This window comes from Hyperolius riggenbachi, chromosome 9 (assembly GCF_040937935.1).
Source record: "Hyperolius riggenbachi isolate aHypRig1 chromosome 9, aHypRig1.pri, whole genome shotgun sequence".
NCBI classification, from domain to species: domain Eukaryota; kingdom Metazoa; phylum Chordata; class Amphibia; order Anura; family Hyperoliidae; genus Hyperolius; species Hyperolius riggenbachi.
The window spans coordinates 29,990,995-30,062,534 of NC_090654.1; the positions used below are offsets into that span (position 1 = coordinate 29,990,995).

General features: G+C 46.6%; 3 protein-coding genes across 7 annotated transcripts in view; 2 read left to right on the forward strand and 1 right to left on the reverse strand.

Moving 5' to 3' along the window:
- Positions 1 to 10,306: 10,306 nt before the first annotated feature.
- Positions 10,307 to 37,933, forward strand: KLHDC9 (kelch domain containing 9). 2 transcript variants are annotated; one of them, XM_068251446.1, is made up of 5 exons: positions 10,307 to 10,510; positions 25,479 to 25,992; positions 30,905 to 31,073; positions 33,568 to 33,766; positions 37,740 to 37,933. In XM_068251446.1, exons 2-5 carry the CDS (start codon positions 25,490 to 25,492, stop codon positions 37,904 to 37,906), a joined length of 1,038 nt encoding a protein of 345 aa, XP_068107547.1. In that variant the 5' UTR covers positions 10,307 to 10,510; positions 25,479 to 25,489; the 3' UTR covers positions 37,907 to 37,933. The 2 variants fall into 2 exon arrangements, with proteins under 2 accessions (XP_068107547.1, XP_068107546.1); XM_068251445.1 differs by lacking the exon at positions 10,307 to 10,510 and adding an exon at positions 17,993 to 18,080.
- Positions 37,934 to 44,290: 6,357 nt separating this feature from the next.
- Positions 44,291 to 55,719, reverse strand: PFDN2 (prefoldin subunit 2). Of its 2 annotated transcripts, none has more exons than XM_068252302.1 (4): positions 55,614 to 55,719; positions 49,002 to 49,090; positions 48,440 to 48,563; positions 44,291 to 44,730 (listed from the first exon to the last, which is right to left on the reverse strand). In XM_068252302.1, exons 1-4 carry the CDS (start codon positions 55,650 to 55,652, stop codon positions 44,551 to 44,553), a joined length of 432 nt encoding a protein of 143 aa, XP_068108403.1. In that variant the 5' UTR covers positions 55,653 to 55,719; the 3' UTR covers positions 44,291 to 44,550. The 2 variants fall into 2 exon arrangements, with proteins under 2 accessions (XP_068108403.1, XP_068108404.1); XM_068252303.1 differs by lacking the exon at positions 55,614 to 55,719 and adding an exon at positions 55,389 to 55,461.
- Positions 55,555 to 71,540, forward strand: part of NIT1 (nitrilase 1) — a 19,028-nt gene continuing 3,042 nt past the window's right edge. Inside the window, exons 1-5 of one of the 3 annotated variants that reach the window (XM_068252298.1) lie at positions 55,555 to 55,786; positions 61,608 to 61,877; positions 63,635 to 63,738; positions 64,721 to 64,854; positions 68,856 to 68,981. In XM_068252298.1, coding sequence (XP_068108399.1) covers positions 55,740 to 55,786; positions 61,608 to 61,877; positions 63,635 to 63,738; positions 64,721 to 64,854; positions 68,856 to 68,981 — 681 coding nt within the window. In that variant the 5' untranslated portion in view covers positions 55,555 to 55,739. Of the gene's footprint in view, positions 55,787 to 55,834; positions 55,954 to 61,607; positions 61,878 to 63,634; positions 63,739 to 64,720; positions 64,855 to 68,855; positions 68,982 to 71,540 lie in introns of those variants that run through there. The other 2 variants (XM_068252299.1, XM_068252300.1) reach the window with 2 other exon arrangements.

The following is a 71,540-nucleotide window of genomic DNA, read 5'->3' on the forward strand; positions in this document are numbered from 1 at the left end:
GTGAGAGAGATCAGGGTGCATGCGGCTCGTGCCGCGCATGTGCAGTAGCATCTGACTGGCCGTAACCAGGCAGCTTTGAGGGTGTCACCACTGCTCGATGGAGGGAATCAGAAGGACAGCGCGGGTACAGAATGACTTCAGGGGGCTGTAAGAAGCCCCAGGTAAAATAAACTGATTTTTTATTTTGGCTTTAGTAACCCTTTAACCGTTTCCGGACTGACGCAGTTGAAATCTACGTCCTGCACGTGGCAGCGCAGATCTGACAGGGCGTAGATTTCAACAATCGTCGCCGCGCAGTTACGCTGCTCCCGCCAATCTCGTCATTCTCTCCACACCGCAATACACTCGCCCTGCCGTCTCTATGATGGCAGAGCTCTGTGAGCCAGTCAGGAGCCGTTTTCATTGGCTCCTGACCCTGTGATCACTGTAAGCCAATCCCATTGGCTTAGATTGATTGACAGCGCCAGGAGCCAATGAAAGCGGCTCTTGACCGGCGCACAGTGCTCTGCCGTCATGTGACCGACAAGAGCGGCAGGACTGCGCGGAGATTCGTCAGTAAGCGATATTTTGCGCCGCTTTGCTGTACTCAGCTTTCTATGGTGCTTAAGGGGCCAGAGACAGCTGATACAGAACAGGTATAGACCCATACACAAGCTAGATTAATGTGGTGATACACACCATAATCCGCCGTGTGTACAGCAGCCCCCAAGCCCCACCCTGCAAGCCACTAAGTGGATCAACACGGCCACAGGATGACCGATGCCTTTGTTCTCACCGCTTGCTCCCCCCACAGCAAGATGTCACACCTGCGCCGCTTTGTTTGGCCTCCACCACCCCCCACACATTACAGAATGTGTCGTTGGACTGCAGGCAAACTACAAGTCTTTACAACTTTGGTTCCTGTGATGTTGCCTGCGGGATCGGGTCCCAAACCCTCCCAGGTGACCACCATCTACCATGTGCACGTGGCCACTAGAGGCCGTTAGTAGTTGGCCTCTATAATATGTTATGTTAAACAGGAGCCCCAGGACTCAGGAGTGAAGAGTGGGAGGAGCAGCCAGCGGGGAAAGAACAGACCGGAACTGCAGTGCGGACAGGGAATGTTGCTGCATTATGTGTATTTTGTGGGGAAACACTGCTGCTGTATATGTGTCTTTTATGGGAATGTTGCTGCATTATGTGTACTTTGTGGGAAACGCTGCCGTATCATGTGTGTTTCATGCAAAATTTGGCATCATTTTGTGCCGACTTTAGCGGTTAATAGCAAAGCCCCTAAAAATGCTACTGTCAACAAAATTGCTATGTTTGTTAAAGTGAACCAGAGACGAAGCACCCTCATGTATTTTACCATATAGATCAGTGGGAACATTAGAGTAAACACCTACCCTGCTCTCTGTTTCATTCTGCGCTGCACAACTTGTTTCTTATCAGACCTAATAAAATCCCTGACTGAGCATTCAGTCTGGCTTTGCTATAATGACTCAGCTATAATGATTCCTGAGCAGAGCCAGCAGGGGGCAGGCTTGGACTTGAAAAGACATGAGAGAACACAGACTGAGCTATAAATATTCCTGAACAAAGCCAGACTGAATGCTCAGTCGGGGATTTTATCAGGGTTGTTAGAAGCAAGCTGTGCAGTGCAGAATGAAACAGAGAGCAGGGTAGGTGTTTTCTCTAATGTTCCCACTGATATATATGGTAAAATACATGAGGGTGCTTCGTCTCTGGTTCCCTTTAAGGTGAAGGGTGGGAATAAAAAAAAATAATAATTTTTGAAAAACCTTGTAGTTTTTGAGATTATTAATTTGGAAAATGCAACATACAAATGTTTTTTTTTTTTAAACTCATTTTTCTGAGTTTAAAAAAAAACTTTTTCCTTTGCATTTTTAAATCGATTATGACTCAAAAACTACAATGTCTTTTAGAAAAATTCTTCTTTTTAAAATGTATTCCCACTCTTCCCCTTAACAAACGTAGCAATTTTGGTGACAATAGCATTTAGAGGCGCTTTGCTATTAACTGCTGAAGTCGGCACAATATTACACAAAATGTTGTGTAATTGTGTGAAATTAGGAATGGATTCCACAAAATCAATTGAATTTCCAAACCGTAATTACGTATGGATGTAATTGCAAAAAATTACATGAAATTTTGCGTAGTTGTAATTAGCAGATGATGCTCATCACTATAAGCCACTGACGTTTGGCAATACCAGAACAATGGTAGCTGCGCTGTTTGTATCTAAGAGCATTATACCATAAGAGAGCTATACGTTAATCCTTAGTGGTGCCGACTCTGCTTGCTATATATACCGTGATTGTCCTTTGAGGCACGTGATTGTCCTCTGAGGCACGGGGGCACGTGATTGTCCTCTGAGGCACGGGGGCACGTGATTGTCCTCTGAGGCACGGGGGCACGTGATTGTCCTCTGAGGCACGGGGGCACGTGATTGTCCTCTGAGGCACAAGGGCACGTGACTGTCCTCTGAGGCACGGGGGCACGTGATTGTCCTCTGAGGCACGGGGGCACGTGATTGTCCTCTGAGGCACGGGGGCACGTGATTGTCCTCTGAGGCACGGGGGCACGTGATTGTCCTCTGAGGCACGGGGGCACGTGATTGTCCTCTGAGGCACGGGGGCACGTGATTGTCCTCTGAGGCACGGGGGCACGTGATTGTCCTCTGAGGCACGGGGGCACGTGATTGTCCTCTGAGGCACGGGGGCACGTGATTGTCCTCTGAGGCACAAGGGCACGTGACTGTCCTCTGAGGCACGGGGGCACGTGATTGTCCTCTGAGGCACGGGGGCACATCATTGTCCTCTGAGGCACGGGGGCACGTGATTGTCCTCTGAGGCACGGGGGCACGTGATTGTCCTCTGAGGCACGGGGGCATGTGATTGTCCTCTGAGGCACGGGGGCACGCGATTTTCCTCTGAGGCACGGGGTACGTGATTGTCCTCTGAGGCACGGGGGCACGTGATTGTCCTCTGAGGCACGGGGGCACGTGATTGTCCTCTGAGGCACGGGGGCACGTGATTGTCCTCTGAGGCACAGACTGTCTTGGCACACCTTTCTTACTTTGTTTGGTCCATGGGTGCTCCTGGACTTATCTATACCAGAACAATGCACATCACACTTAGGAGCAACCAGACTGGTGACATTGGAGGTTCCAGAACAGTATCATGCTCACATTATGGAGTCCCTGATAAATGACATGCGGACAGGTGAGCCACAGGACCAGGGCTGTGGAGTCGGTACAAAAATCATCCAATTCCGACTCCTCAGTTTTATGAAACCACTGACTCCGACTCCAGGTACCCAAAATTGCTCAGGCTCCTCGACTCCGACTCCACAGCCCTGCACAGAACACATTACATTTGGTGTCACACAACAATGACACATTGATTGATGCCTGGAGATGCCAAAACAAATCCAGAACACTGAAACTCTTGATAGATTCCATAACAAAGACTAAATGGTATTTGGGGATCTCATAAAAATAAGACACTGCCACTTCAGAGTTCCAGAAAAATGCCACACTGACATTTGAGGTTCCACACCCATTTCTGCGGGCCACAGTTTACACCAAGTGGTTTACAGACATGTTTTAATGTTATGGAGGGAGTGGAGGGACAACAGCACGAAGCACGATAGAGCAGTCTTGAGCTGGAAGGGTTCAGGGGAGAACAATGCCCTCTACCATTATAATTTAACATTCTGGATCTCTTGGCGATGCGCTAGATTCTCAGCAGAGGAGGACCCGACACCATCTAGATTGTCTATCAGGCTTTACTGACACTTTTGATTCCCAGACAAAGTCACAATGATTCTCAGAGTTTTCAGAACAATGGCCCACAGACACTTGGAGTTCCAGCAACACACACTTGGGGATTCTAGAACAATTATCCAAAGACACTTGGGGATCCTGAACAATGATCTACAGACACTTTGATCCCAGAACAATTACCCACAGACACTTGGGGTTCCAGAACAATGGCCCACAGGCACTTGGGAGTCCCAGAACAATGATCCACAGACACTTGGCTTCCCAGAACAATGACATTTTGGTTTCCTAGAGGATCTCAAATCTTTTTTCTATTGACACCTCAGGTACAGAGTATTGACACACTGACGGTTGGGGTAACAGAACAAGACACACACACACAAGTTCAATAAACATGTCTCCAATAGGTTGGCTGTAATTTTTTATCTGCAGAGGTCCATTCATATATTTCCTGAATAATAATCATTCTCATCTACTGCACAGTCAACCTAATATACAGCCAGAGTAGGGAGACACTACCAGTAGAGCAAGGTTTAGCAGATCATTCATACATTTGCCTCCTGTCTGCTGTGTCGATAGTAAAATGCATTACAGTGGTCACACATTGTCACCTAGTGGCTGACTGCTATCACTGCATCCACAACAATAACTACACAGGCTGGGCCACAGAAACCAGGGTGATTTCCAGTCACTCCCGGCATTGGGGATAGATGGAAGGTATGCAGAAGCTTGAAGCCAGAAAGCATGAAGGCCTTGCTAATACAGAGGTAGCACTCTGCACTCTCACCTTGCAGCACTGGTTAAAATCCCAGCCAAAGCACTTTCTGCACATGGTTTGTACACATACCTCCCAACTTTTTGAGATAAAAAAAGAGGGACACTTAAGCCACGCCCCTACCACACCTGTAATCACAGGAATAAAGTTAAAACATTTTTCAGTAAAAAAAAAAAATACATTTATTTACATAGTTCTGCACATCAGTCCTGAAAGAGGGACAAATGAGGGAGAAAGAGGGACAGAGGAATTTGGTTCCCAAATGAGGGACTGTCACTCTAAAAGGGGGACAATTGGGAGCTGTGTGTATGTTCTCCCCGTATCTGTATGGGTTTCCCCCAAAATTGGACATATGACTAGGGTAGAATTAGATTGGGAGCTCCTCTGAGGACAGTCAGTCGAACACAGTGAATACAGCGCAGGAGACTTGGGCGCAGCTGGCGCCACCATAGACCGTAATAGGAATTACAGTTATAGCGCCGCTCAGGGAGTAGCTTCGGCAACGTCAGAAGATGGAGCTGAAATTACTTTTAAAACACAATAATATTTCATTCACCATCATCCATGGCGGCCTGGAGGGGGAATAGTATTTAACACGGCTGGGAACTCGTGCAGGAGCAGAATCAGCCATATACCAGCTGTATCCTGCGCCCAAGTCTACCGCGCCGATTCCTCTCGTACGCCAGTCAGTAACATGACTATGTACTCTGTAAAGTGCTGCAGAAAATGTCAGTGCTATATAAATACAGAATAATAATCATAATAATAATAATAATAATATGGTAGGGAATTAGACTATGATTATGGTACAATTAGATTGTGAGCTCCTCTGTGGACAGTCAGTAACATGTACTCTGTAAAGTGCTGCAAAAGGTGTAAGTGTACCATATACTGTAACACAGGCCCAGGGGCAGCAGGCACACCCCCTCTGACAGCAATGTAGTCATGTAGTTAGGAGCGACACACCTTTCCGTATGTTGAGGGTGCTGAACCTTAGATGCAAAGCTACATCTATCATAATTCTAGACAGTCCAAGGATAGGTTCGCACACCAGCTTCTCCAAAGAGCAAAAAAAGATAGTTTTATTTCACTATAAACCCTCTGACAGCAAGACACATAATGTGACAGCGTTTCCCTCAAAATACACATAATGCGGCAGCTGTCAGCGTTTCCCTCAAAATACACATAATGTGGCAGCGTTTCCTTCAAAATTATACTGTGGCACTGTTTCCTCCAAAATACACATAATGTGGCAGCGTTTCCTCAAAAATACACATAAAATACTCATAATGCAGCGGCATTCCCATAAAAGACACATAAGGCAACAGCATTTCCCCACAAAATACACATAAAGCCACAGCGTTTTCCCCAAAATACACACAATGTGGCAGTGTTTCTCCCAAAAAATACTCATAATGTGGCATAGTCCCCCCAAAAAAACACACAGAGATGTATGAGGTAGCATTTCCTCCCAAAAAATACAGTAGGCAGCGTTTCCCTCATAAAACATATTAAGCAGAGTTCCTAAAATAAAAACAAAATACTCACTGAGCAGGAGACACCTCTTCTGTCGCTAACTGTACCAGTGTAACGCAAAGACAGCGGGCCTGAGTTTTCTCCCAAAACACAGTTTGGCAAAGTGACCCTAATGATAATTAGACAATGACCCCCCCCCCCCCCCATAAACAGCATTTGGCAGCAGCCAGACCTCTTTGGCACTAAACAACACAGGCCCAGGGACAGCAGACACACCTCCTCAGACAGCAAGACACATAATGCAGCAGCAGTTTCCCCAAAATACTCATAAGGCGGCAGTGTTTCCTCCAAAATACACATAATGTTGCAGCCTTTCCTCCAAAACACACATAATGAGGCGGCGTTTCACATAAAATATGCATAATATGGCAACGTTTCCAACAAAATACACATAATGCTGCAACATTCCCATGAAAGACACATAAGGCAGCAGCGTTTCCCCAAAAAATACACACAACTGGCAGCGTTTCCTTCAAATTCACACAAGGTGGCAGTGTTACCCACACAAAATACACATAATGTGATAGCGTTACCGCACAAAATACACAAAATGTGGCACAGTCCCCCAAAATACACACAAAGACAATTTCCCGCGCTAAAAGTCAGAACAGGGCTACAAAAAATGGCTGCTGAAGTTTAGCACTGAAGACACAAATAGAATCCAGATACACATAATGAGGCAGCGTTTTCCCACAAAATACACATAATGTAGCAATGTGTTCTCCAAAATACACATGAGGCAGTGTTTCCTCTGGATGTATTTCTCAGTATCTGTTCTCATTCTGTATGTATGGCCATTGCACAGTAACACTTCTCTTGCCCTGTATGCTGGGTGTAAGTCTCAGTATCTGCTCTTATTCTGTATGTATGGAGGCTGCACAGTAACACTTCTCTTGTCCTGTATGCTGGGTGTGATTCTCAGTATCTGCTCTTATTCTGTATGTATGGACACAGCACAGTAACACTTCTCTTGTCCTGTATGCTGGGTGTGATTCTCAGTATCTGCTCTTAGGCTGCTTACACACTAAGACGTTACAGGCGCACGTTAGTGCAGCCTGTAACGGTCCCCCAACGCACAGCAATGTAACACAAGTGGGCTGTTCACACAGCCCACGTTGCGTTACATGTAACGCTGCACGTTCTGTGCAAAGTGCAGCATGCTACGGCGTTGGAGCGGCTATAGCCGCGTTACACTGTTTGCACATGCGCAGTGGGGGGCGGAGGAGGCGGGGAGAGCCAGCTACAGTAGCCACGCACATGGCTACTTAATATTCACTGCACTGGCGGGCGCTGATTGGCCGGCGGGACCACGTGATGCGGAGTGTCTCGCTCCGCATCACGTGGTCCCGCTGGCCAATCAGCGCCACTCTGGGAGACATTCTAGGACTCGAGCCGCCTAACGCGGCTCACTCTACCGTCGGCTCTTGCAGCACCATACGTTGTGTTAGGTGCACGTTATGCGACCTTAACGTGCCACCTAATGCAACGTCTTGGTGTGCAAGAAGCCTTATTCTGTATGTATGGACACAGCACAGTAACACTCCTCTTGTTCTGTATGCTGGGTGTAATTCTCAGTATCTGCTCTTATTCTGTATGTATGGAGGCTGCATAGTAACACCTCTCTTGTCCTGTATGCTGGGTGTAATTCTCAGTGTCTGCTCTTATTCTGTATGTATGGACACTGCACAGTAACACTTCTCTTGTCCTGTATGCTGGGTGTAATTCTCTGTATCTGCACTTATTCTGTGTGTATGACCGCTGCACAGTAACACTTCTCTTGTCCTGTATGCTGGGTGTAATTCTCAGTGTCTGCCCTTATTCTGTATGTATGGAGGCTGCACAGTAACACTTCTCTTGTCCTGTATGCTGGGTGTAATTCTCAGTATCTGCTATTATTCTGTTTGAGTGGACACTACAAAGTAACATTTCTCTTGCCCTGTATGCTGGGTGTACTTCTCAGTATCTGCTTATTCTGTATGTACAGACACTGCACAGTAACACTTCTCTTGTCCTGTATGCCGGGTGTAATTCTCAGTATCTGCTCTTATTCTGTATGTATGGGTACTGCACAGTAACACTTCTCTTGTCCTGTGTGCCGGGTGTAATTCTCAGTATCTGCTCTTATTCTGTATGTATGGGTACTGCACAGTAACACTTCTCTTGTCCTGTATGCTGAGTGTAATTCTCATTATCTGCTCTTATTCTGTATGTATGGAGGCTGTACAGTAGCACTTCTCATGTCCTGTATGCTGGGTTTAATTCTCAGTATCTGCTCTTATTCTGTATGTATGGACGCTGCACAGTAACACTTCTCTTGTCCTGTATGCTGGGTGTAATTCTCAGTATCTGCTCTTATTCTGTATGTATGGACGCTGCACAGTAACACTTCTCTAGTCCTGTATGCCGGGTTTAATTCTCAGTATCTGCTCTTATTCTGTATGTATGGACACAGCACAGTAACACTTCTCTTGTCCTGTATGCCGGGTGAGTATCTGCTCTTATTCTGTATGTATGGACGCTGCACAGTAACACTTCTCTTGTCCTGTATGCTGGGTGTAGTTCTCAGTATCTGCTCTTATTCTGTAGGTATAGAGGCTGCACAGTAACACTTCTCTTGTCCTGTGTGCTGGGTGTAATTCTCAGTATCTGCTCTTATTCTGTATGTATGGAGGCTGCACAGTAGCACTTCTCTAGTCCTGTATGCCGGGTTTAATTCTCAGTATCTGCTCTTATTCTGTATGTATGGACACAGCACAGTAACACTTCTCTTGCCCTGTATGCTGGGTGTAACTCTCGGTATCTGCTTATTCTGTATGTACAGACACTGCACAGTAACACTTCTCTTGTCGTGTATGCTGGGTGTAATTCTCAGTATCTGCTCTTATTCTGTACGTATGGAGGCTGCACAGTAACACTTCTCTTGTCCTGTATGCTGGGTGTAATTCTCAGTGTCTGCTCTTATTCTTTATGTACAGACACTGCACAGTAACACTTCTCTTGTCCTGTATGCCGGGTGTAATTCTCAGTATCTGCTCTTATTCTGTATGTATGGACGCTGCACAGTAGCACTTCTCTTGTCCTGTATGCTGGGTGTAATTCTCAGTATCTGCTCTTATTCTGTATGTATGGAGGCTGCACAGTAACACTTCTCTTGTCCTGTGTGCTGGGTGTGATTCTCAGTATCTGCTCTTATTCTGTATGTATGGACACTGCACAGTAACACTTCTCTTGTCCTGTATACTGGGTGTAATTCTCAGTATCTGCTCTTATTCTGTATGTATGGACACTGCACAGTAACACTTCTCTTGCCCTGTATACTGGGTGTAATTCTCAGTATCTGCTCTTATTCTGTATGTATGGAGGCTGCACAGTAACACTTCTCTTGTCCTGTATGCTGGGTGTAATTCTCAGTATCTGCTCTTATTCTGTATGTATGGACGCTGCACAGTAGCACTTCTCTTGTCCTGTATGCTGGGTGTAATTCTCAGTATCTGCTCTTATTCTGTATGTATGGGCACTGCACAGTAACACTTCTCTTGTCCTGTATGTTGGGTGTAATTCTCAGTATCTGCTCTCATTCTGTATGTATGGACACTGCACAGTAACACATCTCTTGTCCTGTATGCTGGGTGTAATTCTCCGTATCTGCTCTTATTCTGTATGTATGGAGGCTGCACAGTAGCACTTCTCTAGTCCTGTATGCCGGGTGTAATTCTCAGTATCTGCTCTTATTCTGTATGTATGGACACTGCACAGTAACACTTCTCTGGTCCTGTATGCTGGGTGTAATTCTCAGTATCTGCTCTTATTCTGTATGTATGGACACTACAAAGTAACATTTCTCTTGCCCTATATGCTGGGTGTAATTCTCAGTATCTGCTCTTATTCTTTATGTACGGACACTGCCCAGTAACACTTCTCTTGTCCTGTATGCTGGGTGTAATTCTCAGTATCTACTCTTATTCTGTATGTATGGACACTGCACAGTAACACTTCTCTGGTCCTGTATGCTGGGTGTAATTCTCAGTATCTGCTCTTATTCTGTATGTATGGACACTGCACAGTAACACTTCTCTTGCCCTATATGCTGGGTGTAATTCTCAGTATCTGCTCTTATTCTGTATGTATGGACATTACACAAGCCACGCCCCATGTTATGCACTCTGGGTGTAGCCTCAGTGTACAGAAGGGAGGTCTCCGTGACGTAGAGCGCATCTGACATACAATAGCCTGGCATGACATAGCTCTCGCTCTGGCGAGACATCGTCTGGCTGGCTGGGTGGGCGTGAGCAGCTCGGGCTTTATACACACTCAGCATATTTGCAGCAACATCCCCCTTCTGGCAACCGTTGCTAGGGGGATGTGTCAGTTGCTGTTGCCATGGTAGCAGAGTCACAACGACATTCCTGTATACGGTGAGTGAAAATTAGCAGAGCGGCAAGCAGCATGCCCCAGACAAAAACCATTGCTACGCTTGTGTGTATGTGTGGGTGTGTGCGTGGATTACTATCGATTTGTATGGCGCCCTCGTCTTCAGTAGCGCCGTACAAAGAGAATACAAGACGCAGAGGAATCATACGAAGGAGGTGTGCGTTATAAACGTGGCAATAGCTGATACAGGCGGCTGTCTGACAAAACATACAGCGTCTGCAAGAAAGGAGCTTCCTGCCCTTCCAATCTCACAAGAAAAGGGGAGGAGACACAAGGGGGGTATTCACTAAACTGTGGTAATCAGAATAATGTGCGTAATACGCTCTTACCCATCATGCAGTAAGACTTTACGCACGTTATTCTGCTTACCGCAGTTCAGTGAAAACCAGTAAACACTGATTCTCAAAAGGATCACAAATCCAAGAATAAACAAAAGTGTGGACACCGAGAGCCCAATATAGTGTAGTAAGCAAAACAATAGGTTGGAATTGAAAAGTATATAGTGTATATACTCATAAAAGTGGGTTACCTCCTAGGGCAGGTGAGGAGATTAGACCTGTCCTCACTCAGGATTAAAAGTCGCTCTCTGTAGATCAGGAGAAAAGAGATGGGGATCGACCCCTCCACCAGTGGTGGATATTGGTAATATAAGAGTGAACAGAGGCGCCAGCAGGATAAAAGGTACTAAAAAGTACACGCAGTACAGTCTCAAGGTCACGATAAGCGCCTCTGACCTTTAGACTGTACTGCGTGTACTCCTATTTGTTATTGCCTGAGGAAGCAGCTATATACCCGCGAAACGCGTTGCATGGCTGTCTGGAGTATATAAATAAACCTGTTGTTGTTAAAAAGCTGACAGTATCTTGTCTACTTCAAGGCGGTGAGTCCTCCACCACCTCCTGAGGAATTTTAAACTTTTTAGTACCTTTTATCCTGCTGGCGCCTCTGTTGACTCTTATATTACAAATCCAAGAATGGCTTAATCAGAGCTAGTTCACATTTGGAGCGCTAATCGCGATCGCGTAAATACATTCATGTTTTTACTGCGATTTGCACTTGTGATTCCGGTGCAATGGAATGAGAATCACAACGTGAATGTCCCCAAAGCGATGCATGCAGCGCTGTTTGCGATTGATCGAAAACGCAAACGCCCCAGTGAGAATGTATCCATAGGGATACGTTAGCAGCAGCGCTTTGCTGATCGCCGGTGATCAGCAAAGCGCTGCAAAATCGCCCGGTGTGAAACAGCCCTCAGTGTAGCCTGCGGTAGTTGTGGTGTGCACACAGAGGCTTTGGTGCGTGCATGCGCAGGCTTTGGGTGGCAGTGGTGTTGTGCTCACGCAGACGCCTCTGTGCATAATTACACACTTTGTGGCCTTTAACCCTTTAGCAGCCAATTTACTTAGAAGCTTGTAAGTGTTCCAGGCCAAATTATTTTAACCCATTTTTTTATTATTTGTTACATTTCCTTGCTTCTAATTAGTACTGCTGTAATGTTTATTTATGGACACCTGTCACTAGGGGGCAGTGTGAGACAATAACAGAGAACTTCTGCTTTCAATGTATATATTTTCTGCTAGCAGAGAGACATCAATGCATTCCAATGAATTTACAGCATAATGAGTTGCGCAGACTGAAGTAAAAAGCAGTGCACTTATCTCAAACGACATAACTCTATTGAAGCTGTTAATGGGTTAAGGCAGTGGTGGAGGTGTGTGCACACCCTGGTCAATCAGCCTTACAATCTATTAAGTTTAGGAATAGTACAATAAGTGAATGAAAGCGATGTATGAGATGGTAGAGTGGTGGCCAGTGGTCAAAGTGTCCTAAGTGAGATAGTATGCTTGCCTGAAGAGGTGAGTTTTTATGCTGCACCTAAAAAATGGTAAGGATGGGCAAGTGTCAGATGTGTGGAGGGAGGGTGTTCCAGAGAATGGGAGAGTATCCAGAGAAGTCTTGTACGTGGGAGTGAGAAGAGGTGACCAGAGAGGAAGACAGGAGAACATTGTTAGTAGAGCTGAGATTGCGTATTGGATGGTCTGTGGAAATAAGTCTTTTTTAATAGATGAAAAGAGCTTTTTAGGTGAGTGTCAGGACTTTGAATTGTGTCCTTTGAGTAACTGTGGCAGCCAGTGAGGGGAGTGACAAAGTGGGATAAGGCTGGAGAAGCGGGGAGGAGAGGTGGATGAGGTGTGATTGGCAGCCAGTGAGGGGAGTGACAGAGGGGGATAGGGCTGGAGAAGTGGGAGGAGAGGTGGATGAGGTGTGATTGGCAGCCAGTGAGGGGAGTGACAAAGTGGGATAAGGCTGGAGAAGCGGGGAGGAGAGGTGGATGAGGTGTGATTGGCAGCCAGTGAAGGGAGTGACAGAGGGGGGGGGGGGGTAGGACTGGAGAAGTGGGAGGAGAGGTGGATGAGGTGTGATTGGCAGCCAGTGAGGGGAGTGACAAAGTGGGATAAGGCTGGAGAAGCGGGGAGGAGAGGTGGATGAGGTGTGATTGGCAGCCAGTGAAGGGAGTGACAGAGAGGGGGGGGGGGTAGGACTGGAGAAGTGGGAGGAGAGGTGGATGAGGTGTGATTGGCAGCCAGTGAAGGGAGTGACAGAGGGGGATAGGGCTGGAGAAGCGGGAAGAGAGGTGGATGAGGTGTGATTGGCAGCCAGTGAAGGGAGTGACAGAGGGGGATAGGGCTGGAGAAGCGGGAGGAGAGGTGGATGAGGTGTGATTGGCAGCCAGTGAAGGGAGTGACAGAGGGGGATAGGGCTGGAGAAGCGGGAGGAGAGGTGGATGAGGTGTGATTTGCAGCCAGTGAAGGGAGTGACAGAGGGCGATAAGGCTGGAGAAGCGGGAGGAGAGGTGGATGAGGTGTGATTGGCAGCTAGTGGAGGGACTGACAGAGGGGGATAGGGCTGGAGAAGCGGGAGGAGAGGTGGATGAGGTGCTATTGGCAGCTTGTGAAGGGAGTGACAGAGAGGGGGGGGGGGGTAGGACTGGAGAAGTGGGAGGAGAGGTGGATGAGGTTTGATTGGCAGCCAGTGAAAGGAGTGACAGAGCGGGATAGGGCTGGAGAAGCGGGAGGAGAGGTGGATGAGGTGTGATTGGCAGCCAGTGAAGGGAGTGACAGAGGGGGATAGGGCTGGCGAAGCGGGAGGAGAGGTGGATGAGGTGTGATTGGCAGCCAGTGAAGGGAGTGACAGAGGGGGATTGGGCTGGCGAAGCGGGAGGAGAGGTGGATGAGGTGTGATTGGCAGCTAGTGAAGGGAGTGACAGAGGGGGATAGGGCTGGAGAAGCGGGAGGAGAGGTGGATGAGGTGTGATTGGCAGCCAGTGAAGGGAGTGACAGAGGGGCATAGGGCTGGAGAAGCGGGAGGAGAGGTGGATGAGGTGTGATTGGCAGCTAGTGAAGGGAGTGACAGAGGGGGATAGGGCTGGAGAAGCGGGAGGAGAGGTGGATGAGGTGTGATTGGCAGCCAGTGAAGGGAGTGACAGAGGGAGATAGGGCTGGAGAAGCGGGAGGAGAGGTGGATGAGGTGTGATTGGCAGCTAGTGAAGGGAGTGACAGAGGGGGATAGGGCTGGAGAAGCGGGAGGAGAGGTGGATGAGGTGTGATTGGCAGCCAGTGAAGGGAGTGACAGAGGGGGATAGGGCTGGAGAAGCGGGAAGAGAGGTGGATGAGGTGTGATTGGCAGCCAGTGAAGGGAGTGACAGAGGGGGATTGGGCTGGAGAAGCAGGAGGAGAGGTGGATGAGGTGTGATTGGCAGCTAGTGAAGGGAGTGACAGAGGGGGAAAGGGCTGGAGAAGCGGGAGGAGAGGTGGATGAGGTGTGATTGGCAGCCAGAGAGGGGAGTGACAGAGGGGGATTGGGCTGGAGAAGCGGGAGGAGAGGTAGATGAGGTGTGACTGGCAGTCAGTGAAGGGAGTGACAGAGGGGGATAGGGCTGGAGAAGCGGGAGGAGAGGTGGAAGAGGTGTGATTGGCAGCCAGTGAAGGGAGTGACAGAGGGGGATAGGGCTGGAGAAGCGGGAGGAGAGGTGGATGAGGTGTGATTGGCAGCCAGTGAAGGGAGTGAGAGAGGGGGATAGGGCTGGAGAAGCGGGAGGGGAGGTGGATGAGGTGTGATTGGCAGCCAGTAATGGGAGTGACAGAGGGAGATAGGGCTGGAGAAGCGGGAGGAGAGGTGGATGAGGTGTGATTGGCAGCTAGTGAAGGGAGTGACAGAGGGGGATAGGGCTGGAGAAGCGGGAGGAGAGGTGGATGAGGTGTGATTGGCAGCCAGTGAAGGGAGTGACAGAGGGGGATAGGGCTGGAGAAGCGGGAAGAGAGGTGGATGAGGTGTGATTGGCAGCCAGTGAAGGGAGTGACAGAGGGGGATTGGGCTGGAGAAGCAGGAGGAGAGGTGGATGAGGTGTGATTGGCAGCTAGTGAAGGGAGTGACAGAGGGGGATAGGGCTGGAGAAGCGGGAGGAGAGGTGGATGAGGTGTGATTGGCAGCCAGAGAGGGGAGTGACAGAGGGGGATTGGGCTGGAGAAGCGGGAGGAGAGGTAGATGAGGTGTGACTGGCAGTCAGTGAAGGGAGTGACAGAGGGGGATAGGGCTGGAGAAGCGGGAGGAGAGGTGGAAGAGGTGTGATTGGCAGCCAGTGAAGGGAGTGACAGAGGGGGATAGGGCTGGAGAAGCGGGAGGAGAGGTGGATGAGGTGTGATTGGCAGCCAGTGAAGGGAGTGAGAGAGGGGGATAGGGCTGGAGAAGCGGGAGGAGAGGTGGATGAGGTGTGATTGGCAGCCAGTAATGGGAGTGACAGAGGGAGATAGGGCTGGAGAAGCGGGAGGAGAGGTGGATGAGGTGTGATTGGCAGCTAGTGAAGGGAGTGACAGAGGGGGATAGGGCTGGAGAAGTGGGAGGAGAGGTGGATGAGGTGTGATTGGCAGCCAGTGAAGGGAGTGACAGAGGGGGATAGGGCTGGAGAAGCGGGAAGAGAGGTGGATGAGGTGTGATTGGCAGCCAGTGAAGGGAGTGACAGAGGGGGATTGGGCTGGAGAAGCAGGAGGAGAGGTGGATAAGGTGTGATTGGCAGCTAGTGGAGGGACTGACAGAGGGGGGTAGGGCTGGAGAAGCGGGAGGAAAGGTGGATGAGGTGTGATTGGCAGCCAGTGAAGGGAGTGACAGAGGGGGATAGGGCTGGAGAAGCGTGAGGAGAGGTGGATGAGGTGTGATTGGCAGCCAGTGAAGGGAGTGACAGAGGGGGGGGAGGGCTGGAGAAGTGGGAGGAGAGGTGGATGAGGTGCTATTGGCAGCTTGTGAATGGAGTGACAGAGAGGGGGGGGGGGGTAGGACTGGAGAAGCGGGAGGAGAGGTGGATGAGGTTTGATTGGCAGCCAGTGAAAGGAGTGACAGAGCGGGATAGGGCTGGAGAAGCGGGAGGAGAGGTGGATGAGGTGTGATTGGCAGCCAGTGACGGGAGTGACAGAGGGGGATAGGGCTGGAGAAGCGGGAGGAGAGGTGGATGAGGTGTGATTGGCAGCCAGTGAAGGGAGTGACAGAGGGGGATTGGGCTGGAGAAGCAGGAGGAGAGGTGGATGAGGTGTGATTGGCAGCTAGTGGAGGGAGTGACAGAGGGGGGTAGGGCTGGAGAAGCGGGAGGAAAGGTGGATGAGGTGTGATTGGCAGCCAATGACGGGAGTGACAGAGGGGGATAGGGCTGGAGAAGCGGGAGGAGGGGTGGATGAGGTGTGATTGGCAGCCAGTGAAGGGAGTGACAGAGGGGGGTAGGGCTGGAGAAGCGGGAGGAGAGGTGGATGAGGTGTGATTGGCAGCCAGTGAAGGGAGTGACAGAGGGGGATAGGGCTGGAGAAGCGGGAGGAGAGGTGGATGAGGTGTGATTGGCAGCCAGTGAAGGGAGTGACAGAGGGGGATAGGGCTGGAGAAGCGGGAGGAGAGGTGGATGAGGTGTGATTGGCAGCCAGTGACGGGACTGACAGAGGGGGATAGGGCTGGAGAAGCGGGAGGAGAGGTGGATGAGGTGTGATTGGCAGCCAATGACGGGAGTGACAGAGGGGGATAGGGCTGGAGAATCGGGAGGAGAGGTGGATGAGGTGTGATTGGCAGCCAGTGACGGGAGTGACAGAGGGCGATAGGGCTGGGAAAGTGGGAGGAGAGGTGGATGAGGTGTGATTGGCAGCCAGTGACGGGAGTGACAGAGGGGGATAGGGCTGGAGAAGCGGGAAGAGAGGTGGATGAGGTGTGATTGGCAGCCAGTGACGGGAGTGACAGAGGGGGATAGGGCTGGAGAAGCGGGAGGAGAGGTGGATGAGGTGTGATTGGCAGCCAGTGAAGGGAGTGACATATGGCGATAGGGCTGGGAAAGTGGGAGGAGAGGCCGAGTGCCCAATCTGCAACCTAAAATCCATTTTTTTTTATCACAGATTACGAACAAGGCAATTTATACTGGATAATGGGTTTTCATTAAGAAAAAAAACAACTCATACATTAAAGGCCATTCTACGTTTAAAATGCAGCAATAACCCCCACATATGAAATGCAGAATTTACCACCATATATAAAATACCAGCAATTACTTACACAAATTAAATGGAGCAATTACCCCCACATATGATATGTAGCAATCACCCCACATATGCATAGTAGTAAGTAACTCCAACAAATGAAATGCAGAAATTACCCGCATGTAAAATGCATCAATCACCACCACAAATGAAATGTAGCTATCACCCCACATTTAAAATGCATCAATCACCTTACATATGAAATGCAGCAATTACCCCACCCTGGCAGCCAGTTTCTACTGCATATGAATGGCACCCTGGTTGAACCTCTGCAGCATCTCAGGAGGTAGGTGGCTACAGCTGGGTGGGAGGATAGGTAAGAAGGGTATAATAATAATTAAAAAAAACTCTTCAATCTAGCAGCGGTGGTGGCCAGCAATGGGCGTGCCCACATAGAAGGCTCACAGTGCCACCTCTTGACACACCTGCCATAGGTTTTCCACCACTGGAATAGACTATGTACAGCAGAGGATCTGGATGTATGACCGCCCACTCAAGGAAATTATTTGCATATAAACTCACTGAGCGGAAGTGTTGCATATCATGTGGGAAACCTGGTCAGCTGCAGATCAGAATTTAGATATACCTCCAGCTTCAAGATTAAGAAGGAAAACTTTAATTTAGTGCAAATTATGAAACAGGAAGGGAGTGACACTAAGGCCCCTAATCCGATGGTAAAAAAAACAGGTGGCAATTTTTCAGGCAATTTAACTCAATTCCAATTACGCTAACCGAAAAACAACTGAATTGCTATCATACAAGGTGACACGCAAACGTGGCTATTTGATCAAATCCGCCTGAAACGCTTCCTAATCATTTCTCTTTTGAAAAAAAAAAAAAATGAAATGTGCACTGAAATAAATAGAAATGATTGTAAATAAAATGTATGATTTTCAAGGGATTGGATGAAACGATGCAGTCAGCTAGAAAGCGAATGTCGAGATTGCTACATGTATGAGCACTGATAAACGATCAGCACAACAGGCACCAGGCAAGACGTTTTTAAAGAATTTATTTGTATTAAAGTGGTCTGAAAGTCAGCATTTTTACTTTACTCCTCACAAAGATTCCTCACAGCTTGAAAGCTACTATCCCAGAATTTTGTTTTAGCAGAACATCACTGAAATGGTTAAACAAAGCACTCTGTCCTATTCAGCTTCAAATCCGCATCCAAACTGGAGATAACAGTATCTGTGTTTGCATTCCAATGTTGATACATGTGTGTAAACACAGTGTAACAAGTGAAAAGGAGCTCTCTGTGAAGCTCTCTGTGCATAAAGCACACAAACAGCTCAGAACAGCTTTTTTTTTCCATATAATTTATTGAAGTAGTAAGAATATTTCCAACTCTTATATCAATTCCAATACAACATATCATCATATTCTCTTCCTCAATTTTCAATTTTAAAAATACACAATAAACAAAAACTCATAAAGAAAAACCACCCTCTACACTCCCCCATCCTCAAATCCATATCTCACAAAAAAATCCACATTATAAGAATTCTTCCTTAACTACTTTCTCCGCTCCTGGCCGCGGATCGTTAGCCCAGGAATCAATGAATTGGGCCATGGTGCCTGATCACTGATTCCTCTCCCCCACAGAAAAAGCGACAGCTTCTCTCGGAAGCCTTGCTTTTTCTGCCTCCTATGTCCCTCTAAGCGTACATGTTACGCTTAGAGTGACGTCATGTAAAAAAAACCTAAGGTTGCCATCTTGTGGCAAAAAAGTAAAAGTACATCTACATAGAAAAAAAAAAAAAAAATATATATATATATATATATATATATATATATTTACATTAAAAAATTACTATTTACATCCAACCCTTCCAAAAATACCCAAATAAAATGTTTAATAATAATAATAAAAAAAAAAAACATTACAATAAAAAAAAAAACATAAATATTTACCTAAGGGTCTAAACTTTTTAAATATCTATGTAAAGATGAAATATTTCTATTTTTTTTTTTTTATTATAAGCTTGTAAATAGTGATGGATGCAAAAACGGAAAAAATGCACTTTTATTTCCAAATAAAATATTGTCGCCATACATTGTGATAGGGACATAATTTAAACGGTGTAATAACCGGGACAAATGGGCAAATACAATACGTGGGTTTTAATTATGGAGGCATGTAAAATTTTAAAACTATAATGGCCGAAAACCGATAATGATTTTTTTTCGTTTTTTTTCTTATTCTTACTGTTAAAATGCATTTACAGTAAGGTAGCTCTTAGCAAAATGTACCACCCAAAGAAAGCCAAATTGGTGGCGGAAAAAACAAGATATAGATCAGTTTATTGTGATAAGTAGTGATAAAGTTATAGGCGAATGAATGGGAGGTGAACATTGCTCGAAGGCATAAAGTGAAAACGACGGAGGGCTGAAGTGGTTAAAGATTCCCTCCCTCCATTACCCACCAAAGTACTACAGAAAATTATAAACATTTATTTTCAAATTACAGAAAGCTCCTTCCCTACATCTCCACCATATCTCCCATATTCCTTAGTATCTTGATATTCATTCCATGTTCCCCATTTAACATTAATGCTTCCAATCTATCCTGCTGTGAAGCAATCGGATTCTCAATATTCTTCACCATATTAACCCTCTCAACGCATTCTTTAAGGGTTGGAGAACCCTGGCATCTCCACCTAACTGGGATTAAACTTTTAGCCGCAATCAGGAGCTGAGGAACAAAATATCTCTTATATTTACCAATAGACATATATGTTCCATGCAGTAATACCTCAGAACAGCTCATTAGAACATGTTTATAATAAAAAGCAGCTGGAATAAAATGCAATGGTAGGTTTCAGGGCAAGATAAACTACACTTTGGAAACTTTGTAAACAGACAATATTACTTATGCACTAAAGCACATTTGATAACTGAGTAATAAAAAGTAGAAAAACACATTTTTATTAAATATCTATTATGTCGAAGTTTCAGACCACTTTAAAGGGAAGGTTCAGGGAAACCTTTAAAAAAATAAAAATCCATATCCACTTACCTGGGGCTTCCTCCAGCCCGTGGCAGGCAGGAGGTGCCCTCGCCGCCGCTCCAGAGGCTTCCGGTCGTCTTCGGTGGCCGCCTCGACCTGGCCAGGCCGGCTGCCGGGTCGGGCTCTTCTGCGCTCCAAGGACGGGCTCTTCTGCATCGCACGCGGGCGCGCTGACGTCATCGGACGTCCTCCGGGCTTTACTGCGCCGGCGCAGAACTACTGCGCCTGCGCAGTAAAGCCCGGAGGACGTCCGATGACGTCAGCGCGCCCGCGTGCGACGCAAAAGAAAAACAAAACAAAACGGCGAGTAGTACAGTATCTCCCAACTTTTTTGAGGTAAAAAAGGGGGTCATGTATGCCACACCCATGCCACACCTCTAACCACACCCCTGCCACACCCCTATTTTATATTTTATAAGAAAAGTATGTTGTTTTATACAGTAATTCAAACCACACTGGTCCTTTCTATCCTGGTTCATTTTCCTTCATAACATCATAGTCAATTTATCACATTTTTAGTAGAAAAAAAAATATTTACATAGATTTGTACATCAGTCCTGAAAGAGGGACAAATGAAGAGGAAACTGTCTTACTGTAATAAAGATTATTACACCAAGCTTAAAGAGAAACTCCGACCAAGAATTGAACTTTATCCCAATCAGTAGCTGATACCCACTTTTACATGAAAAATATAATGATTTTCACAAACAGACCATCAGGGGGCGCTGTATGACTGATTTTGTGCTGAAACCCCTCCCACAAGAGGCTCTGGTACCGTACGGTACTCTGGGCAAACTGCCACAATGTAACAATGACACACACAGGAAATGGCTGTTTATAGCTCTCTGTTAAAGCCAGAACAGCTACATAATCTGCCCACAGTAACAATGTCACCATGTAATACATGTCAGAATGTGAATCTGGGAGAGGAAAGATTTTACAATGAGCAAACTCTGACTAAATCATGTATACATAATTATTGTAAAAATTAAGCACCTTTTTATATTAAATTATTTTCACTGGAGTTCCTCTTTAAGTTAATTCATACCTCCCAACTTTTTAAGATAAGAAAGAAGGATTCTTTAAGACAAAAGTTGTATTTTTATCATTCAAACCAGGGGCTTAACAATAGACCCTGGAAGAGATGCAGCCGCAGGGGAACTCAGAAGCAGCAGTGGCCCTGTGGGGGTAAAGGTTTATTTTCCCTGTCCTGAGAGACTGACAACTAAGGGCATGGAGAGAAAAAAAACTTTCTGCTCTCTGCACAGTTGGTCTAATGACTGCATCTGCTCAGCTACTGATAAGGAATCATTTAAAGATTTGTAGACAGTCCCTATTCAGTGTGCAGCAGGCTCTTGTGTACAATGTTTGTACAACGCCCCTCCTCCCCAAGTGCTGTGTAGTGTTTTGTGCTGGAGGAGTCTGCAGAGCCAGTTCTGCTTCATCAGAGGTGGACAGAGTGAGTGTAATAAGAAGCTGAGGGCTGTCGGTTTTCTGTATGCATTTTCTGTAACCCTGTGTGTCTGTATGTGAAAACATGCACGTTTTATCACAGAAGCTAATGTAATTGATAGAGAAAATGTGCGCAGTGCTTCACTGCTGTCAGTTTTTATCTGCATGGGGAAAACATTCAAGTGTGCACTAGCCAACTGAATACAATTAGTTCTCAGTTTACCTGTACAGAAAGGGGGGGGCACTGATTCCTAGTTATGCCCTTGATTTAAACCACGCTAATCCTTTCTATCATCCTTATTCTGAAGGCGTACATGTAGCCACTGCCAGTGCTGCTCTCGCATACCTTATAAAACAAGGAATATGGCTCTCCGTAGACAAATAGCAAGTCTCCAGCCACTTTCACACCAATAATTTTTCAGAAAACGGCTCCAAATGATAATGAGTGTTTGTGTGAAGGGGGAGCGAGAGGGGGAAGGTTTTGAATGTTGCACAGTGGCTGTTAGAATCCATCTAAAACACTTTCCCATCTCAGGTGGCCACCAGTGGATACGCTGGCATTTCATTACTGTCTTTTCAAAGCGCAAGAAACAAAACTTTGCATGCCACACAGTCGTAGCAAAACAACAAGTTTTCAAGAATGTCACTTTCACCCATTCCCTTTTTAATTCATAACTAAAATTGCTGTCGTCTGATTTGATGGAGCTGTTGTATAAAATGGCGTTCCGATCCTAGAAGCAATATGACAACCCTTTTTATGTATCAGTCATATCTCGCAAGAATTTGAATTTCTATAATTATTTGAAAAAAAGTGTTTTCTTTTATTTCGAAATGATTGCTTGAAAACAAAACGACTTACGCCGCCTATTACACATGACAATTGTCGAAACGCGGATTTGTAAGCTGCAAGGAAACGTCAGGATGGAGAGTGTCACATTCCAACACAACGGGAAGGGGGGATACACTGTATGCCTGAAAATTCTTTATTTTGTGAAATTTCAAAGAGAATCTGTAACAGAAAAACAGTCCCTGGGGGATATTTACTTCAGGAGGAGGAAGCTTCTGAATCCGAGGAGGACATTTATCAAGAGTGTCTGAGACAAAATATTAGTAGGTTTTTAGAAATCCGTGCAGAACTGTCTCAGACATCCTAAGAAAACACTAAATAGCGCAGATTCCTTCTTATGCTGTTAGGAATAGGAGGAGTTAGCAAGGTCTCTCAGACTGCAGTGTGTGAAGGAAATTGCTGTTGCTGAGGTAACCAATACATCTGCTGTATTGCATCTATGCCCAGCACTGGAAGGGTTAAGGTGCCCATACACCTAACGATTTTCCCGCCGATATACGGCCGATTCGATCACAGTGATCGAATCGGCTGTGAAATTGCCGCGCACACCGCTGACAGAACGATCAATTTCCGTCCGAAATCGATTCTTCCCGTCCATTCTCGTCGATCCGTCCGTGCGGAAGATTTCTCTTGATCGCCGGCGAGTCGGGAGTGCGTCGATAGCGGCGTTCGAATGCTCGACGACCGACGCAATACAGCGGGTATACATAACCTGTTCCGGCCGGCGCGAGTGCCCTGGTCCCCGCTGTCTTCTTTCCGCGCTGGGTTCCGGAACGGCTGCAGCTACACAGAACTTCCTGTTCCGGCAGGAAGTTTAAACAGTAGAGCGCCCTCTACTGTTTAAACTTCCCCTGGACAGGAAGTTCAGTAACTGCAGGAGCGGTCTGGAGCCCAGAGCGGAGAAGAAGACAGGGGACCAGGGGACTATCTGGAGAACTGCTATTAAGCACTTCTTAATTGCAGCAGTTTAGGGGTAGATTTGCATTTTTCTTAACTGAAGTGCGGCTCTAGAAATCGACGGTAAACTGCTGCTATTAAAGAGAATCTGTATTGTTAAAATCGCACAAAAGTAAACATACCAGTGCGTTAAGGGACATCTCCTATTACCCTCTGTCACAATTTCGCCGCTCCTCGCCGCATTAAAAGTGGTTAAAAACAGTTTTAAAAAGTTTGTTTATAAACAAACAAAATGGCCACCAAAACAGGAAGTAGGTTGATGTACAGTATGTCCACACATAGAAAATACATCCATACACAAGCAGGCTGTATACAGCCTTCCTTTTGAATCTCAAGAGATCATTTGTGTGTTTCTTTCCCCCTGCAGCTATCTTCCACTGAAGTGTCAGGCTGTTTCTTCCTGCAGAGTGCAGACAGCTGTGCCTGTATGTAATTCCTCAGTATGTGAAAGCCCAGCCAGCTCAGAGGAGGATTTATCCAGCTTGTAAAAGATAATAGAGCAGAGAGAAGCTGCACTAATCTAAATAACACACAGGCAGTGTGCAGAGAGGGGCCTGGAGGGGGAGATGCATCACAGAACCACAACACTGAAGAACTTGGCAGCCTTCCAGACACAGGCTGACAAGTCTGACAAGAGAGAGATAAGTTGATTTATTACAGAGATGGTGATAGTAGAACATGCTGCAGTAAGCCAGAACACATTAGAATAGCTTTTGGAACTTGTAGGATGATAAAAAACAGGATGCAATTTTTGTTACGGAGTCTCTTTAAGTAGGGTTTGAGAAGTTTCTTATTATCATGCAGAACAGTTCCTCTGCTGGTTAGAACAGTTTAAGAAGACAAAACGAATGCTTTGATAAATCTGGCCGTGAGTGAGGCTTCCTCTATCCTCTTCACCCTCCGGGATACAGCGCTGGCAGCCTTCAGCGCAGGTGCAGTAGTGGCAAAAATAGCCAAGTCTGATGGGGTTCAGTATACTGCCCAGGCGCACCTGCACAGTAGAGCGGAACTGATCGGGCTCTGCGCCTGCGCTGCAGCCAGGAAGGTAAATATCGCAGCCGCTACTGCGCCACAGCCAAAAGGCTTGTCAGCTGTATTTCGGGGGCTGTCAGCGCTGGATGCCAGAGGGTGAGGAGGACAGCAAAGTTTGCCTAATAAGGGAAGGCTCAATAACACTTAAAGGGAACCTGAACTGAGTAAAATTATTTAAAATAAACACGAGGTAACTTCAAATGAACATTACATAGTTACCTTGCCGTCAGTTCCTCTCAGCAGCTCACCATTTTCTTCTGACAATGATCCCTTCCAGTTCTGACAACATTTTGTTGGAACTGAAATATATCAGTTGCTGCCAGTTATATATCAGGTGTTGTCAGTTATAGCTGAGAGGACAACTGATGTGCCAGGTAATCTCCATGTTTCCCTATGGCTCAAGTGGGCTATGTTACAGTTTAACAGTGTGCCGACCAGAAAGCTGTTATGGGGTAATGGCCATTTTCAAAATGGAGGACAGGGAAATACCTTGATCATAGTGGACAAACAGGATACAGGAGAGGAGAAAGAGATTGAGGCGTAGACTACACGGGAGGTGAGTATGACGTGTGTATGTTTATTTTGACTTTTCATTTTCAGTTCAGGTTTTCTTTAATCTTCATTATTTGACATTAAACAGAGACAGAGAGATAAATAATTTAAGGATTGCTATTAACTACATTCAAGACTGAACTGGAGAGGAGATGGAGTCTCAAAGTTAATGTCGGACAGGTGCTAAGCTATCCCTGACTCTCCTTTCTCTCAGTTCGTTACAATGACAACTATTTACACGCTACATAAACACATATCCCTACATGTTTCGCTTCCTAAGGAAACTTCATCAGGGGCGAAAGCGATCTAGTGCTCAAGACAAAGTGCTAGTGCATTGAGGAGCGTTCAAAACAACATATTATAGTAGAATAGTGCAGTAGTTAGTAGAATGGGTGTGTTCCTGTACAAAGCAAAGGTTGGTTGAGACAGAATTTGTGATAGCTGCCAGTAGAGGAAGCATTTCTCAGAATGTAGGATGACTGAGCTGGTAATCATCTCGCCTTTCCTCCCCCTTCACTCTTTTCTCTCTTGCCACACAGGACGTGTCCCCATGACAAGTCCCCGGTGGACGTGGACTCCAGTCATCCAAGATGCCAGTTTTGCCCGTGCCTTCCATACCTGCACCCCCATACGGGGCAAACTCTACCTATTTGGTGGGGTTAAATCAGGGGACCCCAAGGAACATCCCCTTGGTGATATGGTGACCTTTGACCTCGAGGAAAAGACAGTAAACGTCAGCGCACCTCAGGGCACCATCCGAAGGAGTCACCATGACGCCGTTTCGCTGGAGGACAGATGGTTGTGCGTTGTGGGGGGATGGGACGGCTCGCAAAGGCTGGCCTCAGTCATCAGTTACGACACAGAAAATGCCAAGTGGGTCACGTGGGCCGAGGGGACATCCAGCAGTCCCCCAGTGGGGCTAAGCAGCCACACCTCTACTAAGGTTTCCGACAACGAAATCTGCGTAGTCGGCAGGGAAGGAGGAGTGCGAATGCAGAGGCGGTACGCCAGTGTGTACACCCTACGGGTCGACGCCAGATCCAAGACTTACACGTAAGTTGCATAATTGGCGATTATGAACAATATATACAGTATATAGCCTGTTTGGTCAGCCAATCCAGGGAACCGTAAAGGATACAAAGAAAAAAAACAGGAGCCAATAGCGTGTATTGTTATTAACACCACTTAAAGAGGAACTCCAGTGAAAATAATGTAAAAAAAAAGTGCTTCAGTTTTACAATAATTATGTATAAATGATTTAGTCAGTGTTTGCCCATTGTAAAATCTTTTAAATCCCTGATTTATATTCTGACATTTATCACAGGGTGACATTTTTACTGTTGGCAAGTTATGTAGCTGCTGCTTGCTGTTTTGGCAGTTGGAAACAGCTGTAAACAGCTATTTCCCACAATGCAGCAAGGTTCCCAGACAGGAAACTGCACAATTTCTTTGTGGGAGGGGTTTCACCACAATATTAGCCATACAGCACCCCCTGATGGTCTGTTTGTGAAAAGGAATACATTTCTCGTGTAAAAGGGAGTATCAGCTACTGATTGGGATAAAGTTCAATTCTTGGTCGGAGTTTCTCTTTAAGGACCAGGAGATTTCTGTGTCATCTGTGCTGCGTGGGCTCTCCAGCCCGCAGCACAGATCAGGATTGCTGCAGGGCGATCAGACTTCCCCCCTTTTTTCCCCACTAGGGGGATGTCCTGCTGGGGGGGTCTGATCGCCGCCGGCTATGTGTGACAAGCGGGGGGGGCGCTCCTCAAAGCCCCCCTCCGCAGCGATATTTCCCCCTCCCTCTTCTTCCCTCCCTCTCGCTCTGGATCTGGGCGGCACAGGACGGCGATCCGTCCTGTACCGCCTCCATTACGCTTTAGCCTATCAGAAGGCGGCGATCCCCGGCCAATCAGAGGCCGGGGATCGCCGATCTCCTTTACGGCGCTGCTGCGCCGTATTGATGTAAACAGCAGGGATTTCTTCCCCGCGTGTTTACAATTAGCCTGCGAGCCGCGATCGGAGGCTCGCAGGCTGTTCATGGAGGCACCCTCCATGAACTGACATGGAACGTTTCCATGGAAACACCACTTCGACCTGCCGACGCCCATCGGGTTTAGGCGGTTGTTAAGTGGTAACCTGAAGCAAAAATAAAAACAACTTGTGATATAATGAATTGTATGTGTAGTACGGATAATGAATAGAACATTAGTAACAAAGAAAAGAGTCTCATATTTTTATTTTCAGTTATATAGCTTTATTTATAATATTGCATCATACTGTCATATTTGCAGTTTACAAACCACACGCTGTATTTTAAGCTTTAAAACAAAGCAGAAATGATGACCCTTTGAGCTTTCCTGCAGTAAAACCCCAGGAGCACCCTGCGCAGGACACTATTGCGGACCGGAACGTGTAGAAGGCTACGCGTGGCCAGGCCTGATGGCTAAGTGAAAGTAGCTGGCGGCGGGGGACAGGAGGATCTGTGAGTGACTGCGAGGGCACGGGACGGCTGCAGGGGGCTGGTAGAAGCCCCAGGTGAGTAAAACTGATTTTTTTTTTCGTAGGCTTAAAGAGAAACTCCGATCAAGAATTAAACTTTATCCCAATCAGTAGCTGATACCCCCTTTTACATGAGATATCTATTCCTTTTCACAAACAGACCATCAGGGGGCTCTGTATGACTGATATTGTGGTGAAACCCCTCCCACAAGAAGCTCTGAGGACCATGGTCCTGGCAGTTTCCTGTCTGTGAATCTTGTTGCATTGTGGGAAATAGCTGTTTACAGCAGTTTCCAACTGCCAAAACAGCATGCAGCAGCTACATCACCTGCCAACAGTAAAACTGTCACCATGTAATAAATGTCAGAATGTAAATCAGGGATTTATAAGATTTTACAATGGGCAAACACTGACTAAATCATTTATACATAATTATTGTAAAGATGAAGCACTTTTTTATTACATTATTTTCACTGGAGTTCCTCTTTAAGTGCCTCTAAACAAGACTGTCTTCAACCCAAGTTGGGGTCTAAGAGCTCAGAGAAGCTCTTTGCATAGATAACTGAAGTTTCAATATGAGACTATTTTCTTTGTTACTAATGTTCTATTTATTAGCTGTACTACACAAACAATTCATTCTCATAAGTTTATTTTCACTTAAGGTTTGCTTTAATTTAGACCTCAATTTACATTTGCTAAAGTCCCCCAATTACCCCCTCCCAAGTATATGGCCAGCGCTGTAATGTGTGTAATAAGCTGCTCCATGAACCCCCTTCCTAACCTGAGGCTTTGCGGTTGTGTGCAGAACTACTTACCTTCAGGGTGACCTACACTGTGTGAACAAGCATGTGCTGGGCTACAGCATGGTCTTGTGGCAAGATTAGTGATCCTTACTCTGGCCTCTGCATTGGCACAATGTTCATGGTATAATATCAATAGGTGCTGCAAGGAGGAGGAGAGGAACACAGAGGTGCCAAGCATATTTTGGACTCCGTGCTGTGTATCACTCATGTTGTTTATTGCCTGAGGAAGCAGGATCTTGCCTGCGAAACGCGTTGCAACTAGTCTTTGGAGTATATGAATAAATAGTTTACCACTTTAATTGACAGTACTTGTGTCTGTTTTGGGTTGGCTGGTCCACCACCGCATCCCAAACTTTTTAAACATTTTTAGTGACTTTTATCCTACTGGCGCCTCTGTACATCTCTACGTATCAAGATTTCCACCTTTGGTGGAAGGGTGTTATACCCTCTTTCCTCCTATCCACAGAGAGCGACGTCTTAATCCTGAGTGGGGACAGGCTTGTTCTCCGCACCTGCCGTTTCAGTGGTTGCCTTGGAGGTAACCCTGGTTTGTAAGTATAATACTTACGTCTCACATTACTTCTTCCATCCTCCTAAACATACTACACTATATTGGGCTCTCGGTCTCTTCCTTCTGGGGGGACGTACATACTGGTGCTATTAAAAAGGGGAGCAGGGGGCTCATACTGGTCACACTAAATGGGGGAGCAGGGGGCACATACTGGCCACACTAAATGGGGGAGCAGGGGGCATACACTGGCCACACTAAATGGGGGAGCAGGGGGCATACACTGGCCACACTAAATGGGGGAGCAGGGGGCATACACTGGCCACACTAAATGGGGGAGCAGGGGGCATACACTGGTCACACTAAATGGGGGAGCAGGGGGCACATACTGGCACCACTAAATGGGGGAGCAGGGGGCACATACTGGCAGGGCTGTGGAGTGGGTCCAAAAATCCACCGACTCCGACTCCTGAGTTTAGGATTCCTCCGACTCCGACTCCTCTAATTTGCATATTACAATTTTGTTGATTAAAAGTATGTAACATGAAATTTGTCTCTTAACTGCCAACGCTTAGAAATTTTACAAGACAACTGAAGTGAGAAGGATATGTAGACTACTATATTTATTCCCTTTAGACTAAAACTAGTCCTTGGTAAGAGTACTTGTAAAAGGTACAAACCGGAACAAAGAACATCTATCAGGCACTAGGCAATGTAAGTGTGGGTACATGAAAGAATGATGTGCAGGTACTCTGCAGGGGAATGAGGGGATTCTTCCTCTATTACACATTCTTCATGCACAATCTGAACAAGGTTTATGGGTGACAGACAACACCTCTGTGTTCAATGTGCACAGCATTCTCAGTGGATTCCCTGCAGCTCTGTGGGGAGTGAATATGTAGAGTATAGTACTACTGTGTAACAAAGAAAACCTGAGACAGATGAAATTAAAGTTTTATACATACCTGGGGCTTCCTCCAGCCGCCTTCAGGATAATCAGTCCCTCATTGTCCTCCTCCACCACCTGGATCTTCTGCTATGAGTCCAGGTACTTGAGCCAGTCGGGCGTAGTGCGCATGCACATACTCCACCGCCAGGAGCATACTACACCTGTGCAGCACTATTGCGCAGGTGCAGAATGTTCCTGGCTGTGGGAGCGGCATGCGGCCGGACAGCGCTGACTGGCTGAATTACCAGGACTCATACCAGAAGATCCGGGTGGTGGAGGACAGCGAGGGACTGATTAGCCTGAAGGGGGCTGGAGGAAGCCCCAGGTATGTATAAAACTTTACTTTTCATCCGTCTCAGGTACCCTTTATTTGTAGTCACCAAACCAAATTTCAACAACATATCAAATTATTTGATTTCATCAGCAAAGGGAGTGCATTCATTTGCATAAATCAGCATCAGTGCAGAATTATTTCCATCTCATTGACCATCTCTATTAGTGACACAGCTACACATCAGGCTTTATTCTTACAGCATAGATGTTATTTAGTATATATAAGAGATTCCTGTGTACACATCATATATACTGTACAGTCACAATCAGATATGTATATCTGACCTTAAAAATACGGGGACTGCTTTATTAAAGCAGCACAAGTAACTCATTTTGATTGGTTTATTTCATTTTTGTGGACTAAGCACAGCTATTACTGTATATATACTGTATATTTACATTATTTTTAATGACTATTATCTGAGAAATAGAACATTTTATCATATTTTCTATTTTAATTACAGTTACAAATTCATTAGGAGTCGGAGTCGGTGCATTTTTTCCCGACTCCGACTCCAGGCACCCAAAATTGCCCGACTCCACGACTCCGACTCCACAGCCCTGCATACTGGCTCCACTAAATGGGGAGCAGGGGGCACATACTGGCACCACTAAATGGGGAGCAGGGGGCATACACTGGCCACACTAAATGGGGGAGCAGGGGGCACATACTGGTCACACTAAATGGGGGAGCAGGGGGCATACACTGGCCACACTAAATGGGGGAGCAGGGGGCACATACTGGCACCACTAAATGGGGAGCAGGGGGCATACACTGGCCACACTAAATGGGGGAGCAGGGGCCAAACAATGGCCACACTAATAGGGAGCATGGCGACAGACCAGTGGGTTAATGGCTACATGTCCCTCCAGGTATAAGGAAGAAGGAATGCACGCAGCGTCTCGGTCTGGGCACTCCGCCTTCCTCCTGAAGACCGATACAAACAACGGAAAGAGAGTCAGCTATTCCCTCTGTGTGTTTGGAGGACGGGAGGCATCTATGCCTGATGTGGTTGGACATTGGAGCAGAGATAAAGTCCAGGTGGGTCTCAAAGATGCCTTCTGCTGTTACGGATCTCCATGTTTCTGCCTTCGTATAATTGTATTCATAAATGTAGCAAACATATCCCTATTGGGGCAGAGAGGGTCAGTCACAATGGATATCACCGAATTCAGAAAAGGGACAAAGGGTTGGCTTGGTATGCAATGTTCCTAAGGGTGCCCATATATTACTCAATATTTCGGGCCAAATGACCTTCCACAAGCAAATTAGTGCTGCAACATGGCTGGCTGGCCGTCGTTACAATTGTTTTTGGGCCAAAACCAGTTGAATGGACCAATTGGGAATAGCAGAAAATCTCATATATTTTAGCTATGGGACACTGAAAGACTGTGTCATGTGAAACAACATTGGAAAAATGTATTGGAAAAAAATGCCCCTGGGAGGTACTCACCTTGGGAGGGGTAAGCTTCTGGATCCTATCGAGGCGATAGAGCTCCCAGAATGGCGGGGATGTATATATTTACCTTCCCGGCTCGAGCGCAGTAGCGGCATTCGGCTCGGAAATAGGCCGAAATAGTCCATCCCAGTCGGGTCCGCTCTCCTGCGCAGGGGAAAGTCTCCACCTTCTGTATATCCAAGCGGAGAGCCGCAACAGCGCCCCCACTGGAACAGGGAAAGGTAAAGATTGCACAGCATGACAAATTGTTGGCTGTGCGTTCCATGGGCTGCAGCGAGACCGTTGTGGGACGGAGGAGGACGGGGGAGCCTCGATAGGATCCAGATGCGCCAATAGGATAAAAAACACTAAAAGAACTTAAAAAGCACAGAGGCGCTCAGTGTTGATGATACTGGCAGATGCTGTTTACTCCTATCTGTTGTTGCCTGATGAAGCGGGTTTGTATCCCGTGGAACGCGTTGCACTTTATTTGGAGTATCCAATAAAATTGTTTTGACTGAAAATCCACAGACGTGTGTTCTGCTTGGAGGGGGTGAGTCCACCACTGCCTCCTCTATTACCAAGATGTGTTTTTAAGTTCTTTTAGTGTTTTTTATCCTATTGGCGCCTCTGTTATCCTATTATCTACATCAAGTCCACCCTTGGTGGAGGGTTGTACCCTTCCTTCTTCAACTACAGAGAGCGACTTTTTAATCCTGAGTGGGGTCAGGACAATCTTCCCACCTGCTTTGACAGTGGTTGCCTACTTGGTAACCCTGGTTTGTGAGTATTAAATTAATATTATTACTCTATCAATTATACCTTACCAGTACATACTACACTATATTGGGCTCTTGGTGTTCTCTCTTTTTCTCGATAGGATCCAGGGGCTTCCCCCTACCGAGGTGAGTACCCCCAGGGGCATTTTTGTTCAATACAGAGTCTCTTTAACCCCTTCGGGACCGACTGCCTACCCCCCCCTGAAGGACCAGGCATTTTACAGGCGTTTGGGGGGGGTCAGGCAGCCGGATACCTACTGGGGTTTGCTGCCTTTCACCAGCAGCCTTTACTCTCGATGGCTTCCACGCTGTACTGACGCTAAGTTCCGGGTCACGGCTTGATGACGTCACAAGTAATTATATACCATTTGGGGGCACAGTGACAAAGGCGGTATCACAAGGCAGATTCCCAAGAGATTTCATGCTGAAATCGATTGGGATTCAGCCTGTGGTGTATGGGCAGGCAACAGATCTCTCTCTAATCAGATTCGATCAGAGAGAGATCTGCCTCTTGGTTGATCTGCCTATACATTGCTAGATGTATGGGCAGCTTTAGGGTTAGAACTGTTTTTGAATGCCAAGAGCTGTTTAACCCTTTCGGGACCGGGCGCCTAACCCCCCTTCAGGACCAGGCATTTTTGCAGAAGGGGGGGGGGGGGCGCGTTTGGGGGGTCAGGCAGCCGGATCCCTGCAGGGTCTTGCTGGACTGTCTTCCCCCTGTGTGGCCAGGTGTCCCCCCTTGGCAGCAGCAATCACTCACCTTCCAGGCTCCAGCGACGAGCCGCAGCGGATCCCTCTGCTCCGCCCGGCATCTCAGCTTAGCTACTGCCGCTCAGTTCCGGGTCGCAGCTTGATGACGTCATCAAGCCGGGACCCGATGCTGACGTCAGAAAGAGCAGAAATGCCGGCAAGAGCAGCGGGGGGCGCCGATCGTCACGGGAACGGCAGGAAGGTGAGTGGATCCTCTTCTTTACCCCTTACCGCCGCAGCTGTCAAATTGATCACTACGATCCGACGGCGATCGTAGTGATCATGTGATCAGAAGCTATACACGATGATGTTGCGCACGATCGTGTCGGGACGGTTAGTTAGTGCGGACGTTGAATCAACATCCAGTCAGAACGGTAGCGCCACCTGCTGGACGTTGATTCAATGTACTTGGTCCGCAAAAGGTTATTTACTTGTGAAAAGAATTGTAGCCAAACAAATAAAGGAAATGTTGCTCGTTTTCATAGTAAACACAAATGTTGTTCCACAGATGGTGCATATTCCGCGGCTCGTGTAGAAATCACATTGTTCGTTCTTTTGCGCTTCACAGGAGAATGCAGAGCCCTGCCCCCCACTGACGGAACGACTAACGCAGCTTGTGGGCACCAAGGGGGCCAAACGAGCTGAGCCCAAAGGCCTTAGGCACCACTCTTGTTCCATGGTCGGTCCATTCGTGGTTGTGTTTGGAGGAGAGACCCTTTCTAAGAGCCGAGATGCTGTCTGCAATGACCTCTATGTCGGCGACACACGTGAGTTGGTCTAAACACCCGTCCAAAAACAAACTTGAGAATAAATAAAAAATAGCTGCCATCTTTTTATTTATTTATTTTTTTTACAGTATAATCTCGTTATAGTAAACTTCAAGGGACTGGGAAAAGTAGTTTACTGTATCAGAAATTGTCCTAGAAATGGCCCAGCATGCCCTGGTACATTCTCCTCTGCAAAGGAGCAGCCCTGTCCTCCCATTGGAGTTATAGTACAAGCATTTGCACATTTGGTGGACTACTAACTAACTAAGGGTAAATATACCTTAGGGCTGCATAGCCAGGCTGGACGCATTGCTGGCACAGTATCTAGGGTTTCTTAAAAATTGCAGCCGTCACTGAATAGAGGCAGCCACTCGCTTCCTGTGAGCAGGGTCGGACTGGGCCACAGTAGTACAGTTTTTTCCCTCGGTGGGCCCCGCCTCCAGGTCTCTGGTGCCCCCCCCCCCCCCCCCTCCTTGTCTGACAGAGCTCCAATTGCTGCCTGCAGCACTAAAAATTCTCTTCTCAGCGCTGTAATCACTCATGCTGAGATCAGTGGCGTAGCTAAGGAGCTGTGGGACCATGGGGCCCCTCCCAAGCACTTTATACATAACAATTGGGGACGGGGAACAGCTTGTTAATGATTACCACTGTTCAAAGTTTCTATAGAAATTATTATTATGAGCACAGGACCAATAGAGAGCTAATACTGAGTTGAGGGAGCCGCTCTGGCCCAAGGGCCCGATGCTCCTCTGCAAAATAGGACATTACTTTATATTGAAGGAGGGAACTCTATGCAAAGTTTTGCTGGGCAGCAGTGTCTCTGAATTGCAATGCTGCTAAGATCATGTACATTTGGCCCTTTCCATAATACATCATGACCACGCCCACCTTCCGATGCATGGCCACGCCCTTTTTTCACTGCAATCAGTGGGCCCCAGGTTGAAATTTCTTTGGTGGGCCCCGTGTCCCAGTCCGACCCTGCCTGTGAGTGGCTCCGATACCTCCGTGGGCGAGACTTGCAGCACCAGCCTGAAGAGAGCAGCAACCATGGGTGTCACACTGACATATGACGCATGCACCGCCCACTGTTTACTATATCCAGAGTCAGCATCACGTATGGGCCAAAAAACATGTTTACTATAACAGAAGTTTTATTATATCCGGGTTTACTGTACCAGACGCTCCTCCCATAGATTTATAATGGAGATTGGCCGGGACCTGGGGAGGTTGTTAACAATTCCCGAGTTTATTATAATGAGATTATACTGTAATAAGTGCCCACTGCCTCACTGAGTGTAAAGTAGAGTGCAAAGCTTTGTGCACACGCTTAATGAAACTCGTTCATGGCAGGCGATAACCACCATCTCTACCAAGAATTCAGTCCCAGTACAGCAGCCGCTTACCAGGGCTGTGGCGTCGGTACAAAAATCATCCAACTCCAACTCCTCAGTTTATGAAGCCACCGACTCCACAGCCCTGCTCCGAATGCTCTCGACTGTCAAGATCATTGTTCTCCCCACTTTCCCCGCCCGATACGCGACATCACTCCAGTGCGGCTCAGCCCTGTCCCCTTCATCCAGCAGAACATGCATCTGCACAGACTCCGCCCTGCAATGTCGTCTGAGGGATCGGGTGAAGGTCACCTTCGGGCAACACTGATTGAGCGTGTGGTCGGGGCTTAAAGTGAACCTCCGGACTAAAAATCTGCTCAGCAGAACTGAAAAGGCTTGGTGTTTCTTTAACAGTTTCACAGCATTAGAACTTTGTTTTTTTACCAAAGCATCATTTTTAGCTGCATTTTTAGCTAAGCTCCACCCATCAAAGAAAACTGCCCGGGCTTTTTTCCCTGATGCTGTGCAAAGCATGATGGGATTTCCTATGTTGTTATTCACGTTGCCTAGCAACTGGGAGGGGTGATCAGGGCACAGGACAGTTGGAACTGTGTCTCATGCTTCCTGTCATCTCCTTTCAACCAAAAAGATGGCTGCCCTCATGAAATCAAACATTTGCCTGTTCTTTTAAAACAGAGTGGGTAAGAGGTCATATTACCTATCTATTTTAATTAACATAACTAATGTAACTTAATGACAGTATGTTTGTTTAGGCTGAAGTTCCTCTAAGTCAAACACCAGGAACAAGCATGCGGACAGCAAAGTCAGAACGCCTTGGGCTCAATTCTCAGTTTATAAATTATTACCACACTCGAGAATGCAAAAAACTGCAGATTTCACTGAACAGTTTGTTAAATGTCAATTCACTAAGGCTGTTACCGCAGGGAAAAGTAAAATGACCGATAAGTGAACTCAATTACCAACTTGATATAAATACCTTAATAAATGTTAATTCACAAAGATTAGAGTATGCAGTAAAACAAGTGAGATGTTCAGCATTTTACCGGCTGTTGGACAGTAACTGACAATCAGCCCTTCTGTAAAATGGACAGGTCAATAGGAGGAGCCACCCATCCTACTCCTCACTCCATTGGTGCCGAAGTACTGCCGGGCGGGACATCAGAAAGTTAAAAAAACAAAAACAAAAATAAAACATAAGCTACAGGAGCAAAACACATTCATAGAGGTTTCCCCTATAGCAGATGAAACACAACTGTACCTCTCGGACCCAGACCTTAACTCCCTCCTCACACGAGTTCCCGACTGCCTGTCCGCTATTTCCTCTTTCATGTCCTCTCGCTTCTTAAAACTTAATATGAACAAAACAGAACTAATAGTCTTTCCACCATCTCTGTCCACCTCTTTGCCTGATATTACAATAAATGTTAACAACACGTCTATAACATCAGTTCCCAAAGCACGGTGCTTGGGGGTAATATTTGATTCTTCTCTCTCATTTATTCCTCACATTAACTCCCTAACCAGCTCCTGTCACCTCTAACTTAAAAACATATGCCGCATCCGACCTTTTCTCACTCAGGACACAACCAAAATGTTAGTACTGTACATGCGCTTTTTATATCTCGTTTGAATTATTGCAATATACCGCTTGGTGGACTTCCAACTAACTGACTAGCTGTACTGAACTCTGCTGCTCGACTTATTCATCTCTCCTCTCGCTCTTCCTCTGCTGACCCTCTCTGTCAAGCTCTTCACTGGCTACCAATTAATGAGAGGATTCAGTTCAAACTCTTAACCCTAACCTACAAAGCTCTCCACAATCTCTCTCCCCTGTACATCTCCTCACTAGTCTCCAGATATCAACCCAACCGCAATCTCAGATCTGCACACGAGCTTCTTTTATCCTCTTCTACAATTACCTCCTCACATTCACGGGTACAAGACTTCTCACGTGCCTTACCCCTCCTATGGAATGCCCTTCCACAACACATCCGCCACTCTCCCACCTTTGAAATCTTTAAACGCTCCCTCAAAACCCACCTTTTCCAAAAAGCATATTCTCTAGCTTAGGCCATGCAACCACTAAATAACCTAATTACGCACTGCCTGTACATATACTGTATACTTCCCCCACCTCTTTGTTTCCACCCCATTCCTTTAGATTGTAAGCTCGCAAGGGCAGGGCTCTCACCCTTTTGTGTCATGGAATGTTATTAATTTAATTGCTTACACTCTGTTAGTCATCATGTTAAATTTGCTATTGTAATCTATTCTGTATTTTGTACCAGTGTTCATATTTGATGTACTGTATGTCATTGTCTGTATCATTATGTATCCCTTGTTTGTTTTCTTACATTGTACAGCGCCACGGAATATGTTGGCGCTTTATAAATAAATAATAATAATATCCCTCAGATTTAGTCAGTAAAACATTCTGAAGGAAATAAGAAAATCAGTTCGCATGGCATAAAACAGTCAAATGGCTTACACGGTGTGGCAATTAAAGATATTATTTAGGACAAATGCAGCTTTTTTATTTTTTAGGTCAGTGCAATGATATTCAATTTTCCCTTTTTTGTTCTGCCCATTAATAGTTGTTTTTTTCTCTTTTGTTCCTGTAGGCTGTACCCCAATATCCTGGTTCCACTTCCCAGGCACAGACCCTCAATACAAGAGAGTGGGCCACCGTACCTGCCTCCTTAACGACTGCCTCTACCTGGTGGGGGGCTTTGGGGCAGACGGCAGGACGCCGTGCCCAGACGTCTGCATACTGGAAATCATTCAATAATAAAGGCTGCCTCCGATCCAAAACAAACGATCCTGCAGTAGTTCTAAAAGCTAGGTACACACATGCAACCACTGTCACCTGACGAGAATAGATCCCTCGGAAAACAGATCAAAGCCAGGTGATATAGACATGTTTGGGTACTATGGAGGGAGGCGGAGGGATAATAAGCAGCACATGACAGAGTGGGAGGGGCATGGAGTGAGTACAATTGTACCGGGCAACATTCGGCTGAATCTCTTGCCAGCGCATCGGTGAGGGGCGGGGTACTATACACACACTAGAGTCTTGGCAAATGTGGTCCTTTGTCCTGTTTATCACAAGATTTTAACCATTTCAGCCCGTATGGATTTTTCACCTTATGCATCAGAGCAATTTTCACCTCCCATTCATTCGCTAATAACTTTGGCCTCAATTCACTAAGATCATGCTGGTGATAATAAGGCAAGAGAAAACTTACCTCCACATAAGAGAGAGTTATCTTATCTCTTCATTCCTTAAGTTACCTCCTCTGTAGTTAAGTTACCTCCTCTGTAGTTATTTTACCTCCTCTGTAGTTATTTTCACATGCAGTTAACAGCCTGTCTTTAACTCTGGAGTTATTTTAAGGATTGAAGAGTTAACTTAAAGACAGAAGAGTTAACTTTAGGTTTTCCTGAGGTAAAATGTTTCCTGAATACTACATGCCTTATCACCATGGTAACAACTCTAGAAGAGTTATTAAAGACAAGAGATAAGCTTAGTGAATTGAGGCCTTTATCACTAAACACGATTTATTGATCTATATCTTGTTTTTTCCACCACTAATTAGGCTTTCTTTGGGTGGCACATTTTGCTAAGAATTATTTTTTTATAAATGCATTTTAACAGGATTAATAAGAAAAGCATGGAAAAAATGCATTATTTCTCAGTTTTCATCCATTATAGCTTTAAAATAATCCACGCTACCATAATTAAAACCCATGTATTTTATTTGCCCGTTTGTCTCGGTTATGACACCATTTAAATTTTATTTGGAAATAAAGGTGCATTTTTTCCGTTTTGTGTCCATCACTATTTACAAGCTTATAATTCAAAAAATGTTTGTAGTATACCCCCTTCAAATGCATATTTAAAAAGTTTAGACCCTTAGGTAACTATATGTCTTTTTTTTTTTTATTGTAATTTTTTTTTTTCCATTAAACATTTTATTTGGGTAATATTTTGATGTGGGAAATAAACAGTTAATGTTTAATGTTATTATATGTGTAAATTGTAATGTAAAAATATGTAGATGTAGTTTTACTATTTGGCCACAAGATGGCCACCTTGAGTTTATTTTTTTCTCCTTGTAATTCTAGATCACCAGAAGCACAGGGGGCACGGGAAACATTTTTTTGCAGAAAGACTGAAGCCTCTAGTAAGAGCGCTTCGGTTTTTCTGCTGGGGACACGGATCAGTGATCGGGAACCATGTTCCTGTTCACTGATCCCAGGGCTGCCAGGGGAAAGCACGGGGGGGGGGGGGGGGGGGGGAGGGGGCTGGGGATGCGCGACAGAGCAGCTGCCTGGATGTGACCATCACGTCCAGGTGGCCGTAGTGGTTAATTATGTCCCGGGTACAAAGTATGGTGACTATATAGTATTTGGAGATAAAGGTGTATTTTTTCTTCACTTTACAGCGGCAGCAGCACTGTCTGACTTATAAATTCGTCCTGGAGCCATTAGGAGGCTCTAGCAGGAGGTTTTTATAAGTCAGCTTGTCATGAAGTGGTCCGTGTGTACGAACCTTTAGTTTTATATTGACCAGCATTTTTACCAAAGAATAAAACAAGGATTGCCTTATAGAGATGGTCATGATTCCAGCTTGCGTGCAAATTTAGTGCTAAATGTATGCAGCTTTAAATTGAGCCAATAAAAAACAGACAACAACCAATAAGTGGGTTTAAAAGCAGCAGGGTCAGCCATACTATCCCAGGAACAAAACCCATACAGTAAATAAGTAGATAACTACTTGTTTTACTTACATAACGGACATATTGTACTGTCCATATTTTGATTTCAGTGATTTTTTTTTTATAGTAAATAAAGACAAAACAGTTTCAGGCATTTTCCATCTTTACTGCCTCCGACTGAAGCCAATCCTGATGTAATTTCCTCCCTTACTTTTTTCCTAGAAACTGCACGGTCATATCTAGCTTGCTTTGTAAACACATGTGAGCACAGCATACATTGTATTTCTGCAGCTTCTGCACAGGGGTGAGAAGTATTTCCCTTCTCTGTCACACTGAACTGCCCTCAGCCAATCAGTGAGAAGCAGGAATGTGGGAGGGGAGATAACAAGCTTCCCTCTCCCTCACAATGTATCAGAAAGGAGCCAGGCTGACTGAGATGATATTTATTACAGCAGAAACATTTAAGATTAGATTGGAATGCTTGCAATGCAGTGTTAGGTTCCAAACTGCATAATAAACAGAGTAAATTGAATTTGATTTTATGGCTGACAATCCCGCTTTAAAGGGGTGGGAGGAGGGGCCCCAGATGTGATTAAAGAATCATTTTAAAAGGTAGAAAACCGAGAGCCCAATATAGTGTAGCTTGTATTGGAGGAGTGCGAATGATAATGATGAAACGTAAGTATTGTACTTACAAACCAGGGTTACCTCCAAGGCAACCTCTGAGGTGCCAAGCGCATTTTGGACTCCGTGCTGTGTATTACTCCAGTTGTTTATTGCCTGAGGAAGCGGGATTTTGCCCGTGAAACGTGTTGCAACTTGTCTTTGGAGTATATAAATAAATTATTTATTACTTGAATCGACAGTACCTGTGTCTGTTTTGGGTTGGCTGGTCCACCACCGCATCCCGAACGTTTTAAACGTTTTAGCAAAGAATCATTTTAATACATAAAGGCCTCAATTCATTAAGCTTATCTCCTGTCTTTAATAACGTTTCTAGAGTGGTCACCATGGTGATAAGGCATGTAGTATTCAGGAAACACTTTACCTCAGGCAAACCAAAGTTAACTCTGTCTTTAAGTTAACTCTTCAATCCTTAAAATAACTCCAGAATTCTGGCTGTTAACTGCGTGTGAAAATAACTACAGAGGAGGTAACTTAAGGAATGAAGATATAAGATAAATCTCTCACTGTGTGGTGGCAAGTTTACTCTTGCCTTATCTCCAGCATGATCTTAGTGAATTGAGGCCAACGTTTGGGCCGCCTATAGAAAGTCAGAAGACAACACTACAATGACTCTAGCTTGTTCAGGTCAATATAAGTGTCTTGTTGCGTCAAGCAAAGAAGCAATGAAGAGGGGCAGGGTAGGATTCGTGGAAAACTGGAGCAGGTGTCATAGTGTAGGAAAGTAGGAAAGATGGAGGACTGTGTCAGCTCTAGCAGGATGGGGAAGCTAGGGCAGATCTAGAAGGTAGGAGTGATATGTTACATTCATGTGTGTTTGTAACATTTCTGCCCGCACTTAATTTCACCGAACGCTGTCAGCAATCAGAAACTCACCGCAACACACAGAGCGGGAACACACAACACCTGATTTACCAATGTCACAATGAGGAGTGATGCTGAAAAGTTCACTATATTTATGTAAAAGACTTGCATGCACACCGATCATCATCTGATACAGTATCGTCAAAACAAAATCTACACTGATAACTACAGTAGAGTCTCGGTTTTCCGGCAGAAAAAAGGAATCTGCGGATGCCGGATAAGTGTGCTTTCTGAATGCTTGAGACTCCATGTTAAAATAGGCCTAGTTTTGCTGGACCAGCAGTGATACGTAGACAGGTATACCCCCGGCACTGAAAAATGAGACGCCTAGAGATCACAAATCTGAAAAGCACTGACCAAATGTTATCTGGACCCCACAATTGTTCTTCCTGTTCTTAGTTTGACTCTTTTGACCCACATCCCATACTACCACCTGCTATTCTAACAGCCTACGGTGGGAGCGATCACGCTTATTCTACTCCTGAGCTCAACATACAGTATATGACATATTGGTTCTATGTGATACTTTATCTAGATCAGGGGCCCAAAACTTTTTTGGTCAAGGGCCGGGTCAACATACTTCAAACTAATGGGGGGCCGGAGTATGCATAATATTGCAGCATGTGCAACTATTATGCCCTCAATACAGCATGTGCAGCGCAGATAGTAAAAAAAACAAAACTTTTCGCCAGACAGTGAAGCATACCCAGGTGACAACCTGTCGTCCAATTGGACAGCAGTGTCACCTGATGCGGAATTGGAAGCCAGCAAATGACTGCTCACTGGCTTCTACAGTATGTGGATGGGTGGTGCCAGCACTGCTATTCTATATGCGAGACACCAAGATGTCGTGGACCGCATCTATAAGTAATACATTTTGTAAGTGGAGGGGTGGTGAAAAAGCCTCAGGGGGCCGCATTCGGCCCACGGGCCTTAGTTTGAGGACCACTGCTCTAGATCGTTATGGTTACATGGAATACATATGATGTATTGATTACTATCCTTAGATGTGCTCAGGAATACGCTCCACTGGCTTATCACAGCTAATTGTACACTATAACTTCGAGAACTGTGCTTAATAGCAGTGTATAGCAACTGATTTGTACTGTTTAGGGGACCAAACACCAGTTACATATTCTCTTATGCTTATGTACTGTTATAAATTAATTTTCTTCAATAAAAAAAATATTTAATAAAAAAATAAATAAAAATAGGCCCAGCCAATACTTCACAATTATTATAAATGTGAAAGTTTGGATTTGTTACTCGATCACGCAACAATGGCTGAACGGATTTGAAAGAAATTTGGCACACACATAGTACATTACCTGGAATAACATATAGGATACGTTTTATCCCCATAACCAAAAAGTGGGTGGAGACAAATACAAATTTCACTGGGAAAATGTAAACTGCAGCCATTCTTACACTGTTAATGGTAGAGTTGTCAAACACAGTTGGACGCTGGTTGACTGGGATTAATATTCAGAAAAGTGGGTGGAGCCTACAACAGCCAATCAAAACTCACCTATTGATTTTCAAGGGGAATATGTAATTGCTGCCATTCTTGCATTGGGTGACTGGGGTTCAAATTCAGAAAAGGGGTGGAGACAAACAGCCCATCAGATTTGTTTCATTTCAATGCAAATTATTGATGCCAAAGGCCGCAAAACTCACAAACTTGGTCATTGAGTAATTGTGTGTTGGGGTTAGATAAAGTAGGCGGAGCCAACACCAGGCAAATACATACACACGCATACCACAAACTCTGTACTTAATGTTAAAATACAGTATTTAAAAGTATACTTTACTTGGGGGAGCCATGAAACCCAGTCTTTAAAGGATCCCTTAGTTCTTACTCGATTTGGAAATGGACGCCGTGTGTGTAGGGAGGTGTACATAGGCTTACCACACCTCCCATAGCCAGGTGTCTGCCTCTATTGATCTGTAACCGGTCCCGTTCCAAAGCCCCGGAGCAGCGCAGGTGCAGTATGCCCTCAGGAGTACATGTGCAGTCCCACGGGAGGATGTGGACGGCGCATGTGGTCACTAGGTACCCAAGCGGACATACTGCACATGTGCGCACAGTATGTCTGGATCAGGTGAACGTGTGCGCCGTCCACATCTACCCGCAGGACTGCGCGCATACTCCCAATTCAATGAAAAGCTTCCTTCTGGTAGGCAATGTACAAAATAGAGCCAGACTGACTGAGATGAGATTTATTACAGCAGAAACATTTATGATTAGATTGGAATGCTTGCAATGCAGGGTCAAGCTGTAGACTGCATAATAAACACAGAGCAGTGGGTAAATGGAATTTGATTTAAAGGATACCCGAACTGACATGTGACATGATGAGATAGACATGTGTATGTACAGTGCCTAGCACACAAATAACTATGCTGTGTTCCTTTTTTTCTTTCTCTACCTGAGAGAGTTAAATATCAGGTATGTAAGTGGCTGACTCAGTCCTGACTCAGACAGGAAGTGACTACAGTGTGACCCTCACTGATAAGAAATTCCAACTATAAAACACTTCCTAGCAGAACATGGCCTCAGAGCAAGAAAGAGGTAAAAAGGTGGAATTTCTCATCAGTGAGGGTCACTTCCTGATATCCATACTTGATATTTAACTCTTTCAGGCAGAGAAAGAAAAAAAGGAACACAGCATAGTTATTTGTGTGCTAGGCACTGTACAAACACGTCTATCTCATGTCATATGTCACCTCGGGTATCCTTTAACTGAAAATTCCGTTTTAACAAGCGATTAGATTTTAACTTGCTTGGACTTTAAACGCCCTCAAACACTAGAATAGACTTTGGTGTGCCGTCTCAGCTGTTCAAAACAACAGGTACGAGTTTGGGCTGCTGAATGCGTAGGATCTGTACGGAGGAGACTACAAACTAGAATGATACAACAAAACTTTATTTAACAAAAAACAAACAAAAAAAAACAAACAAGCAAACTTATCCCCCAATATTTACTGTGACATCTCAAAACCATCAGTTTCACAGCTACATATCAGATGTTATCTCAAAGCGACTTCCCCTTGTTGCAAACAATAACCCAACTCAAGTATGCAGCAAATAAGACAGTCCAGGAGACCGGGGTGGGCGTCGTCTGTGAGCGGAAGCACTAAAGCCGCAGACCGGGGGGCGGGGCAATCAGGACACGAGGACGCCGGCTGAGCTGGGCTTGGAACCAGACCCGTCTCCGTTGTCTTTGGGGGGCTGTTTTTGGTCATCCTCACCCATCAGGCGGATGTTGTGCTTCTCCCGAAACTCATTCAGCTCCCGACCTTTCGTCTGCAGTTGTACGGTTAACGTCTCAATGATTTTGTTGATCTTTGATGTAATAAAAAAAGGCGGAATTAGGAAACGGGCAGACATATTAACTGGTGGTACTTTTTATAAAGGCAAAAAAAAGGTTTAGTTAAAAAAAAAGTTCACAACCCAAGAAAAGAGGAAGAAATAACAGCAGATATCTTACTACGATGCAAGTTAAAAGAGGAACTATAGTGAAAATAAATGAATAAAATTGCTTATTTTTTACAATATTAATTTTAGATTATTTAGTCAGCGTTTGCCTATTGTAAAGTGTTTCCTCTCCCCGATTTACATTCTGAAATGTATCACTGGTGGTGACCTCTTTAGTTCTGCTAGGTGATCTGTACGGAATGTTCGTTACCGAGAGTTCTATGCACAGAGGGAGATGCTGCTTGCTTGGCGGTTTGAAAAAGCCATTATTTCCCACAATGCAGCAGGGTTCACAGACAGCAAATGGTCAGGATCACGGTCATGACATCACACTGTGGAAGGGGTTTCACCACAATGTCAGCCATACAGACCCCCCTGATAATCCGTTTGAGAAAAGGTAAAGATTTCTCAAGGGAAAAGGGACATCAGCTACTGATTGGGATGAAGTTCAATCCTGAGTTACAGTTCCGCTTTAAAGGGAAGGTCCAAGCAAAAAAAAAAAAATGAGTTTCACTTACCTGGGGCTTCTACCAGCCCCATGTAGCCATCCTGTGCCCTCGTGGTCACTCACTGCTGCTCCAGTCCTCCGCTGGCAGCTTTCTGACCTCGGAGGTCAGGGCCGCATTGCATACATTTTTACGCATTCCAGCTAGTGCAGGAACAAAAATGTATGCGTTGCACCACTAACGCGTAAAAATGTATATGTTAATGTTCCTGCACTAGCGGGAATGCGTAAAAATGTACGCAATGCGGCCCTGACCTCCGAGGTCAGAAAGCTGCCAGCGGGGGACTGGAGCAGCAGTGAGTGACTACGAGGGCACAGGATGGCTACATGGGGCTGGTAGAAGCCCCAGGTAAGTGAAACTCATTTTTTTTTTTGCTTGGACCTTCCCTTTAAAGCAGACCGTATTGTGCCTGCGCAGTATGCTCCCAGTGACGTAAGTTTCATAAGGAATGACAGGAGTCTGACTCCACATGCTGCACATCAAGGATATACAGGTGATAGAGCAGGTCAGTGTTGGCTCTACAAAGAAATAAATTGCACAAATACTGCAACATTAGTTATAACTTTATGGCCCAAAACAATGGGGCTGCCTCAAGTTGTGCACATACACCATATTTTCTGACGACCCTCCCAACTTTTCCAGGTAAAATATAGAGTTTGGGATATACTCGCCGTATAAGACTACCCCTCTTCCAACGCACACCAAATACAAATTAAAAAAACCATCATATGCTGGTGCTATGTATGAACAGATACTGGTGCTGTACTGTATGTAGTATCCAGTATAAAACGAAAGCAGGCGGTTGACTGGTTGGATTTGTCAACTCTCCCTCTCCTTAACCTCCTTGCCGGTCTAATTCTCCCCGGCAAGGAGGCAGCGCAGCACTTTTTTTTTCTTCTTCAAATCATGTAGCGAGCCGAGGGCTCGCTACATGATAGCCGCTGAGCGGCGGCATCCCCCCACCCACTCCGATCGCCTTCGGCGATCAGAGTAAGCAGGAAATCCCGTTCAGAACGGGATTTCCTGCTGGGCTTCCCCGGTCACCATGGCGACCGGGCGGGATGACGTCATGGACGTCAGGACGTCACAGGGAATCCCGATCTGCCCCTCAGCACTGCCTGGCACTGATTGGCCAGGCTGCGCAGGGGTCTGGGGCGGGGGAGAGGGGGGCGGCTCGGCGACAAGCGGCGGCAATCGAATGTTACAAGCAGCTAGCACTGCGCTAGCTGCTTGTAACAAAACAAAAAAAAATTATGCAAAATCGGCCCAGCGGGGCCTGAGAAATCCTCCTGCGCAGGTTACCCCGAGCTGAGCTCGGGATAACCGGCAAGGAGGTTAAGGTAGCCATACACTGGTCGATTTGCCATCAGATCGACCAACAGATAGATCCCTCTCTGATCGTATCTGATCAGAGAGGGATCGTATGGCTGCCTTTACTGCAAACAGATTGTGAATCGATTTCAGCATGAAACCGATCACAATCTGTGGAGCTGCCGCCGCCCTCCCGCATACATTACCTGCTCCGGGCCGGCGCATATTCCCGCTGTCACCGCTGCTCCTTCTCCTCGGGGCTCCGGACTGGCTGGCTTTACTTCACGTCCGGGGAAGTTTAAACAGTAGAGGGCGCTCTACTGTTTAAACTTCCTGCCGGCACAGGAAGTGAAGCTGCAGCCCTGGGGCCCAGTGCAGAAGAAGACAGCGGAGACCAGGGGACTTGCGCCGGCCGGAGTAGGTAATGTATTGCCGCTCTATTGTGTCGCGCACACACACACACACACACACACACACACACACACACACACACACACACACACACACACACACACACACACACACACACACACACACACACACACACACACACACACACACACACACACACACACACACACACACACACACACACACCTCCTTTTTTTCTCCTGATGCTGATGCCTTTCAAGTACACCCTCAGCATTGTGTCCTCCCCTCCAGCAATTTGTCCTCCTCCCACCAGCCTGGTGCCTTTCCTGTCATGCAAATATGCCAGTGAAATCCCACACATGCTCTGTGCAGATTATGGGCTGGGCTGATGACATTATAAAAGCCAGACTTGTTATGCTACAGCACTTACTGAAGAAGTGAAAAACAGAGCAGAAACCTGAGTCATGACATCAATGCCCCAGCATCCTTTGCACCCATGACTAGGAAAGAAAATAAATTGCCGGGGCCCGATTTCAGACGGAGGCCCAGGATTTTCAAGCACATATGTGGAATACAATACAGACCCATCATGTACTTTATTATGTGTGATTTAATACACTGTATCTTGGCAACTTAGGTTTGAAGCAAACTGTAATTTATAATTTAGGTACTATTTCACTGTTGTAAGCATCCAAAACTGTGAGCCTGAACTTGGCCTTTAAAGTCATTGGGAATGGAGTTAAAAAAAAAAAAAAGCCAGGTACTTACAGTACCTAAGGAGAGGGAAGGCTCTGGGTCCTAATGAGCCATCCATGTTCCAGCACAGGATCCCCCGTAGCAGCATTCAACCAATTCGGTCAAATGCTGATGTCTCCACCGCCAAAGGGAGGCTGCAAAAGTCTTCAGGAGTCAGAGTCCTCCCGAAGACGGGCCGCTCCGCACTGTGCACGCGTGAGCGCGCACTCGAGCGTGCGCAGTATGGAGCGGCCTGTCTTTGGGAGGACTCAAACGGGGAGGCCAGCACTGCACCAAGGCTTTTTTTTAACTCTATTCTCAATGACTTTAAAGGAAACCTAAACTGAGAAGGATATGGATTTTTCTTTACAAAATATTAGTTGCCTGGCCCTCCTGCTGATCCTGTGTCTCAAGTACTTTCAGCCACAGCCCCTCAACAAGCATGCAGATCATTTGTTCTGACTGAAGTCAGACTGGATTATCTGCGTGCTTGTTTCAGGTCTGTGAAACACACACTACTGCAACCACAGATCAGCAGGACTGCCAGGCAACTGGTATTGTTTAAAAGAAACATCCATATGCCTCTCAGTTTAGGTTCCCTTTAAACATTAGGTTATTTCAAGGAAACACAGTTGAGCTATATAATCCCCTACCTGATCCTTGTTGTTCTCTAGTGCCGGTAGCACCTCCTTCACCGTTCGCTCCACCAGGACGCCCCCGACCATGCGGTAACACTTCCTGTTCTGGTCCACCTCTCGCAGAGTGTCGATGACCAAACTGTGAGAAAAATTCTGATTAACATCAACTGGAAAACATCTGCTGTGATGAATCAGACTCCAGCCGTGTCACGATAACAGCGGGTGTAGCATGCTTGTGGGATCAACGTGGACAGGATGACAGCGGGTGTAGCACGCTTGTGGGATCAACGTGGACACGATGACAGTAGGATCAACGTGGACACGATGGCAGCGGGTGTAGCATGCCTGTGGGATCAATGTGGACACTATGACAGCGGGTGTAGCAGTGTCATGAACCCTTCAACATTGAAAAGCGGCCACGACTTGTAACAGCCCGGTGCAATGAAATACAGGAAAGGGTTCTGATTATGGAATGTAGAGTAACGCGAGATCAGTGGGATGTTTATCTGAGATGAGGGCGGAGCAGCCGGCAGGACGCATCATTTCATAAACCCCCGGGCCTGATTACAGTACTTACGTGTGTTCACTGAGCTCCATCTCCAACTCCGCTGCCTTTGATGCCAACCCTCTCTGCTCCTGCCGCAGGCGATTAAACCCCGCTACCACCTGCCGGGCGACAACATAAAACGGATCAGAAACGCCTTTGAAGCACCACATCAGTCAAGCCGTCAATTTGAGACAGCTTAAAGAGAACCTGATCCAAAGCTCGGGTCAAAGAGGAAATACTTAGAGAAATGCCCCTGTATGTATTTAGAGAGTTTAGGCTCTTTTATTCCCCCTCATCTGTGTCACAATTTATTGTTTGATCTCAGCTGAGTCAGCTGGCTGCCTCGGCAGAGCAGCTAATTGGTAAACACAGGATGTTAATGTCTGCTTCCATGAAAGCAGGAGGTATACACACTGCAGATTTATTGCAGGATTTGCATCAGCTGTAACAAAGAAATGTTTTTCTGCTGCTTATCTTTTAGAGCAGAGAGGAAGTTCTGAGGTCAGATCTGCTGTAGTAAAATAGGAATCCTTTAACGTAGTTCTGGATAACACACAGAAGGGTCATACCCACAGCTGTGGTTTTATTGTTATATGTGTCCTTGTTCAAGTTAATTCCTACCCCCTTCCCAAATTCATGTACATCCATCGCTGAAAGTACAACCGAGGTGACATGTTGAGATAGACATGTGTATGTACAGTGCCCAGCACACAGATTACTAGGCGGTGTTCCATTTTTTCTTTCTCTGCCTGAAAGAGTTAAACATCAGGTATGCAAGTGACAGATTCTGTCTGGATCGGGCCTGGGTCAGACTGTGGCATAACCCTCACTGATAAGGAATTACAACCATAAAACATTTTCCTGGCAGTAAATGGCTTCCGAGGGCAGGAAAGAGATTAAAAAAAAAGGTCAGTAGTTCATGTATTTGAGCTCTGGTATACTTCAAGCATGTGTCATTAAGCTGAAACAATGAAAGTAAAACTGGGGGATACCTAAAAAAGTCATTTTTAGGAGGAGGAGGATAGATACAATGGTTTATCTCATCAGTTTATTTTCACCTCGGATGTCCTTTAAAGAGACTCTGTAACATCAAAAATATCCCCTGGGGGGTACTCACCTCGGGTGGGGGAAGCCTCGGGATCCTAATGAGGCTTCCCACGCTGTCCTCTGTCCCACGGGGGTCTCGCTACAGCCCTCCGAACAGCCGGCGACATTCTTGACTGTCAATTCAATATTTACCTTTGCAGGCTCCAGCAGGGGCGCTGTGGCTGCTTTCGGCTCCGAAGTAGACGGAAATACCCGATCTCAGTCGGGTCCGCTCTACTGCGCAGGCGCCGAAAACTTGCGCCTGCGCAGTAGAGCAGACCCAACGACGATCGGGTATTTCCGCCAACTTCGGAGCCGACAGCCGTCAGAGCGCCTGCGCAGGAGCCGGGAAGGTAAATATTGACGTCACCGCTGTATGGAGGGCTGCAGCGAGACCCCAGAGGGACGGAGGACGGCATGGGAAGCCTCATTAGGATCCGGAGGCTTCCCCCACCCGAGGTGAGTACCCCCCAGGGGACGTTTTGACGTTACAGATTCTCTTTAACAAAGAATTGGGAGTTAAATTACAAAGAGGCATAGTGTCACTGGAACAGGAGTCGGGGAATCTGTAGGTTTATGTGCCTTGAGAAAGGGAACTGTGAGCGAGCCCCCTAAAAATAAAAGGCCTCAATTCACTAAGATCATGCTGGAGATATAGCAAGAGAAAACTTACCTCAGGCCTGGAACCCACTAAAATCGCAAATCGCTAGCACAATCGCTAGCATTTTTAATAAGCGATTTGTAAGCGATTTCATGAGCGTTTTCCGGCGCATTTGGGATCGATTTTTAAAAGTGTAAGCTTTTTGCCAGCGATTTGCGATTAGTGATTTTAATTCTGATTGGTCCTTTCAATGTATCATAATTTTATTTACAGTTTGCAATCGCACTCAAATCGCTATGTGTAGCGATTCATGAACGATTTGCCAGCGCTTCAGTACATTACATTGAAGCGCAAACGCTTTCAAAATGCTGCATGTCCTGCGATTGCGATTTTGCTAATCACAATCGCTACTGTGGTATTTGTTACATTTATTTACATTGGCAGAGCGTTTAGGGAAAGCGCTAGCGATTCAAAGCGCTCCCCAAACGCTCTAGTGGGTTCCAGCCCTAAGAGAGTTATCTTATCTCTTCATTCCTTAAAGAGAAACTGACCAAGAACTGAACTTTATCCCAATCAGTAGCCGATACCCTCTTCTACACGAGAAATCTATTCCTTTTCACAAACAGACCATCAGGGGGCGCTGTATGACTGATATTGTGGTGAAACCCCTCCCACAAGAAACTGAGTACGTACTCTTGGCAGTTTCCTGTCCGTGACCCTTGCTGCATTGTGGGAAATAGCTGTTTACAGCTGTTTCCAACTGCCAAAAAATCATGCAGCAGCTACATCACCTGCCAGCAGTAAAAATGTCACCATGTAAATCAGGGATTTAAAAGATTTTACAATGGGCAAACACTGACTAAATCATTTATACATAATTATTGTAAAAATGAAGCACTTTTTTTTACATTATTTTCACTGGAGTTCCTCTTTAAGTTACCTCCTCTGTAGTTATTTTCACACGCAGCTAATTAACAGCCGGTTAATAGCCTGAAGAGTTAACTGTAGAGATCTCACCTTAACAAAAGAGTTTAAGCTGGCCATACACTAGGCCGATTCCCCGCCGATCGACAGCAGATTCGATCACTGGGATCGAATCTGCTATCAAATCGTTAACGCTAAATTTCCATCTATTTCATCCCGAAATAGATTGATCCCGTCGATCGCCGGCGGGTAGGGAGCACGAGTTCGAGTGCCCGACGCAATACATTACCTGTTCCGCCGGCGCGACTCCCCTGGTCTCCGCTGCACCGTCTCCGCACTCGGCTCCGGATCCAGCAGGCTTCACTTGTTCCTGTCCCGGCAGGAAGTTTAAACAGTAGAGGGCCCTCTACTGTTTAAACTTCCCCCAGACAGGAAGAAGTGAAGCCTGCCTGACCCGGAGACCAGACCAGAGTGGAGAAGAAGACAGCGGAGACCAGGGGAGTCGCGCCGGCTGAGCAGGTAATGTAGCCGGGGGGGTCTAAGCGGCGGCAGCAGCACCACCACCACAGATTATGAACGGTTTCAGGCTGAAATCGATTCACAATCTGTTTGCAGTAAAGGCAGCCAACAGTAAAGGCAGCCATACGATCCCTCTCTGATCAGATTCGATCAGAGAGGGATCTATCTGTTGGTCGAATCTGATGGCAAATCGACCAGTGTATGGCCACCTTTTACTTTAGGTTTGCCTGAGGTAAAATGTTTCCTGAATACTCCATGCCTTATCATGGTGATAACTCTAGAAATGTTATTAAAGCGGACCCAAACCAAACATTTTTTTACTTCAAAATATATAGATGCACCACTGAGACATACAAAGATAAATAAACACTCCTTCAGGCCTATGACCATTTCAGTGCATGCTTTTCACCCTTCTCTTTTCATAACTAGGGTTATACAGGTGGCAGACATTACTTCTGAGCTTAGTAGGAGGTTTTAGATCATGGGTGTGTTTATAGGCTACCCTCCCTCACAGGGGCATCGTCTATGTGAAATATCACACAAGCTGAGATCACCTCCTCTGTGACATCAACAGTAGCAGCCTGTGTTTTGTTTTTTATCTCCTCCACCAGTTTGCCGGAAAAATCCCGGCAATATGAAAGAAAGGGAGGGGTTCCTCCAATAAATGTAAAATATTTTATATTTGTCATTCATGCAGCTGAAAAAAGGCTGCTATTTATTATTATAAGTTAGAAAATAGATTTTATTTCTGAAATCTTGTATTTTTCATTAGGGTCCATTAAAGACAGGAGATAAGCTTAGTGAATTGAGGCCAATGTATTATGGCAATATGGCGACAAAACCGTTAAAAAGTACCTGTAGTGACAGTTTAAATACAATTAATGTAATTCTCTTTGTACCTGAAGGTATATAACTCGCCCGTTTGCCGGGAGACGGGCGTTATTGTAAAACCCTGAAACTTTAAAGCATAACTGTATCAAAATCTGTCTGGAGTGAAACCTCAACCCTAGTCACAAATTGTAGTTGGCCCTTTCTTCCTCACTAAAGCCAAATACACACATCCAATTTTGATTGGATAACTTTGCCACAACCAAGTAGTATGATGGCAAACAGATTTTGAATACTATAAAAAGATTGCGTAGGTAAGCTATCATACTACGTGGCAGTGGTAAAATTAGCCAGTGATTGGCCAAACATTGGTGTGTGTACCAGGCTTAAGGGGCCCATACACAGCTGATTTTCTGGCCGATTGATCAAAATCGGTTGGCCAACCGACCAATCCACGGCCGATTTCGATGGCTTTCCATCGTACTGGCAGGGTGGAAAATCTAGGTCGTTCTGATGAGATTGCTTATCATTTTGCATTGGCCCTAATGGAAATCTGATCGCAAAAACATGCCATCAGATCGAATTTCAATAGATTTCAAACTGAAATCTATTGGAGTTCTATCCTAGTAAAAATGTTCTAAAAACACATCAGATAAGAAATCCATCTGATGATCTATCTGCTGCTAATCTGACGAGTGTATGGGCACCTTTACGCTAGGCACACAGTATGAGATTTTCTGACAGATGTACTATCAGATCGATGATTTCCAACATGTCCGATCTGATTTCCGAGCATTCTCTGATCGATTTCCGGCCGTTTCCTGTTCACTTCAATAGGAATTAGATCAGAAAATGCTCAGAAATCGATCAGAAATCAGATCAGACATGTTAGAAATAATCCAGGGCTGTGGAGTCGGTACAAAAATCTTCCGACTCCAACTCCTCAGTTTATGAAACCACCGACTCCGACTTCAGGTACACAAAATGGCTCCGACTGACTCTGACACCTAGTCTGATACTTACCAGGGCTGTGGATTTTGTACGTAAATCATCCGTCTACCGACTCCGCAGTTTTTGAAATCACAGACTCAGACTCCAGGTACCCAAAATTGCTCCGACTCCTCGACTCAGACTCCACAGCCCTGAAATAATCGATCTAACAGTAAATCTGCCAGAAAATCTCAGTGTGTACCTAGCATTACACTGCCAACTGCCACCAGCTCCAGTCACATGATATCTGTGATGGGATTAGTGGACACTGATCTTCAATTAGCTTATTACAACTGTTCTAGTGACATAAACCTTTAACCCAGGGTTCAAGTATGGAAAGTACATCTAGCAATGTATGGGCAGATACAGGGCTGTGGACTTGGTACAAAAAGCATCCAACTCTGACTCTTCAATTTATGATTCCGCTGACTCTGATTGCAACGCTTCTAATTTGCATATTACAAGCTTGTTGATTGTAAGTATGTAACATAAAAGGCATCTCATCACTGCCAAAGCTAGGAATTTCAAAGCTATACTAAGATGGCATCTGCTTTTGGAAACAAAAAGCTCTTGGCCAGGAAGCGGACACTCTACCCTGTCAGCCATCTCGGCCTGTCATTGCCAACATAAACGCTCCGGCACGTCATCTGTATAATAAGATTCACCGGAGCCTTATATCAGCCGGGTTCCAGTGTGTAGCCCTGCCACTTTGCAAAAAAAAGAGGGGGGGTGAGAGGGGGTTGTCATGCTGCAGAGGGGTGCTGGCAGTAACATATATGAGGTACTGGAGGGGTGAGAGGGGGCTGTCATGCTGCAGAGGGGTGCTGGCAGTAACAGATATGGGGTACTAGAGGGATGAGAGGGGGTTGTCATGCTGCAGAGAGGTGGTGTCAGTAACAGATATGGGGTACTGGAGGGGAGAGAGGAGGTTGTCATGCTGCAGAGGGGTGGTGTCAGTAAAAGATATGGGGTACTGGAGGGGTGAAAGGAGGTTATCATGCTGCAGAGGGATGCTGGCAGTAACATATATGGGAAACTGGAGGGGTGAGAGGGGATTGTCATGCAGATGGATGCTGGCAGTAACATATATGAGGTACTGGAGGGGTGAGAGGGGGTTGTCATGCTGCAGAGGGGTGCTGGCAGTAACATATATGGGGTACTGGAGGGGTGAGAGGGGGTTGTCATGCTGCAGAGGCCAGGGGTGCTGGCAGTAACAGATATGGGGTACTAGAGGGGGGAGAGGGTTGTCATGCTACAGAGGGGTGCTGGCAGTAACATATATGAGGTACTGGAGGGGTGAGAGGGGATTGTCATGCAGATGGATGCTGGCAGTAACATATATGAGGTACTGGAGGGGTGAGAGGGGGTTGTCATGCTGCAGAGGGGTGCTGGCAGTAACATATATGAGGTACTGGAGGGGTGAGAGGGGGTTGTCATGCAGAGGGTTGCTGGCAGTAACAGATATGAACCATTGGGGCTCATCCACTAAGCCTGGAGCGCAGACAGCTGGCGCATAGAGGAGACACAGCGCAGGCCGGTGCACTCGGAGCTCTCGGTTGTCATGGTGAGCAGACACGTGCGCCACAGATGGCGTGGCAGCTGTCTCCGCGAGGAGGGCATGTAGGACACGTGACACCCCATGAGGAGATTGGTGGAGCAACACAGAACATCCCGATTGAGCGGCGGATAGTCACCTGTTCCGCCGCTATCTGCTTAGCCGCCGCAGACGCCATCTCTCTCCTCTCCTCAACGGAAGCCGCCCGTGACAGTGACGTCACTTCCGCTTCCCAGCGCCATCTTTAGTGAGGGCAGACAGCTGGATGAGGTTCTCCGGCGTGCGGTTGTGGGGTGTTCTGGCCGGGCTGGGGTGAGTGACGTCACTTAGGTCACTGCTCTGGGCAAAGAGGGTTGTTTGTGGAGTCATATAAGGGAAGGAAGAGGACTGCAGCTCCCACCTAGCTTCCAGCTACCTCCTCTAGGCAACCTGTCACTCCATCACATGAACTTCCCTCTAGGGCTTATAGGACAACTGAAGTGAGAGGGATATAGGGGCTGCCATATTTTTTCCTTTTAAATAATACCAGTTGCCTGACTATCCTGCTGATCCTCTGCCTCTAATACTATTAGCCATAGACCCTGGACAAGCATGCAGCAGGTCAGGTGTTTCTGACAATGGGCTCTACTGAGGCCAAATCACCGCAAAATATTACCGCAAAATTACCGCCGGCGGTAATCTCCGAATTTTTTCTGCATTCACTAAAATTTTCCGCATGCGGTAAAAAGAGTGCGGAAACAGCAATTAAACGTGCGGTAAACATGCGGTAAAAAGGTTGCATGAAAAATAGTTTCAAAAAAAATTTCAAAGTCCACCAAGCATAGCACTTAAGCCTCCAAACATCATTAAAATCAATGGGATGTGAAATATATCACCTACTACTTGTAGGTGATAAAAAATCGGTAATTAACGCTGAAATAATGCGCCTGAAATATTTTGTGAATGTGTTTTTTCGGGTGAAAATACCGACTTTTGCGGAACTTTTTCCGCATTACTACCGCACATTTACCGCATATTTACCGCATACGGAAATAACATGCGGAAAATTTTGAGAATTCCAACTTGACGGTATTTTGGGTGCAAACTTCCCGCATGTACTTTACTGCATGCGGAAAGTCTTTGAGAATAGAGCCCATTGGGCTCTATTCACTAAGAGGCAAAAACTCCGCAAAATTTTACCGCTAAATTTCGCCAGCGGTAAACTCCGCATTTTTTCCACATTCACTAATATTTTCCGCATGTTTTCAGCAAGCACAGCCCTTAAGCCTCCAGACTTCATTAAAGTCAATGGGATGCGGAATATATCACCTACTACTTGTAGGTGATAAAAAAATCGGTAAATAACGACGAAATGATGCGCCTGAACAGTTTTGAGAATTGATTTTTTTTTTATTGCGGAAAATACCGACTTTTAATCCCGCACTTTTTCCGCATGCGGAACATTTTGAGAATGTGAACTTGACGGTATTTTGGTCGCAAACTTTCCGCATGTACTTTACCGCATGCGGGAAGTCTTTGTGAATAGAGCCCATTTTTGTCAGATGCGACAAGATTAGCTGCATGCTTGTTTCTGGTGTTATTCAGACACTACTGCAGCCAAATACACACCTCCCAACTTTGGAGGACGAGAAAGAGGGACACTTAAGCCATGCCCCCTGTGTGGCGCTAAGCCACACCTTAGATTTAGCAGGAGGGTGCCAGTGGGTGGGAGGAGGGTGCTAGTGGGTAGGAGGAGGGTGCCAGTGGGTAGGAGGTGGGTGCCAGTGGGTGGGGAGGAGTGTGTCATTCTGGGTGGTGAGGAGGAGGCCACTCTGAGTGGGGAGTAGGATGCCAGGGGGTGGGGAGGAAAGTGCCACTCTGGATGGGGATGAGGGTGCCAGTGGGTGGGGAGGTAGAGTGTCAGTGGGTGAGGAGGAAGGTGTCACTCTGGATGGGGAGGAGGGTGCCAGTGGGTGGGGAGGTAGAGTGTCAGTGGGTGAGGAGGAAGGTGTCACTCTGGATGGGGAGGAGGGTGCCACTCTCTCTGTGAGGGAAAGAGGGTGCCACTCTGAGTGGGTGGGGAGGAGGGTGCCACTCGTGGTGGAGAGGAGGGTGCCAACCTGGGTGGGTGGGAAGGTGCCACTTTGGGTGGGGAGAGGAGGGTGCCAACCTGGGTGGGGAGAAGGGTGCCACTCTTGGTGGAGAGGAGGGTGCCAACCTGGGTGGGTGGGAAGGTGCCACTTTGGGTGGGGAGAGGAGGGTGCCAACCTGGGTGGGGAGAAGGGTGCCACTCTTGGTGGAGAGGAGGGTGCCAACCTGGGTGGGTGGGAAGGTGCCACTTTGGGTGGGGAGAGGAGGGTGCCAACCTGGGTGGGGAGAAGGGTGCCACTCTTGGTGGAGAGGAGGGTGCCAACCTGGGTGGGTGGGAAGGTGCCACTTTGGGTGGGGAGAGGAGGGTGCCAACCTGGGTGGGTGGGAAGGTGTGACTTTGGGTGGGGAGAAGGGTGCCACTCTGGGGGGTGGACTGTAGGGTGCCAGTATGGAGAAAGAGAAAAGATTGAGGCACCAGCCGCCGATGTGTAATGCGGGGAGGGAGGCTGACATCACTCCTCACTCCCTCTCCATCAAGTGCCCCCTCCCAAGTGTTATCTCTGCAGAGGTAATGCCGTTTCTCAGACTTTTATACGTGAATCAGTACTTTCACACTATACACATTGCATTGTGCGATCACAGCGGTGACGAAAAGTCGCATTGCGCTTCATGCAGTGGAGCATACAGCCTATAGAAGTATGCTGTGCTTTCTTTCCCATTCTGATATTCAGTTTGGAGTTCAGGAGATTGTCCAGGACCACACCCCTAAATGCATTAAAGCAACTGCCATGTGATTGGTTTATTAGATAATTGCATTGATGAGAAATTGAACAGATGTTCCTAATAATCCTTTAGGTGAGTGTATATTCCTCTTATCGAGGCATGCTATGGTACAAACTCATCACCGGCGAGAGATCACCATGGCTTCATCCTCCAAAGTTATCTTTAGGCAGAAAGTCTAGAACTGGCCCTGGCTGTGCTGCCAATGTAAACCTTCATGTTGTCCGGTAAACCTACTGCATGCTGCGCATTATTCCCGAAGGAAACCACCTCACCACTGAAATGCCTGTGTAAACATACTGTTGAATCTTAATAGTGCCGTAATGCGATAATACTTTTCGTTGCGATGGTGTCTCTTGCATCCTCCTCTGCTTTCCCTGCAGAGCTTTCAGGGTAGAAACCACTAAAAAGGAACTTAAATCCAGGATTGAACTTCATCCCAATCAGTAGCTGATACCCCCTTTCCCATGAGAAATCTTTCCTTTTTCTCGAATAGATCATCAGGGGGGAAGGGGGGTCTGTATGGCTGATACTGTGGTAAAACCCCTCCCACAGTGTGATGTCATGACCAAGGTCCTGACAGTTTGCTGTCTGTGAACCACGTTGCATTGTGGGAAATAACAGCTGTTTCCATCTGCCAAACAAGCAATATCTCACTCTGTGCATAGAACTCCCAGTGACGAACATTCCGTACAGATCAACTAGCAGAACAAAGATGTCACCACCAGTGATACATTTTAGAATGTAAATCAGAGAGAGGAACACATTTACAATGGGCAAATACTGACTGCATAATCTATAAATAGATATTTTTAACAATATGAAATTGTATTCATGATGTTATTTTCACTACAGTTCCTCTTTGAAGAGAAGCCGAAGCGGTGCAGCAGGGGGGCGTTCTTGCAGGCTTTCCACAGCTGCCATTGGGCAGCTGTCTCTCCCTGGCCGCGCCCCTGCCACTCCCCTGCACACTGGGAGAGAATCTCTCTTTCCAGCGTTGTGACCCCAGAGTTCACGAAAGTGAAAGTCGGCCCTAGCAGGCCAACAGAGCGGTGGGGAGGGCGGCTACCTGATCCGCCTAGCCCCCTGGGTCAGGTAGCATAGTTTTATTTTATGTGCCCACCTCGGGCTCTATTTAAGGTTCACAGCTTTATGTATGACATGTAATACAGCAAATACAACCATGCCAGCCCAGAACACACACTGAAAGCAGCGCTGTCTCTGTCTGGAAGCTGTGCAGCTGTGTTTTCTGGCAGCTCCTTTAGAAACAAACCGAGCAATAGGAGAGGCTTCACTCCTTCCTCACTTGTATTGCTGCACGCTTTCAGTCTCCCAGCCTGAGCATTGACAGTAAGTCTGCTATGCCTGTTGAGGTCTGTGAGTTAAAGGGATACTGCGGGGGACCATTAGAAGCCCCAGGTAAGTTCAGCTCAATTTCCCCGACCCCCCTACAGTATCCCTTTAACTCACAGACCTCAACAGGCATAGCAGACTTACTGTCAATGCTCAGGCTGGGAGACTGAAAGCGTGCAGCAATACAAGTGAGGAAGGAGTGAAGCCTCTCCTATTGCTCGGTTTGTTTCTAAAGAAGCTGCCTGCACAAGGCTGGAATGGGCTATAAAACCATTAGCAAGAAGCTGGGAGAGAAGGTGACAACTGTTGGTGCGATTGTTCGAAAATGGAAGGAGCACAAAATGACCATCAATCGACCTCGCTCTGGGGCTCCACGCAAGATCTCACCTCGTGGGGTGTCAATGGTTCTGAGAAAGGTGAAAAAGCATCCTAGAACTACACGGGAGGAGTTAGTGAATGACCTCAAATTAGCAGGGACCACAGTCACCAAGAAAACCATTGGAAACACATTACACCGCAATGGATTAAAATCCTGCAGGGCTCGCAAGGTCCCCCTGCTCAAGAAGGCACATGTGCAGGCCCGTCTGAAGTTTGCCAATGAACACCTGAATGATTCTGTGAGTGACTGGGAGAAGGTGCTGTGGTCTGATGAGACCAAGATAGAGCTCTTTGGCATTAACTCAACTCGCTGTGTTTGGAGGAAGAAAAATGCTGCCTATGACCCCCAAAACACCGTCCCCACCGTCAAGCATGGGGGTGGAAACATTTTGCTTTGGGGGTGTTTTTCTGCTAAGGGCACAGGACAACTTAATCGCATTAACTGGAAAATGGACGGAGCCATGTATCGTGAAATCCTGAACGACAACCTCCTTCCCTCTGCCAGGAAACTGAAAATGGGTCGTGGATGGGTGTTCCAGCACGACAATGACCCAAAACATACAGCAAAGGCAACAAAGGAGTGGCTCAAGAAGAAGCACATTAAGATCATGGAGTGGCCTAGTCAGTCTCCGGACCTTAATCCAATAGAAAACCTATGGAGGGAGCTCAAGCTCAGAGTTGCACAGAGACAGCCTCGAAACCTTAGGGATTTAGAGATGATCTGCAAAGAGGAGTGGACCAACATTCCTCCTAAAATGTGTGCAAATTTGGTCATCAATTACAAGAAACGTTTGACCTCTGTGCTTGCAAACAAGGGTTTTTCCACTAAGTATTAAGTCTTTTATTGTTAGAGGGTTCAAAAACTTATTTCACTCAATGAAATGCAAATCAGTTGCTATCTTTTATTTAAGGTTATTTTTTCGATTTTCCTTTTGATGTGCTATCTGCCACTGTTAAAATAAACCTACCATTGAAATGATATGGTTCTGAGACTTTTCATTTCTTTGTCATTGGACAAACTTACAAAATCAGTGAGGGGTCAAATAATTATTTCCTCCACTGTATGTATTCACATAACATGGTGCCAGGTCACAGGAACAGAGATGCTGCTGGGATGGAGATGGAAGGACAGGTGAGTGCACTCCACTGCAAGCACTCTGCAATGAAATGGGGCACCGGGGGAGCACTACTAAATCTTGCCGGGAGATCAGGGGGGCATCAGACAGCTGTCAATGTACTGCCATACCCCTGCCTCCTTTTGTCCAGAAATCAATCAAAATTACAATTGGGCAGCCATGTGAGGCATCAATCTCCAGCCGATTTGATCAGTGATCGAATCTGCTGGGGAAAATCGATTATCGTATGTGCACCTTAATTCTGTGCACAGCGGCAGAGCATATAAGCAGGAACCATAGACATATGATACTGCAGTTGCTTTGTTCCTGGACTGCTAAAGCCACCGTATGTGTACTTTACGTTGTGTGCATAAATACTGCCTGACTAAGAATCTTAATCTTTGCCTGGGGTTACATTTTAACTGTTTTAACTTCAGGAATTTCTGCATTTCAAGGTTCAGAAAGATGTCCAGTATGTCTGCTGCCTCCAAGCCTTTGATCGCTGTCTGCCAGATGACATCCACCTCCGACAAGGAGAGCAATGTCTCTACCTGTTCACAGCTGATCCGAGAGGCTGCCACTCGCAGTGCCAGCATGGTCTTCCTGCCTGAGGCATTCGACTACATCGGCAGCAGCACAGAAGAGACTCTGAACCTGGCAGAGACCCTGGAGGGGGACCTGATACAACGTTACTCCCGCCTTGCCAAGTGAGGTGCCGCCAGTGGCAGCGAATGCGCTAGCAGTACAGAAAATCTGCATGCCAAATGTGCAGATACTAGAGGAGTCCTTCACAACACAGAGTATATCAGGAGAAAAGAATGAACTGACTCTATATCAGGAGAGGGGAGTTAGAGCAAAGAGCAGTGTCTTCCAGCAGCACAAGTATATCAGGAGAGGAGAGTTAGATAGAGGAAGGAGCAGAGTCTTCCAGCAGCACAGAGTATATCAGGAGAGGAGAGTTAGATGGAGGAAGGAGAAGTGTCCTCCAGCAGCACAGAGTATATCAGGAGAGGAGAGTTAGAGGAAGGAGCAGAGTCCTCCAGCAGCACAGGGTATATCAGGAGAGGAGAGTTAGAGGAAGGAGCAGAGTCTTCCAGCAGCACAGAGTATATCAGGAGAGGAGAGTTAGATGGAGGAAGGAGAAGTGTCCTCCAGCAGCACAGAGTATATCAGGAGAGGAGAGTTAGATGGAGGAAGGAGAAGTGTCCTCCAGCAGCACAGAGTATATCAGGAGAGGAGCTTTAGATAGAGGAAGGAGCAGAGTCCTCCAGCAACACAGAGTATATCAGGAGAGGAAGGTTAGATAGTGGGAGGAACAGAGTCCTCCAGCAGCACAGAGTATATCAGGAGAGGAGGGTTAGATAGAGGAAGAAGCAGAGTCCTCCAGCACCACAGAGTAATATCAGGAGTGTTAGATAGAGGAAGGAGCAGAGTGCTCCAGCAGCACAGAGTATATCAGGAGGGGAGAGTTATGCTGAATACACACGTTGAGATTTCCCGTTCGATTCCCGGGATCGAACGGATCGAATCGATTAATTTCCAACATGCTCGATTCGGATTTCGATCGTTTCTGCCGTCGATTTGGCATACTTAACATGCAAATCGACGGCAGAAACGATCGAAATCCGAATCGAGCATGTTGGAAATAATCGATTCGATCCGTTCGATCCCGGGAATCGAACGGGAAATCTCAACGTGTGTATTCAGCATTAGATAGTGGGAGGAACAGAGTCCTCCTGCAGCACAGAATATATCAGGAGAAAAGCAGAAGGAAATGGGAGGAGAAGGCTTTGTACATCACTTGTGTTATTTAAAGGTGGATACACACATCAGATAAAAGTCTTAGGAAAATGAAAGATCACAGACCAATTTTACCCCCTTCCATGTAGTATGAGAGCCATACCTACACAGTCTATTCTATGGAGCTGCACTCCCCATCAGATAAAATCTTTGCAAGATGCTGCACACACAGATGCTGTACACATGCAACAGATCAGTATCTGCAAAAGATCTGTTCCTGCAAAATGCATTAATTGTCTATGATATCTGCAGATCTCATACACACCTTGTTTAACAGACAATCATTTGCAGATCAGATCAACCAGGATGGTTCTTTGGATCTGCAGATGATTGTCAGATATGCAGATGAATGTCTGTTAAACAAGGTGTGTATGAGGATCTGCAGATATCATAGACTATGAAGGCATTTTGCAGGAACGGATCTTTTGCAGGAACAGATCTTTTACAGATACTGATCTTTTGAATGTGTACAGCATCTGTGTGTGCAGCATCTTGCAAAGATTTCTGTCTGATGGGGAGTTCAGCTCCATAGAATAGACTGTGTAGGTATGGCTCTCATACTACATGGAAGGGGGTAACATTGTTCTGTGATCTTTCATTTTCCAAAGACTGGTATCTGATGTGTGTACCCACCTTTACATGTGATATTCTCTTTTGCCATCAGAGAGTGCAGGGTGTGGCTGTCTCTGGGGGGATTTCACGAAAAAGGTTCCAACTGGGACAAAGATCAAAGGATCTCCAACTCTCACCTAATTCTGGATGACACAGGTAACATTACCAGCAGTTTATATTAGCAGGCCATTTTAGCCAGATATCTCTGCATTTCATGGATGTGGGAGACTCCTCGGATTGTTCAGAATCTTTGGGGTTGCAATTTCTACATTTGAGTTTGCAGTTTCTGCAACTGACTTCCCAGGTTTGCCTACAGCAATGAGTAGGAAAACTCACTTCTGCAAGGGAGGGGGGGGGGGGGGGCGTAATTTTAGCAAGCACGTACTACACACGGTTCTCACCGTATGCTATGCAATATGCTTGTAGTGTCACCGCGATATTTTTTTAGCGTGGCCGCTACTAGTGAAGTATCACGGTCGCGCTACAAGTACATTATGCGGAACTTAAAGTGAGTCTGAAGCGAAAATATATTGCTAAATTTACCTTTCCATTTGCTTCAGTACTCTCTCCAGCGCTAAACTGCCGCATCCCCGGCGAAAAACGAGGGCTGCCGACCCCTCAAATCCCTGGGGGGGGACTAAGGACGGCGCTTCCTGGAAGGGGCAGAGCTCTATGCTGTAGCTCTGCCTTTCCTGCCGCGCATCGCCGCCTCTCCCCGCCCCTCTCACTATTTCTTCACAAAGAGGGGCGGGGAGAGGCAGCGATCGACAGCAGGAGAGGCGGAGCTACAGCGAATAGCTCAGCCTCTCAGGGCAGCACAATCCACTACCAATTTTGTTGTGGATGTTTGCCCCGGGCATTTGAGGGGTCTGCAGTGCTCGTTTTTTGGCAGGGATGCGGCGGTTTAGCACTGGTGAGACTTCTGAAGCGAATGGAAGGTAAATTTAGCAAAAAAAAATTCGCTTCAGAGTCTCTTTAAAAGGATCACGTCTAACTTAAGTGCGCACGCTACACTTATGCGCTGTATGTGCTTGGTAAAATTAAATGCACTCCGTGAGCATGTTATATTTAGTAAAATAATCTGATAGTTTGGGAATGTTGTGAAGATGGTTAATTTTTGTTGTGTGTCTCTGAACAGGACGCCTCCTCTCTGTCTACCGCAAAACTCACCTGTTCGATGTAGACCTGCGCAGTGGCGTCTCGCTGAAGGAAAGTAATTTCACCATACCGGGGGAGGAGCTTGTGCCTCCCGTCAGCACGCCAGTGGGGAAGGTAAGCCTATTATTATTATTCATCTAGCGTCAACATCTTCCATATTGCCATACCCAGTATATATCACAGACCTTGGATGGAGGAGACCAATGTGCTGAGGACAGCAACCCTTGCAACTTATCAACTGGGTGCCCTGAAATGGGTACAGGGGTAGCCAGCAAACAAGGGTCAGGAGCGCTTTCAGGACCAACGTCCTGACAAGCAGGCGGGGCCTGTGACCAAGGAGGATCCAGAGCACTCCCACAGGCTGAATCTGGTACTACAAGGACTCCAGGCGGATATCTGAGTCGGCTGAGTTCCAATAGTCAGGTAAGTATTCAGGCAGGCAGAGTTTGGAAACGGATTAGATTCTCGACAGGCAATAGGTCAGCAGCAGATCGGGTTCTCAGACAGGCCGGGGTCAGAAACAGAGTGGGTAGTCGTACAAAGCAGAAGTCAAACCCAGAGAGGGCAGTCAGACGGACTGAGATCAGCATCAGAGAAACAGATACAGGCAGACACTAGGTCAGGACACGGTAGTAACATCCACATACTAACGCTATACAACAGCTCGGGAGGAGTGGCACTCTCCAGACTGAAATAGTCCTCTTGGCGGATAATGCGCTGCGCATGCGCACACGACCAACATTATGTACATCACATCGCACATAGACACAGAACGCCAGGACGCCATGCCTGGAACCCCTACAGACTGCACCAGCATCTGTATGTGCCAGCCGCTAGGGCCGGTTCTAGACTGTCTGTCGTCTGAAGTAATACATTGTGAGGACACCCCCCCAAGTGTGTGTGTACCAAACTGTAGAGGAGAGACACATTGAGCTGTGCATTGCAGGCACTGGGGCTACGCTTACCTCCCTCTGCTTCTTCCAAGACAGCATCACCTCCTTGATGGCCTGCATGATCTGATCCCCAGGATGCCAGTTCTGTGCTGCACCGGGGCCCCATTCCTCACCCGCTCTCAGCAGATTAGGGAAGGGATAACCAGCCACATGTGAAGTCCTGCTTCTTCTCTGACTACAGCAGTGCCTCATGTGACCTGGCAGAATGTAACAGGTCACAAGAGGCACCGCTGTAACCATAGATGGTTGCTGCCTTCTTTGTTGTCGCCCACAGCACATGTTTTGCCTTGGTTCATGGAAGAACCCCCCGCCAGCCGCCTCTTCTGGACAAGTAACTGACTGTGACAGTACAAAACAAATAGTGGGGAGTAGAGATACATGAGAGGTGCTGAATTCTGCATAATCAGGACATCCAGCAATAGAAATACATAGTTAATGTGTGGTTTGAGACATGACCAATACTGGTACATGGCCATATTATAAATTACATCAGAATAAGAAACACTAGGAGGAGGTTCCTTCCTGCCCTTGCGACTTTACAACCTGGAGCAGCCTTTCTTAACCTGTGTACCCTGGAGCAACCCTTCAATTAGTTTTAGGATTACACGGAACCCCTGCATTAGCAGAGGGATTTATTTTATAGTAGGTGTGGTCACATAAGGATAGGACTCGGGTCTAAAGTACTAATAAAATCGCTGGACACTCGGTGAGTATTTTTTTTACATGCAAAACCCCCAAGTTTTACCTGATTTATCTGCATGGATGTGCAGAGCTCCAGCAACTGGACTATATTACACACCTAGCACTCACTACAGGCAAAGGGGGGTGTTAGCTGCAGTGATAATGTGTGCACAGATTATTACCTAATAGACTTTCCCACGGCGGTGACGGACCCCCTCGGGGAAGACCTAACACTATTCTAGCAATAAAAACATAATAATCCTCATGCTGCTAATCATAAATGGTATACACATTACATCAAACAGACAGACAGATAAATGACAGCTTGATGTAATGTGTATACCATTTATGATTAGCAGCATGAGGAATATTATGTTTTTATTGCTAGATTAGTGTTAGGTCTTCCCCGAGGGGGGGCGTCACCGCCGTGGGGAAGTCTATTCAGTAAATAATATGTGCACAGATTATTACCTAAGCTAACACCCCCCCCTTTGCCTGTAGTGAGTGCTAGGTGTGTAATGTCCAGTTACTGGAGCTCTGCACATCCATGCAGATTGATCATTCAGGTAAAACTTCTGTTTGAAAGCGCTGCCATTTCTCCCGCTGTGCAAATTGACTGCAAGTATACTAGTGGCTAGCTGCATTCATTGCTTCAAATCTGCTTTCAACATTTTTAGATTAGAATTAGTACATCATTTGCATCTGCTTTGCATGTATTTAGCTCCAGTGGGGCTTTGCATTGCCTCTGTTGGTCTACATTGCAGGTGTAGCCTTTAGCGCTGTCATTTATCTGTCTGTCTGTTTGATGAAAACCCCTACGTCCCTGTTATCCTCTCAGACATGTCGGTTAATTGAGACTTCCGGTTGCCTGACTACCGGATAATGGAGACTTTTCTGTATTTCCTATTTATATTTATGCTTTAGAAAAGCACTTTATGGAAAGGATCTACTTAAAGAGGAACTCCGGTGAAAATAATGTAATAATATAAGTGCTTCATTTTTACAATACTTATGTATAAATGATTTAGTCCGTGTTTGCCCATTGTAAAATCTTTCCTCTCCCTGATTTACATTCTGACATTTATCAGAAGGTGACATTTTCACTGCTGGCAGGTGATGTCAGTGGAAGGAGATGCTGCTTGCTTTTTTGGCAGTTGGAAACAGCTGTTATTTCCCACAATGCAACAAGGCTCCCACAGTGTGATGTCAGCACCATGGTTATGACATCACACTGTGGGAGGGGTTTCACCACAATATCAGCCATACAGAGCCCCCTGATGATCCGTTTGTGAAAAGGAAAAGATCTCTCCTGGGAAAGGGGGTATCAGCTACTGATTGGGATGAAGTTCAATCCTGGGTTATGGTTTCTCTTTAAGAAACCCGGCTAGCCTCCCTACTCACTTGCTCACTATTTTGGCAGTTGGACTGAGCAAGTGCTGTTAAAGAGAAACTCCGACCAAGAATTGAACTTTATCCCAATCAGTAGCTGATATCCCTTTTTACATGAGAAATCTTTTCCTTTTCACAAACAGACCATCAGGGGGCGCTGTATGGCTGATATTGTGGTGAAACTTCTCCCACAAGAAGCTCTGAGTACCGAGGTACTCCTGGCAGTTTCCTGTCTGTGAACCTTGTTGCATTGTGGGAAATAGCTGTTTACAGCTGTTTCCAACTGCCAAAAAACCATGCAGCAGCTACATCACCTGCCAGCAGTAAAAATGTCACCATATGATAAATGTCAGAATGTAAATCAGGGATTTAAAAGATTTTACAATGGGCAAACACTGACTAAATCATTTATACATCATTATTGTAAAAATGAAGCACTTTTTTGATTACATTATTTTCACTGGAGTTCTTCTTTAAGTAGGTGCTTTTGAAAATGAAGAATACCCTAAAAAACCCCATGAAGAGATGGACCAGTTTATTGGTGCCCATACATGTTACAATTAAAATGTTTGATTTTCCCGTTTATTTGACCAAACGGTTCGAATAGAGTGAAGTTGGAAAAGAATCCTTTTTTTTTTGATCGAGAAAAAAAATCACGATTATTCCGTTATGTCGATAAGAATCTGATTAGACATGTTGGAAAAATCTAGGTGATCGTTTGAGAACTTGTATAGTGTATGGTAGGTTGTGTAGGAAAATACTATTAGTTAAACCAACTTTTTCTTCATATTCTATTGTTTTTCTTGGATTTTTGGAAAAATCAAAAGTTCTCGTATGGTACCTTGAAAAGAATTTTAAAAACGACTCAACCAATCAGAATAATCGATCAAATTTCTCTGATCAAAAAAAAGAAAAAGAAAACATTTTTACCATTTATTGGCACTAAAACGCCTGTCAGATTTTTACTGCCTACTGTAAGCGACAGCGGGATAGAAAGCAATAGGAATCTTCCTGCCACAATCACAATGTTTGGCTTGAGTTCTGATTTGCTGTAAATGCAGTTTTGTTGTATGAGCTGTTTCTTCTTCACAGGTAGGCCTTGGAGTCTGCTATGATCTGCGCTTTCCTGAGATGAGCTTAGCACTTTCTCGAGGAGGGGCGGAACTTCTCACCTACCCCTCCGCCTTCACCGTCCCCACAGGAATGGCGCACTGGGAGGTCAGTCTGTGTTACTGGGTGGGCAGAACAGGTGATGGCCCATAAATGGCTGTCCGATGTCCAGGGCTGTGGAGTTGGAGCAATTGTTGGGTACCTGGAGTCGGAGGTTTCATAAACTGAGGAGTTGGAGTCAGAGGATTTTTGTACCAATTCGATAACGTCATTTCCTCCAAGTTCTGGCCAGTGCGGCCCGCAGTATCGGCAGTGGTGGACATACCTTCCGCACGAGCCCAACGGTGTCCGCCCTCAACCCCCGTCTGCCGGCTCTTGTGCACAGCATACTCCCTGGTTCCTGTATGTCACATGACATACAGGCGGTATACTGTACATTAAAGCCTGCAGGAGGCAAAGTGGATAGACATGCATTGGTAGGTATGTCCAACACTGCAGCAGCTTGGGAGACAGAGAGGCACAGAGGTGACACGGAGCGGGCAGAGAGGAGACACAGAGCGGGTACAGAGAGACACAGAGCGGGCACAGAGAGACACAGTGTAGGCACAGAGAGACACAATGTGGGAACAGAAAGACAGTGTGGGCACTGAGAGACAGTGCGGGCACTGAGAGACACAGTGCGGGCACAGAGAGACAGTGCGGGCACAGAGAGACACAGTGCGGGCACAGAGAGACACAGTGTAGGCACAGAGAGACACAGTGTGGGCACAGAGAGACACAGTGTGGGCACAGAGAGACACAATGTGGGAACAGAAAGACAGTGTGGGCACTGAGAGACAGTGCGGGCACTGAGAGACACAGTGCGGGCACAGAGAGACACAGTGCGGGCACAGAGACACAGTGCGGGCACAGAGAGACACAGTGCGGGCACAGAGAGAGACAATGCGGGCACAGAGAGAAACAGTGCGGGCACAGAGAGACACAATGCGGGCACAGAGAGAAACAGTGCGGGCACAGAGAGACAGTGCGGGCACAGAGAGAGACAATGCGGGCACAGAGAGAAACAGTGCGGGCACAGAGAGACACAGTGCGGGCACAGAGAGACACAGTGCGGGCACAGAGAGACACAGTGCGGGCACTGAGAGGCACAATGCGGGCACAGAGAGACACAGTGCGGGCACAGAGAGACACAGTGCGGGCCCAGAGAGACACAGTGCGGGCCCAGAGAGACACAGTGCGGGCCCAGAAAGACACAGTGCGGGCCCAGAGAGACACAGTGCGGGCACAGAGAGGCACAGTGCGGGCACAGAGAGGCACAGTGCGGGCACAGAGAGGCACAGTGCGGGCACAGAGAGGCACAGTGCGGGCACAGAGAGGCACAGTGCGGGCACAGAGAGGCACAGTGCGGGCACAGAGAGACACAGTGCGGGCACATAGAGGCACAGTGCGGGCACATAGAGGCACAGTGCGGGCACAGAGAGACACAGTGCGGGCACAGAGAGACACAGTGCGGGCACAGAGAGGCACAGTGCGGGCACAGAGAGGTGCGGGCACAGAGAGGCACAGTGCGGGCACAGAGAGGCACAGTGCGGGCACAGAGAGACACAGTGCGGGCACAGAGAGGCACAGTGCGGGCGCAGAGAGGCACAGTGCGGGCGCAGAGAGGCACAGTGCGGGCGCAGAGAGGCACAGTGCGGGCGCAGAGAGACACAGTGCGGGCGCAGAGAGGCACAGTGCGGGCGCAGAGAGGCACAGTGCGGGCGCAGAGAGGCACAGTGCGGGCGCAGAGAGGCACAGTGCGGGCGCAGAGAGGCACAGTGCGGGCACAGAGAGGCACAGAGAGGCACAGTGCGGGCACAGAGAGACACAGTGCGGGCGCAGAGAGGCACAGTGCGGGCGCAGAGAGGCACAGTGCGGGCGCAGAGAGGCACAGTGCGGGCGCAGAGAGACACAGTGCGGGCGCAGAGAGACACAGTGCGGGCTGAGAGGCACAGTGCGGGCACAGAGAGGCACAGTGCGGGCACAGAGAGACACAGTGCGGGCACAGAGAGGCACAGTGCGGGCACAGAGAGACACAGTGCGGGCACAGAGAGACACAGTGCGGGCACAGAGAGACACAGTGCGGGCACAGAGAGACACAGTGTGGGCACAGAGACACAGTGCGGGCACAGAGAGACACAGCACAGAGAGAGACCCAGAGGGGGCACAAAGAGACGGGCCAGAGATGCACAGAGGGAAACAAAGCTTAATTTAAAGGAAATCTTGAATCGAATTAAAATCGTGATTTCAGACAGAAATCACGCAATTCAATTTTCTTCCTAAAATCGTTCAGGCCTAAGTTGGAGCAATTTTTGGGTACCTGAAGTCGGAGGTTTCATAAACAGAGGAGTTGGATGATTTTTGTACCGACTCCACAGCCCTGCAGGTCTAAGTTCTCTAAAGGTGGCCATACACTTATCGATTTTTTTTCCATTGATATCAGGACGATTCAATCATTTGACCAAATCTTCTAGCAATCCATGCTGCAAACGATTTCCTGTCTGAAATAGGTCAATCGCGCAGGACAGAAAGTTTTGATTGGCTGCGAGTCAGGAGCGCGTCACTCCATTCATTGACTGATGAAGCAGCTCTCACCTGTCCACGGCCCGATTCCGGTCTCTTCTCTCC

Excerpts from the sequence above, each read along its gene's own strand:
- KLHDC9 (XM_068251445.1), top strand. The coding sequence starts at position 18,044 with ATGAGCACTGATAAACGATCAGCACAACAGGCACCAG. Across the intron at positions 18,081-25,478 it reads ATCAGCACAACAGGCACCAG|GACGTGTCCCCATGACAAGT; the intron begins GCAAGACGTTTT and ends CTTGCCACACAG. Across the intron at positions 33,767-37,739 it reads CCTCTATGTCGGCGACACAC|GCTGTACCCCAATATCCTGG; the intron begins GTGAGTTGGTCT and ends TTGTTCCTGTAG.
- PFDN2 (XM_068252302.1), bottom strand. The coding sequence starts at position 55,652 with ATGGCGTCTGCGGCGGCTAAGCAGATAGCGGCGGAACAG. Across the intron at positions 48,564-49,001 it reads ATGGAGCTCAGTGAACACAC|TTTGGTCATCGACACTCTGC; the intron begins GTAAGTACTGTA and ends TTTTTCTCACAG. Across the intron at positions 44,731-48,439 it reads TAGAGAACAACAAGGATCAG|ATCAACAAAATCATTGAGAC; the intron begins GTAGGGGATTAT and ends ATTACATCAAAG.